We start from the raw sequence: 72,089 nt of genomic DNA on the forward strand, positions 1-72,089 counted from the left end.
ACACCTCCAAACATTCCACCCCCAGCTCCCTTGCTTCAATTAACCCAGCAATCATTGTCTCATACTCTTCCTGATTATTACTCGTCGGAAATTCCAACATCAACGAATGTTCTACTGTGACCCCTTCCGGGTTCTCTCCCTACTCCACTCCCCCTTTTGTTGGACGATCCATCCACAAATAACTTCCACCAACCATTTTCTTGTGTATTTCCTGAATGTGTCATTTTCACCACAAAATTTGCTAAAGCTTGTGCTTTAATTGCTGTGCGTGCTTCAAAACTAATACCAAATTCAGATAGTTCTACTGCATATGCCACCATCTGACCTGCCAGATCCAGCTTATGCAACATCTGCTTTATTGGTTGATTGGTTCTGACTATTATTTGGTGGCACTGAAAATATTGACGAAGCCTCCTTGCTGTAATTAACAGTGCAAACGCCACCTTTTCTACGTGTTGGTATCTCACTTCAGCCCCTTGCATTACCTTTCTTATAAAATACACTGGTTTTTTCTTTCCATCCTTTTCTTCCCGGACAAGAACTGAACTCACTGTGTCCTGCGAAACAGACGAATACAAGAATAATAGCTCACCTGGTTCCGGCTTACTTAGAATTGGAGGTGAAGCTAAAATTTTCTTAAAATGTTGAAAAGCGACTTCGCATTCCTCCGTCCAAACAAAATTATTCCCTTTTTTTAACAATTGAAACAACGACAACGAAACGTGTGCCGACTTTGCCATGAATATAGATAATGTTGTTACTCGCCCATTTAACTTCTGGACCTCCTTAATATTTTTCGGGCTCTTCATTTCCAGCACCGCTCTACATTTATCCGGGTTAGCTTCAATCCCGTTTTTTGTCAAGAGAAATCCCAAAAACTTTCCTGCCGGAACTCCGAAAGCACACTTAGTTGGATTCATGCGCATATTATGTTTCCTGATTTGCCCAAAGACTTCTTGCAAGTCCTCCAAATGCGTCCTACCATATCCCGACTTCACAATCATATCATCCATGTAGACCTCTAGCATTTTACTCATCTGCTCCTTGAATACTTTTTTCATCATCCTCATATAAGTTGCTCCTGCATTCTTTAACCCAAATGGCATAACATTATAACAATATACTGTATCTTCAGTTATGAAAGCCTTTTTCTCTTGATCCTCCTTCCACAAGGGTATCTGATTGTACCCGAAATATGCGTCCATAAACGACAACACCTTGTACCCGGATGCACTGTCCACTAGATGATCAATACTAAGAAGTGGGAACGGGTCTTTGGGGAAGACTTTTTTCAAATCTGTATAATCAGTGCACATCCTCCATCTACCATTCGGTTTCTTGATTAGCACCGGGTTGGCCAACCATGTAACATATTTTATCTCTCTAATAAATCCGGCTTCCAACAACTCTTTGGTTTTTTCCTTAATTGCTTTTCTCCTTTCTGCGCAGAACCTTCTCTTCTTCTGAGCTACTGGCTTCAAGCCCAGACCTATTGCCAATCGATGACAAGACAAAGTCGGATCCATCCCGGGCATATCTGATGGCTTCCACGCAAAAAGATCAGCGTTCTTTTTCAACAGTTCTTTTAAATCTACTGCCACCTCCGGTTCTAACTCGGAACCCACCTTTGTAACTTGCTCCTGATATACTCCTAACTGAACTTCCACCATCACTCCAGCAGGCTTCGGTCTCTCTCCATTACCTTCAACCCGAGGATCCATCCCTACTATCAAATCGCATGGCTCCTCCTTGGCTTCCTTCTTACCCGTCTGCACTTCCTCTCCCATCAACTTATCGCCTTCTAGCTTTACTTCATCTGCAGCAAATCCACGACAGCAAATGACAAAGTCTTCGTCTTGTGTGTAGGCGCCTTACCTAGTGTTAATCTCAGTGGGATATATCCCAATGGCTTAACTTTATCTCCTGTAAAGGCTAACGAATCAGCTCCACACGACTCCAACTGATTATAATCCAAGTCCATTCTCCTGAATGCATCCCAAAATATAATGTCCACCGAACTCCCCGGATCTATTAACATCCTATCAACTCGATAGTTTGCTAATAATCCTGAAATAACTGTCTTTCTCATTTCTTCTTAAAACGAGGCTTCTCAGAAATAGCCATGCACATTTTTAAATGCTTTTCCCGAGCATTACCTGATTCTCCACCTCCTGCTCGCCCTCCGGCTATAGTGCATATATGCCCAACCTGAACTTGGCTGGGTGATGCTTGTACTTCTGTCCTTTGGCCCCTATTGGTTTCTCTGCCTCTTCCTCCGGGCGGGCTGCGACTACGATTTGGTCGCCTGTATTTATCATCTCTACACCCTTCTCCTTCTCCCCTTCTCACATACTTTTGTAATTTTCCCTCCTTAATCAACCACTCAATAAAATTCTGCAAATTAAAGCAATCATTTGTGAAATGTCCGTACCATCTATGAAACTCGCACCATTTGGTCTTGTCGGCTTGCGCATAACTCGATCGAATAGGTGGCGGTCTGGGAATATTTCTCATTTCTGTAGACGTCACCTCCTTCAATATCTGAGCTCTAGAAGTATTCAAAGGCGTAAACTCCTTCCTGTATGTTTCTCGGAATCTTTCTCCGACTAACCGAGGCCGCCTTTCTTCAAACTGACCTCTCTCCACAGGTCTATCTGACCTCCTATTTTGCGTTGCTTCTCGAAAACCTTGTTCGATTTGCTTTTGAGAAGTTTTAAATTCCTCCAAATCAATGTACTTCTGAATTCTTTCTAACAGCTCCTCCTTCTTAGTCGGACTCTTTTTTGCTAACGAGTTCGCCAACCCTCCTGGTTGTAACCCAGTAGTGAACAATAGCAAATACGTCTGATTCTCCAGTCCCCTAACTTGTCTAGCTTCTGTTTGAAAGCGTTCGTAATATTCTCTCAGCTTCTCGCCGGGCTTTTGCCTCACTCCACATAAATTATGTGTAGTTTTAGGCTGGGGTCCAAAATGAGCAAACTGTTGTGTAAATCGCAGTGACAGTTCTACCCAACTATCAATTGAATTGTCCGGCAAAGCAGTAAACCATTATAGTGCCTGTTTTCTTAGAAAAACAGGGAATGTCCGACATAACAAAGAGTCTGACTCTCCACACAATGACATTGCTGCTCGGAATACGGTTACAAAATCCCCGGGATCCGAACTTCCATCATACGCCTTCATGTCATTTGGCTGCTTGAACCAAGTCGGGATAGGTTCCGCTCTTATCCTCCAAGATAAAAGGGTTCCTGACGGCCCTTGATTAATAGGCATTACAGGAATTCCTTGTTGAAATTGTGTCTGATGTGGTGCTCCCCAAGCTTTCCCGTTTCAATCTGGCCCTTCTTGTATTACATTCATCATTTGCCCTCCATAATGTTGAGGGCCATAATCTTCCAGGTGATCCTGCCTGTAATACTGATAACCCATATTGTTTCTCGGATTACCCGTCTTCCATTTACTTCCCCTCCGGCCTTGATCTTCCCATATGTGATAATACCCGATTTCCTCAGGTGGGAACTCGCCTCTATGATTGCCATCTAACCCTTCTTGTTCTGGCCTCCTTCTTCTATAACCCACTTCATATCGCCTTTGATTCTGCCCCGGTTCATCTCGACAAGGATAATACTGGCGACTTGCTTGGTGTTGTGCTTCCTCCGCCCATTCCCAACCTGATTGCTCGCCTTCTGTTTCATGATATTGCCAACTCCTTCTCATCTCTCGTAGATGTTCGACCTGTATTCGCTATTCGATTCTCCTATGTATTCCCCCTCCTCTACTTTGATAGTTCATCCTCTCTGGAGGGCTTCGGGACTCCCTTGACTGTTGCCCCCTCCGACCCTCTGTTCTATTTTCTCCTTCTGTTGGATGAGATAATGGAATATAACTAGGAAGAAGAGATAAAGAACCCCTCCTCCTATTTCTGCACTATCGCCTATTCTCTTCCTCTTGTCTCTCTTCTGACCGATGTCTTCTTCCTCCTCCTTCTTGATAATGTATGTTCCTTATGTCTTCTGCCAACTGTACCAAAGCTTGTCCAATTGTATTTAGAGAATGACTTCTTCCACTGGATCGAAAAGAATCATCCTCTCCTCCTCCAATATTTTCGTTCTCCATCGCTCGCTCGTCACGGTTTTTGCTTGCCATGACTCAAGAAAAAAAGCGTAGGAATAGTTTTACCTTTCCCATAGACAACGCCAAATGTTCTGGACGAACATTAATGTGTATTATCTGCCTATGCATATGGGTTTCTTATGTATATATAGGTGAGCTATCTGACAGTTATTCATGAGAGTGGGTAGTTATTATAAACCCATTATTGTCATCATGGGGGGGTACGTTAAGGCCACTAAGATTGAGGTACAATCTAGTCTCTAATTCTCCGTCCGGGTTCCAGGTTGGACTTTGGTCTTAAGTCGTGGTGACTAACCCGGAACAAGAAACAAATAGATCTTGTGTCCAATTTGATCTGGTTAGTCGAGTAATGGATGGAAATAATATTGTAATTGAATATTTTGTTTTGGGTTGAAATAATAATTCACTTAAGCTTTAGCTGTTTTGAAAGGATGGGAAGGGAATGTGTGAGAGTAGGCTACAAGGAAATATTATTGTAAATTTGTTAGTTTTGAGCATTAATAATTTACCATTGAGCAAATTAGAAAAGTAATTAATTTAGATTTACACAAGATAATTTAAACACTACCTGATTGCAACAAAATATAAATGAAAAATTGGGATATAAAGAAGAAGAAAAAACTTCTATGTATGCATAAGTTTCGAACTTCCGACCAAACAAAAGTATCCATTTTCTAAGGTGGTGCCTAGGGGTGTAAATAGGATAGTGAGCCTAACAAGGGCCTACATCTTGACCTATATTAGATCAGACTCGACTTATTATATATAGTCAAATAGAACATAATCAAACCTAAAAAAATCTATTTAAAAAGCAGGCTTGATTTTACATGCCAGAGCCTATAAGCCTACAGGCTGACCTATATCATATAATTCATTTTAAATAAAATAAATATATTATTTTTTAATGATTTTGAATAGTAAAGTTATTTTATTTTATTTTATTTTTAATTATTAAATGCCTAATAGGTTTAATAGGGTAATAGACATATGTCAAGACTTTTATTTTTTAAATATACGTCATATCAGACTTATATATAATCTAGGTCTATACAAGACTAACAGATCCGGTCAGGTCTAAAATATTTTACATAAACCTAATCTCTTTAAGGCAAAGTCGAGTCCATCCCAACATATTTACGCCCCTAGTGGTGCCTTCAAATTTCCTTTATAAAAGAATAAGGCCATGTGCAATTTTTTTTTTCTCTTCGGTGAATGCAAATGTTTTGTAATCACATATTATTATAAAAAAAAAATTTTGGTGAATACTGAATAGTTTATCTTGGTCTTGAACATCCGGTCCTTTTGAACGTTTTGTTACCAAAAATCAAAAAAATGAAAGTGGGAATTTTAGTTTTTATGGTGATCTTAACATGTTATTAATTTGAGGAGTATATTCTTGATGCGATCCATCATATATATTCATTAATCATTATCCAATTACATGTTTAGACATCATAATAAAAGTTTCACTTTTTAATAAGTTGCTATCATATTTCAAGTTTTTTAATGATGCGTTGTTATCTAGGATTGAATTATATAAACTGCAAAGAAATTTTATGTTTAAAAAACTTATACTAATAGTAAATCAAAGTTTAATCTTTATTTGAGTTTGGTTATTAAACAAGGGATAATCAATATTAAATTGATAAAAGAAACATCTATGAGAAGCCAATTGACCAAAACTTCATTCGAGGATATTCTCGGTATTTTAATAAAAAATTAACACATGCATGTTGTCTCATTGAGTAATGAGTATAGTGTAAGTGTTCAATTTCCAAAAATAAAATGGTATTCCAACATTTCGTTTTTTTTTTTTTTTTTTTTTGGAAATTAAAACGAAATGTTAATTTTCATGATTTCTCTAGAAGAAATTACGCATACTAATATCTTTGAACACTTTGAATATTCTCAAATAATTTTTCATTTTCCTCAAGTATAACGACAAATTAAAATGACTGCTTATAGTTGGCCACAGTTGCCCATGCCATATCAATAATTAAACAACCTCGATCGTGGCTAATTATGACATTGATTATTTCACTAACTTAAAGTCTAATTTTGGTCACTCTGCCTCATAATTCAAACAACAATCAATCTATCAATTTGGTTCAAAGTCATAAGAAAATTAATTAAACGATAATTAACAATAACTTAATAGTCCAATCATTCATTAGGCACTAGTTATTACTGCAAAAGCAATATATTGTGCTTTGTAGAGAAGTCACTTTTCTCTGCTGACGAAAATGCCCATGGTGGATCTTTATGTGAAGTTGAAAGCAAAGCCAAAGTTAGAACGATTAATTATGATTTATTTTATGCGTATCTGTTAAGCATCCCATACATGTTTTCATCCCATCAAGTGACGAAGATGTTAGTCAAAACTTGCAATCTAAGCATTGAATTTAAAGATTATATAAATTCAAAAGAGATATAACCTTATCTAGGATTAATAATGATCTCTTAGAACAACATTTTTTTTTCCTTTTTTGCAAGAGTTAGTCTTATATTTCAGCATATTATTTTAAAAGTTATGTGAATAAAGGAGATGGATCCGTTTACAAAAATTTTCTACAAATTACACTAAGTATGATCGGTCATACACTTTTGATTAGTGTATGACCGGTCAGACATAGTGTAGTTTGTTAGAGTTTGTAAACAAAAAGTTTGTAAATATAACTTTTTCCATGAATAAAATCATATTTAATTGGTTGAGGAAATTTTTTCAACTGAGTGATGTTACTTAGACAGTTATACAAGTCACTTAGATTTAGTTCTAAGTAGTTAGAGTGATTTGAGGTTTAAGTTGAGGTGACATAGATTCAAATTTCAATAGGTCAAAAACATCTAGCAGAAAAACTTCGCAATCACAAATGTGCACAATCATATATATGGTTGCATCTATGCACAATTTGAAACCAGGTACTTAACCTACATGGGTTTGAGTTTAAGATTTTATTTATGTCAATGACAGTATCTATAATTGTCATTGAAGACTTCATAGTTTGTTATCCGTACAGGCAGAACCATGCTTAACATTATCCCAAGTTTCCAACCTACATGGCAACACAAACTTGATCGAAGTACAGAAAAGTCCAGCTCTTAGAACACATAACTCAAAATTGATTGAGAGATCTTTCAATTTATGTTATCCAATCTGGTTTAATTCGATTTGAGCATTGTAACGGCTCTCTTAATACTATTTTCTTCATTTGAAGGATTCAAACTTGAGACCTCTAATTAAGGGAGCAAGCTCCTTGCCACTTGAACTAATGATTGTTAGTAGAGATCAGTATTAAAACTGTTAGGAATAATCAATTAATGCTAATATTAAAAAAACAAATTAAAATAATGTAATCATTTATCACTCTTCCATGACTAAACAATCCTTTAATCATAAACTCCACTGCTACCAAGTAATATTTCCACTTTTCCTTTCTCCTTTTCTTATACTAACATCTTTTTCTGTGCTCAACTATTTGGTCCCTCTACCTAACCAAACACCCTTTCCTGATTTGCCACCTTGTGTTCTTTTCCCTTCCTTCAAGCTTTACCATGTCTCTACCATATATTGTGGTCATTCTTCTTTTCAGGGACAGCTTATGATTGTTATGGATCCATTCATTACACTACTATGACACTACTTTTATTTATTCACGTGTCTTCTTATTCTCTTTGGTTCAGTAAAAGAGAAACACAATATTTGGGTTAATAGTAGGCTTCAGAGTTCATGGACTTAAGGGATTCATTTCCTATCTTCTTTCTGTTTTGCAGCTTCTGGGGTGTGTCTTTCTGTGGACAAGATGGTATGTCTTGTACTTTTCTATAAAATAGTACTATTTTTCTAAGCAAGTTTTCCATTGTGGACAATTAACTAGAAAATTGCATACTACTAATTCCTAGGCCATTTTATGTGTTAGTTCAATACTTTTTGGATTTTGAGATCTTTCACAAAGCTAATTATATTACAAACATACCCACCATTTGACTACTCTAGAACCATACATGTTCAAGGATTGAAAGTAGATGCCCTGATTTAAGCTTTGTTGCAGCGTTAAAAACATGAGCTGATAAACTTTCAATGCAATGTTCCTCTGAGAATATGCAACTTTTTCTTTTCGTTTTCTCAGTGTTAAGATATATAAAATCATTAATATAGTTTCACCCAATAGCTTAAGTTTTTGGGTTGAATTGGTTCTTTACATAGTATCAGAGCCTCGGTGTACCGGGTTCGATCCTCATCGCCCCTCACTTTTTTTCTAGTGGAATTTCTGTCTTCGCACAGGTAGATGGGCCTGTGTATCGTCCACCCTTCAACTCTAGTAGACTCTCGTGTGAGGGGGCGTGTTGAAATATATAAAATCATTAATGTAGCCTCACCCAATAACTTAAGCTTTTGGGTTGAATTGGTTCTGTACACTCAGAAACTATTCAGAACTTTTTATACTCATATTTTACAAGATGATTGATCATTCTATTATTATAACACCAAATACATGAGAACAGTTTCCACTTTTCCAGGCTAACTTAGTGTAGTTTTTTAATATTTCTTCATGAAACAGGTTTCTTGAGTCTATCTTGTGGTGGAAAAACCAGCTTCAGTGATTCATCTAACATTTCATGGGTGCCAGACACTACCTACATAACCACAGGCAAGACAATTACCATCAATTACAATGATGGTTCTTCCTCCATAAATGTCTCAGCTCGGTTCTTCCCGAATTCCAGAGGCCGCACATGCTATAGGATACCAGTGAACAATGCAACTACTTTGGTTCTCCTGAGAGCAAAGTTTGTGTACAAGAACTATGATGGACTTGGAAAACCACCTACTTTTTCTGTTTCTCTTGGGACAGCTATTGCTGCTAACATAAATCTTGCTAAAAATGATCCATGCACAGAAGAGTTTCTCTGGACAGTCAATAAGGACACACTACCATTCTGTTTAAATTCAATTCCAAGTGGTGGTTCTCCTGTGATTTCTTCACTTGAAATCAGACCACTGCCTAAAGGATCCTACACAAATGGCAAAGAAGATTTCCCAAATAAACTACTCAAGAAGAGTTATCGAATTGATTGTGGCCACACCAATGAGTCTATTCAGTAAGAACCAAAGCTTTTTTTTTTTTATTTCAACATTTTTTGGTGATTAGTTAAGTTTGTCATGGTTTAGCTTGCAAAATATACAGGTACCCCATGGATCCCTATGATAGAATATGGAATGCTGATAGAAGTTTCACACCCTTTCATGCTACAACTGGATTTAAGATTCAGAATAGCTTCAATCCATCTAATATTGTGGAGGAACCACCAGCTACTGTTCTTCAAACTGGGAGAGTCTTGGCGCGGCGAAATATGCTGGCATATAACCTCCCTCTTGATAGATTAGGGGACTACTACATCATCCTGTATTTTGCTGGAATTCTTCCCGTGTTCCCCTCATTTGATGTATTGATAAATGGAGATCTTGTAAAATCAAACTATACAATAAAGAGCTCAGAAATCAGTGTTTTATACGTTACACAAAAGGGAATAAGCAGCTTGAATATAACACTAAGGAGTATCAGCTTCTACCCTCAGATCAATGCATTTGAGGTATATAATATGGTTGATATTCCATCTGAAGCCTCCTCAACCACAGGTGCCTAACTACCTTGTCCTAGCATACAGTATCCTCTCATTTTAACTAACTATAGTTCATTTTATTACTTATTGTTTGCTCAATTTGTATTTCAGTTTCAGCAATGCAAGTTATTCAGCAGTCCACTGGCTTGGATCTAGGATGGCAAGATGATCCATGCTCCCCTTTCCCATGGGATCATATTGATTGTGAAGGAAACCTGGTTACATCATTGTGTGTGAACTCATTACATTCTTTTTTATCCTTATAATGGTTCTTTACATTGAAGATTTAACATAAATGGAATTTTTTCAGGGATCTTTCAGGCATAAATTTGAGATCAATTAGTCCTACATTTGGTGACTTGTTGGACCTTAAAACATTGTAATTTTCTTTCTATTTATTGGACATGATCCGTATGTATTGCTGATATTCTGTCTTATGTTGATAATCGGCCTTATTATTTATCAGGGATTTGCGCAACACATCTCTTGCTGGAGAAATTCAGAATTTGGATAGCTTGCAGCATCTTGAAATACTGTAATACCTCCAAAAAGCATCATGAACTTTGACTTAGGTTTTAATCAAAGATTGATAGTGACTGATCAAACTTTCAGGAACCTTGGTTTCAATAATCTAACATCCTTTGGTGTAGAGCTGGAAAACTTGATTAGCCTTCAAATACTGTGAGTTTCATGTTTATCAAACTTTCAGGTTCTGCTGTGAAACTGGAAATTTAAACTTTAGCCAATAATATATATCTCTTTTCTTTCCTTTCCCTTCAGATTTTATAATATTCTGTCTCAAAGCCAGAATATACACATCAAAAGTAATATTAATTTTACATTCCCATTTTTTCTCCCTTCCTTCTTTTCTTTTCCCCTCTATGTTAAGAGACTTGCAAAACAACAGTCTACAGGGAACAGTTCCTGATAGCTTGGGAGAGATAGAGGATCTCCACTTACTGTAAGTGAGAAACAGAAAACTAGTTCAAAAAATAATATGCCAATCCTTTTTCTTTTTCTGTTTTCTTTACTTGTCACAGTATAATGATTGTCATCATGCAGGAATCTGGAAAACAACAAACTACAAGGTCCACTTCCACTGTCCTTGAACAAAGAAAGTTTAGAGATCAGGTATGGAAGCAGTGCATTGGTATCCTTAAAAAGTATGCATATTTGATACCTTGATCTTGTGCAGAACATCAGGGAATTTGTGCCTTACTTTTTCCACAACCACATGTGGTGATGCATCATCCAATCCTTCAATTGAGACACCACAAGTGACTATAATTCCCAAAAAGAAGCACAAAGTACAAAATCATCTAGCAATCATACTAGGCATGGTTGGAGGAGCTACACTTGCCCTTATCTTGATATGTGTTTCAGTATTTATATACATGACTAAAAAGAGATATGAAGTCTCGTACACAGCAAGTATGTCTCCTTTGACATTATGCCTATATGTTTTAGCCTTTCTTTCATGTGTTAATGGGATGTTGTTCTGGCTATTAGGGGTAGAAACGGATATGAGGAATTGGGGTGCAGTAAAAGTCTTTTCCTACAAAGAAATCAAAGTAGCTACAAGCAACTTTAAAGAAGTCATAGGACGGGGAAGTTTTGGATCAGTTTACCTTGGAAAGCTTCCAGATGGAAAATCAGTTGCTGTCAAAGTTCGGTTTGATAAATCCCAGCTAGGGGTTGATTCTTTTTTCAATGAGGTTCATTAACTAAATTCCTCTTGCATATAACCCTAAATGCTTATAGAAGTATAGCTGAATAAGTAATACAAAATGTGCATAATCATAAATGAGACTGAATGTTACCTCAAAGGAGCTAGCTAGATGATGATACATATTGGCTTTCATTTTAAAAGCCAGGGATAGTTTCATAGTTTTTGTATTATATATCTAGCTATGGTGAAAGTTTTGTCACCTCCTTAAGGCTATTGTACTTGAAATTCAATTTTTTTAGAAGAATAGGGGCGACAAGGATCGAACATTAAATCATTTGGTCACAGAGACTCAGATACCATGTCATGGACCAACTCTTCCAAAAGTATAAATTATTAGGTGAAGACAAATGAATAATTTTTCTAAGTTCTAACCATGTGAATACTTTGTCACCTGCTTATTTATGTAACATTTATAAAGCAATGATTCTTGGACTGTATCCCAATTTCAGTTATTTACTCAATACCCACTGTGGCCTCCAAGCCAGCTCAGAATATGTCTTAAATCTATAAGCATTTTATGACAAACAAAATCACTGAATAATATTGAAACAATTTTCTCAATATTTTACATATTTATGAATGAATATATCCATCTTACACATTATTTTGAGCCATTTGTGTCTCTTTGTTGTAAGAACATTGCTTCTATTATAAAATTTCTGTTTTCTCTTTCCCATTTGTTTTTACTAATTCTTTCTTTCATATCTTCCATTGTTCTTAGATTCATCTCCTGTCGAAAATCCGACATCAAAATCTTGTGTCTTTGGAAGGATTTTGTCAAGAATCAAAGCATCAGATATTAGTTTATGAGTACTTGCCTGGTGGATCACTGGGTGATCACCTCTATGGTACTACATGCTTCAACACAAATATCTAGCTAGTTCATCTCCTTTTGCTTCAAAGATTCCAATAATGAAGTCAGCATTAGAGTTTATGTTTAACATTGCACTTTCATTCTCTTTTTATTAGGTGCAAACAGCTACAAAACTCCCTTAAGCTGGATTCGAAGGTTGAAAATTGCAGTCGATGCAGCAAAAGGTACTACTTTAAGTTCTTAACAAATAATAATGAGAAAAGTGTTTGTCCTCTTAAACGACACAACTTATATCATTTCACTCTCACAAAGAGGTGGGACCCACACCTTTATATTTTTCTGTCTACTCTCTCTCTCTTCCTTTATCTATCTCTTTCTCTCACTTAAAATGACACAATTTTACATTTTTTAAAATGATGCACACTTTTCTCAATAATAATTGAGTTTAACTTTGATGTGTTATCCATATAAAAAATAATAATTATCATCTAACAATGTGTGATACATCGTATATGAGTTTGACAATATATAAGATGTCAAACTCATTAAATGATACAATACATCATTGATGATAGTGTAAAATTATGTTACACTAAAAATGCATATTATATTTCTATGAATTTGATACATTATGTTTCATATTATTTTTATGGGTTTGATGTTTCCTAAGTTGTAAGAGATAAAATTATCTTCTATATACATATAAAAGTATGTGCAGCCCATGTAGGGTAATGTGAAGAGAAGAAAAAGAAAAAGAATATATGGATCTCACACACTTTTATATATGTATATGAGATAATTTTATCTCCTACAACACGTGAGATATTAAACCCTATTTTGATAGACATAAATTATTTGTGCTAAGCTCTTTTCCATTGTGTTGAAGGACTGGATTATTTGCATAACGGAAATGAACCACGAATCATACACCGAGATGTCAAGTGTAGTAATATTCTATTGGATATGGATATGAATGCTAAGGTCTGCGACTTTGGCCTCTCTAAGCAAGTAACCCAAGCAGATGCAACTCATGTCACAACTGTTGTGAAGGGAACTGCTGGGTATCTAGATCCAGAGTATGTTATTGAAATTAATAAACTAATGGTTTCATGATAATTGATAACATGATGTCATATTTAAGTCAATTTCCATGTACAGGTATTATTCCACCCAACAGCTTACAGAGAAAAGTGATGTATATAGCTTTGGAGTTGTTCTTTTGGAACTCATTTGTGGAAGAGAGACAATGATTCATTCTGGAACTCCTGACTCATTCAATTTGGTGTTATGGGTAACCTATAGTTCCTTCAATTGTTTCTATAAAGTAATATAGCTAGAAAATTTTCCTCATGCATCTTATTTGATAGGAAAATTATTTACTTATAATATGGAAAAATCAAGTTTTATTGGTCTTGATAGAATTCATGCTCATGCATATTTTACCTCCCTCGAACTCGAATTTTCATAGTTATCACTAGTTTATATGACACTATTCTATGGATATGCTCACTTGTCTCTAAGCCCATTCAAACCATGTTTGACCCAACTCATTGAAATGAAGAAGCTGCAGACTCCAATCTGACAGATAAATTGGAACATATAATTATAGGGTTTTATAATTCTCATTTAACATGAGAATTACAATTTTCCTACACACTCTTCGATTTCCGTGCTGGCATGGGTCCTACATATAATTTTTTCTAACACATGGGTCCCACATGCTTTTTATCTCTACAACATGAGATTTCAATTCTCCTTCAACATGAGAATTATAAAACCCATAATTATATTATTCTTTTTGTTGTGGTAATTTATGAGTTAAGTTCATCATCTAAGGCAATCAAACAACCTTCTAGCCTGCCTAAAAAAGTGGCTTAACTCACATTATATATGTCTATGGTTTCTTTCTTGCCAGGCCTGCCGAGACAGTTTAGATTTTTCCACTAGTTCAACTACCCAATTGATCTAATTTGAGCTCTGTCAAGCCCATCCAGTTTAGATTTCTCCATTCTTAGGGCTTGAACTTGAGATCTCATGAGAAACAAACTCATTATCACTTACACCAAAAAGTCAACTTGTTAGTTGACTTTTTATCCTCAATATCAATGTGCCTTTCTTTTTATAATATGTTGCTTAAATTTTATGTATGTATGTCTACAATCCTAAATGTTGTTTTTCCTCTTTCTTTTCACATTTATGACTTGGGAAGTGTTACAATGTACAAAATTGAGGGATTTTGTAATACCCTATATTTTCTTTTAATAAAATAATAATAATAATAAATATTTTTTGGATAATAATGATATTTAGTATTTTTGTAATTAATAATATTGGTATTTAATATCTTTAATTAATGAGTTAATAATAGTTAAAATAATAAGAGGTAAGATAATAATAGTAATATTATTTGATTTATGTGATAATATATATATATATATATATATATATATTAGATGATAAATTATGATTAATTGATTTATTAATTGATTGATGATTTATGTATTTATGTTTGATTAGTAATGATTGATTAGTAAATTGTTTAGATATGATGAGTCAACAAACATAAATTGTTTAGATATGATGAGTCAACAAACATATATTGTTTAGATATGATGAGTCAACAAACATATATTGTTTAGATATGATGAGTCAATAAACATAAATTGTTTAGATATAATGAGTCAACAAACATATATTGTTTAGATATGATGAGTCAGCATTGAGTCAGTAATGTATAAGCCCTAAACTTCAACTATAAATAGAGACCTAGCTTAACCAAACCAATTCACTCTCCTCTACTACTCTCTCTCTTCAAAAAGCTTATTTTAATTATTTTCAATCTTTATATTTTTTTTATCAACCGGTTCTCTACCCCAAATTACTCTTTTCTTCTAGAAGTTAGCGCGGAGACCAGGTAATCCTAATCTCTAGGTGGTTGTAGATTCGTTGTGTATGAAATTTTTATTATGTGTAATCCTAATCTTTAGGTAGTTATATGTTTGATATGTGTAATCCTAATCCTTAGGTTATAATTTTGTTTGAAGTTTATTAATAGTAATCCTTATCCCTAGAGAGTCATAGATTATATTGATATGAATTTCGGTATATGTAATCCTATTCGTAGGTTATTTCTTTTATATAAAACTTGGATGTAATCTGAATCCTTAGGTGTTTAGGTTATCTCTATTATATGAAATTTGGGCATAATCCTTATATGTAATCCGTAGATGTTCTTAATAGTTTGGTATGAACATTTCTATATATATAGGTATTTGTTTTTTTTAAATTTAAATTACTACATATGATAATTAGAATATTTTTGGAAATTTTTTTATTATTTCAGAAATTATGATTATGAGCAATATATGATATAAACTTTTAATTCATGTGCAATATATGGATCTTATTGAATAATTATGAAAATTATGGAATTATACTACTCTTTAAGAAAAACTTTCCAAATATGTGTTTTAATGATTGAATTTAAATATTTATATTATTAATAACTATGATAATTGATGTGATGGGATTATTTGAATGACGATGATTGGATTTAGATTTTTCTATGATGAATGTTGAAGATTTGAATTATTATATCCTTGAATAAATTGGAAAGTTATGATAATGATCAGATTTGGATTTTACTGTGATGACTGTTGAAGATTTGAATTATCATATCCTTGAATAAATTGGAAAGTTATTATGATGATCAGATTTGGATTTTACTATGATAGATGCTGAAGATTTGAATTATTATATAAATTCGAGAATTTATGATAATAGTTGTTTGAATTATGATACTTTGGAAAATTATAATGCCGTTGAGTAACTCATTTAGAGATGATAATACTTAAAGAATAAATAATTATGATTGAATCTTTCCTGATTGTGTGTGTTTGTAATAAATTAATGGTGGGAAGATAGCTTTGGGATGGTACCTCCCAAGGTGATGAACACAACTTTTGGGCTTTATGCCTCCGATGTGAAACTGATGTGAAAAAGATTATATCCGTTCTTTCCAAAGTGGTGTCTGGCAGGGTTTCCCGGGATACTAGTAGCAACTTTGGGAAGAGGTGTGCACACTAGGAAGATGTGAATTGATTATGGCCAATATGATTTGTTTGTGACTGGCAGGGTTTCCCGGGTCACAGGGTAGACTGGCAGGGTTTCCCGGGTCTACCATGGTTCTCTTCCCACTAAATATAATGAACTTAAACATTATTAATAATGAAATTTGTTATTTGATTTGATTATGAAGAATGTCATTGAGTTGTGAATATTATCATATTATGACTAATGTTGTGCTAAATATATTAGTTGATAATTACCAAATACATTAAATGAACTTAATAAAGATAAATATTATATAATGGAATTTTGATTATTATATTGATATTTGATTTGATTAATGTGGAATTGATTTGAACACTATTTGACATTTGATTTAATTTGTTATCACTCATATTAATTGTATTTTGATTAGGATTACCAGCTTTGCTGACTTTTGTGTTTGTTTGACTGCAATGATCCTGCGGCTGCGGGGGAGCAGATTTTCAGTGAAGCATGTTGCAAAGGATGGGGCTAGCTGTGGACAGTGAGGATCACGACTCGAGTATTTCAAGCTAGTTTCTAAGTTTAGAAATTTATGAGATTTAAATAAATGCATAAGACATATTTCCTTTATTTAAACTTTAGTCTTTGGTTTTATTTTAATGTAATAAATTTAGCCTTGCACCTGTTCATTGTACAGGTGCGGCGGTAACATTCCCCAAATTAGATTTTGATTAGCTTCCGCAATATTTCTATTATTATAATTGTGAAAAAAAAAAATGAATTTTGACAATTTATTTATTATAAGATTGTTTCATAAATTGTTAGAAATTTGGGGTGTTACAAAATGGTATCAGAGCCCCTGGTTGCGGCTGGGGTTTGCTTTTGATATTGACTCGAGGGATCAAAGATCCCTGAGTTAAATAAAAAAAAAAAATTAGGAAATAAAATAATAGGACATAATGTAAATAAATAAATCGAGAGATGGGTAGTGAAGGGTTATTTTTCTTGTCCTTTAAATATGATTTATTTCTTTGAAATTTCGATGATTATATGTTTGGAATTATTTTGTGATTTAAAATTATTATTGATAATATTCTTTAACATTTTTTTTTATATACGCTATCTTTTGTAACTCGTTCTTATTTTAATAAAAGTAATTAGCTTTCTTTTAGAGTTGTTCTTGAAATAATTAAAGTTTTTCTAGCAAATGAAAGATAATATATGTAATAAAAATTTCTATTTGTTTAAACAAGATATTCAGTTTCGAAACTTTTTTTCTAGCCTTTTTTGGAGTTACCCAACCCTAATTATCTCTTTTTGAGACGAGTTGGCTCCCTCCGGTATCCCCACGAGCTTCGACTCTTTGAGCCGGCTATGGGACTAATCCGGAGTGCGGGGGAACAGTGATGACTAAAGGTTCAGCCCCCTCCCCAAGAATGCATTCAGCGGGAATCGAACACGTATCCAACCCCACTAACTCAGCGCCAAACTTTTTTTCTAGCTTGGTTAAAGTTAGCAAGTCATTAATTTGCAGTGCTTTAAATTTATTGTATTCTATGTTGTCTTGTTTGCCGGGTTATGCATGACTCTTTGATGTTTGCTTACATTTTTTTTAAAGGGGTTTCAAAAAAAAATTAATTAATTAAGTTTCGAGGACAAAACTTCTTTTAAGGAAGGTAGAATGTAATACCCCCATATTTTTATTAACTTTAACCTTATGCCTTTAAGTTAATTTGAGGAGCTCAAACTTCTAAGTTTCGAGGACGAAACTTCTTTTAAGAAGGGTAGAATGTAATACCCTATATTTTCTTTTAATAAAATAATAATAATAATAAATATTTTTTGGATAATAATGATATTTAGTATTTTTGTAATTAATAATATTGGTATTTAATATCTTTAATTAATGAGTTAATAATAGTTAAAATAATAAGAGGTAAGATAATAATAGTAATATTATTTGATTTATGTGATAATATATATATATATATATATATATATATATATATATATATATATATGATTAATTGATTTATTAATTGATTGATGATTTATGTATTTATGTTTGATTAGTAATGATTGATTAGTAAATTGTTTAGATATGATGAGTCAACAAACATAAATTGTTTAGATATGATGAGTCAACAAACATATATTGTTTAGATATGATGAGTCAATAAACATAAATTGTTTAGATATAATGAGTCAACAAACATATATTGTTTAGATATGATGAGTCAGCATTGAGTCAGTAATGTATAAGCCCTAAACTTCAACTATAAATAGAGACCTAGCTTAACCAAACCAATTCACTCTCCTCTACTACTCTCTCTCTCCAAAAAGCTTATTTTAATTATTTTCAATCTTTATATTTTTTTTTATCAACCGGTTCTCTACCCCAAATTACTCTTTTCTTCTAGAAGTTAGCGCGGAGACCAGGTAATCCTAATCTCTAGGTGGTTGTAGATTCGTTGTGTATGAAATTTTTATTGTGTGTAATCCTAATCTTTAGGTAGTTATATGTTTGATATGTGTAATCCTAATCCTTAGGTTATAATTTTGTTTGAAGTTTATTAATAGTAATCCTTATCCCTAGAGAGTCATAGATTATATTGATATGAATTTCGGTATATGTAATCCTATTCGTAGGTTATTTCTTTTATATAAAACTTGGATGTAATCTGAATCCTTAGGTGTTTAGGTTATCTCTATTATATGAAATTTGGGCATAATCCTTATATGTAATCCGTAGATGTTCTTAATAGTTTGGTATGAACATTTCTATATATATAGGTATTTGTTTTTTTTAAATTTAAATTACTACATATGATAATTAGAATATTTTTGGAAATTTTTTATTATTTCAGAAATTATGATTATGTGCAATATATGATATAAACTTTTAATTCATGTGCAATATATGGATCTTATTGAATAATTATGAAAATTATGGAATTATACTACTCTTTAAGAAAAACTTTCCAAATATGTGTTTTAATGATTGAATTTAAATATTTATATTATTAATAACTATGATAATTGATGTGATGGGATTATTTGAATGACGATGATTGGATTTAGATTTTTCTATGATGAATGTTGAAGATTTGAATTATTATATCCTTGAATAAATTGGAAAGTTATGATAATGATCAGATTTGGATTTTACTGTGATGACTGTTGAAGATTTGAATTATCATATCCTTGAATAAATTGGAAAGTTATGATAATGATCAGATTTGGATTTTACTGTGATGACTGTTGAAGATTTGAATTATCATATCCTTGAATAAATTGGAAAGTTATTATGATGATCAGATTTGGATTTTACTATGATAGATGCTGAAGATTTGAATTATTATATAAATTCGAGAATTTATGATAATAGTTGTTTGAATTATGATACTTTGGAAAATTATAATGCCGTTGAGTAACTCATTTAGAGATGATAATACTTAAAGAATAAATAATTATGATTGAATCTTTCCTGATTGTGTGTGTTTGTAATAAATTAATGGTGGGAAGATAGCTTTGGGATGGTACCTCCCAAGGTGATGAACACAACTTTTGGGCTTTATGCCTCCGATGTGAAACTGATGTGAAAAAGATTATATCCGTTCTTTCCAAAGTGGTGTCTGGCAGGGTTTCCCGGGATACTAGTAGCAACTTTGGGAAGAGGTGTGCACACTAGGAAGATGTGAATTGATTATGGCCAATATGATTTGTTTGTGACTGGCAGGGTTTCCCGGGTCACAGGGTAGACTGGCAGGGTTTCCCGGGTCTACCATGGTTCTCTTCCCACTAAATATAACGAACTTAAACATTATTAATAATGAAATTTGTTATTTGATTTGATTATGAAGAATGTCATTGAGTTGTGAATATTATCATATTATGACTAATGTTGTGCTAAATATATTAGTTGATAATTACCAAATACATTAAATGAACTTAATAAAGATAAATATTATATAATGGAATTTTGATTATTATATTGATATTTGATTTGATTAATGTGGAATTGATTTGAACACTATTTGACATTTGATTTAATTTGTTATTACTCATATTAATTGTATTTTGATTAGGATTACCAGCTTTGCTGACTTTTGTGTTTGTTTGACTGCAATGATCCTGCGGCTGCGGGGGAGCAGATTTTCAGTGAAGCATGTTGCAAAGGATGGGGCTAGCTGTGGACAGTGAGGATCACGACTCGAGTATTTCAAGCTAGTTTCTAAGTTTAGAAATTTATGAGATTTAAATAAATGCATAAGACATATTTCCTTTATTTAAACTTTAGTCTTTGGTTTTATTTTAATGTAATAAATTTAGCCTTGCACCTGTTCATTGTACAGGTGCGGCGGTAACATTCCCCAAATTAGATTTTGATTAGCTTCCGCAATATTTCTATTATTATAATTGTGAAAAAAAAAAAATGAATTTTGACAATTTATTTATTATAAGATTGTTTCATAAATTGTTAGAAATTTGGGGTGTTACATGGCCTAAAGCATAATTAACTTTTTTTTTTTATTTTGAAGAGAAAGCATAATTAACTTGCTTCTACATTCAATTGCCTTCAACGATGCCAGTTTTATGGGAGAATTCCAACGTTTATCTTCCTCCTTTATCCTTCTGTTATGGAGGAAATTTTATTTCTCGACAATTGCAGTCTAAAATTAAGTTCACCGCACTCAATCAAAAACACTCTTGAGAAATATGCAAAATCCTATTTGATGTGTAATCATGTTTTAATTTCTCTATGAATAGGATTATCTCTTTTAATCGTGAAGTAACCATTGTTAATTTTTCTTTTAAATTTGGTTGATCCCATCTGTTTAACAACCACAGATCTGATATATGCCAAACCTCTATCAAAATGACTACTTTGGAATTTGGATTGTGTGGAGGAAATTTTAGACTATATAGATTTATGGGTTCACTTTTTCTATAGTTAACGTAGATAACTTATCCACATTGAGTCAAAAAGACGTCGTTTTGATACGGAAATCAAGGTATTTTTGTAATTATTATTTATTTCAAGGTTATAATAATCTTTTTCATTATAATTTTTAAATTTTTCAACGAAAAACGACGGAGTTTTGGGAGCGAATGTAGATAACTTATCTACATTCACTTTAGAAACATTAAAGCCTAGATTTATACAACCAAATTGCCATAATATATATTTAAACTTTTGGAAACAATAAATGAATAATTTATAAAATAGCCTTAAAATTTTGCTGGGCTTTTATTTGGGCTCTCTTCCTGGCCTGCCTAATCTTGTGTGGGCCAAGACTATTGAAATTCCAACCGAAGACCCAATAGCTCATCTGTCACCGCATGACATGTCCCTATGCTATACGTGTGCATTAACTTAAATGCTTGTGCACGACATGTGTGTGCACGTGTGTATGGACCTGAGTCACGTGACCTACCTCCGTGCCAAATTTACGCGTGCGTGCGTGCATTGTGTGATACTGATACTGATACCCACGGTGAAAATGTTCCTTAACTAAAGCATTTGTCATTGAAAACTCTGAAAATTCAAACAGCAGGGCGTGTGGATAATTACATAGTTTACGTGAAATGAAGGAAGTTGTAGGTTTGGCAACCAAGCAATATTAATTAACAATCCGGTGGTTCTTCGGTAGCCTGTATAAAATGTGCACTGCTTAATCATGACGTCAAAATAAAACAATTATAATTCAGTCAACTCTATATGTTACACATGTTTAATTGAAATTAACATGAGTTTTTATCAGCGAAGAATGTTGACACCTGAGAATTTCATTCTTTATCTTCGTATATTATGTCACTATTTTTGTGGAAACTTCTACAACACTTTATTATATTGAGATATCATTTTCTTTCTTCCCAATTAATCGCACCCTCACTTTATTTTACCTTATACTTTTTAAGTTTTATCTAAATTAATTATGCATACTTTTTGTATTTTATTTTTTCCTAACATGTTATATTTTTTAATTATATATTTTAAAAGGGAATGATTATACTTATAAACTTTATATTTACAAACTCTTACTAGGAGTGCATAAAAGAACCAAAAAACTGAACTGAACTGTGAACTGAACCAAACTGTACTTGAAAGAACCTGTTTTTGAATACCAGTTCATGAACCGAACTGGTTTTTTAAGAACCAGTTCAAGAACTGAAGTGAATCGAACCTGTTTCAAACTGAACCGAACCGTTTTATTACTTTATTTCTTTAATTTATTTTATTTTATTTTATTTTCAAAATAGGTTCAACCCGAACCGATTTCAAATCGAACCGAACCAATTTTCAATCAAGCCAAACATTTTCAAACCGAATCGAATCGTTTAAACCAATTCGGTTCATATATTTAAAAAATTCAGTTCAATTTGACTCATGCACACCCCTAACTCTTACAAATTAAATTATGTACTCTGAGGAGTATAAATACTTAGTGTGTACTTTACGAAATACATAGTTTAGTGTGTAAAAATTTGTAAACAGTAAGTTTTTAAATATAACCTGACCTATTTTAAAAACATTTAAATTAAAAAATATATGTATAATGCATTGATATTTACCAGTTTTATTTTTATTTTGTCGACGTTTCGTCCAGTTCATGTATGAGAAATATTATTCTCCTTTCACATAAGATAACTTCTTTCATGTTCTCTCACTTCGATTTTCGCATCCCATTTTTTTTCTTTTTTCTTGTAATTATGGCACCCATCCATTTTTTCTCTATAACATAAGATAATTAATTATCTTATATAAAAAGAGAATAATAAAACCCTTCATGTATATATATATATGTATATGTATATGTATATATATATATATATATATATATAAGATAAATTTATCACTTATAACATGAGAAAGATTAAATCCATAAATAAATAACGATATTGAGGTCTCTTTGGAATTGATCAGAACAGGTTTTTACAACTGGGCCGATCATGTGATCTTCCTCTACACAGCCTGGAACCGTCTTGGGTCAGAGCATCTTGCAGTTGGGCCGCTTTATCCCATGGGTCTTCAATGGAACGCGATGGGGGGTGTACCTGCAAGGCACTCCGACGCTCAAGTCAGATTTGGTTCAAGCAGGTTTTTTATTATGTAGAAGAAGATGATATACCTTAGTGTTGATACATGTTTTTATAGTGGAGAGATGAGTAGCTTGGGGAGATGTTACTTAGTGATCAGGTTTACTTTGTCTTGGAGGCAAAGTAATAAAGTTGTCATGTTTAATGTTGAGGAGCTTGATGAGATAAGGCCATTAATATTGTGCAGCTTGATGGCTGTCATGAGAGCTTGCTGCTATAGAGGTGTCTTTGCTGTCATATCTATTGCGCAGCTTGGAGAAATGGGTTTTGCAGCCTTTATTGACTATGAGCTTTCTTAATAGTAAAGGCTTTTAGTTTTGGCCTTGTATTTGTATAATATTTATCCAGATCAGGAATAATTTTAGGAATAGCATTATGGCTCCGGGCCTCATCGGTGTTAATAATGTAATATAAATAAATAATTGTTTGTTGTGAAGTATTCTCATTTAATATTATTATTTTTTACATAAACTACTCTTGATGTTTAACAACTAATTACTTTATTCTATCATGTCACACTAATTCTTGAGACTTGGAAAGATTTTAGGATATTAAAAAAAGTTAGAAAAACTAAAATTAGTTTTATTAGTAGGAGAACATCTTGAAATAGATCACATTTTTTCCATCAATAATGCTTAATATGGATTGGAGAGAGTAACATGATTATATTTGAAAACCTCTATAAAATTAAAGTATTTTTAAAAAATGAATGGTATTTGAATAGTTTTATAGTCAAAATCTCTTTGAAATGTATGATATGATAACAAAAGAAAAAAATCCTTTATTCATATTGATTTTTTATTTTATGATTTTATTATTTTTGTGGTATACCTAATAAAGAATATAAATTATATTTTAATTTTAAATTTTTGGTGATATTATTTATTTAGAAGACATGCATAATATTAATGATACATGAAGTAAACAACACTAAATTTTATTTATTAATATTTAAATGTTCTACTTGTGCAGTGGAAAAAGATAAAGATTTTCCATGCTTTGCGCCATAAGCAAGCTTAGGGTTAAGAGGAAAAATAAATTTGAAAAATGAGTGAATTTTGCAACCAAATAAGTTAGTGTTTGGATTGACATTTGGGTCTTTGAAAATTTGAAATATGGAGTTTGCCCTTTGAAATTATATTTTACTCATGAAACTTGATTTTGGCCTAAAGCACAATTAACTTGCTTCTACATTCAATTGCCTTCTACGCTAGCTTTATGGGAGAATTCCAACGTTTTATCTTCCTCCTTTATCCTTTTGTTATGGAGGGAATTTTATTTCTCAACAAGTGCAATCCAAAACTAAGTTCACCGCGCTCGATCAAAAACACTATTGAGAGATAAGCAAAACTCTATTTTTTTTTAGAAATATTTTAATCGGTTTATTGCTTCGCAACTAATTCGATTGGGGACGGATCTAGGATTAAGATTTTAAATCTCTCCCAAAGGTGATACTGGAGAGATTCAAACACATGCTCTCACCCCACCTACTTAGCTCTCATGCGTCAACTGAGCTACCACTATTTGGTAGCAAAACCCTATTTGATGTGTAATCTTGTCTTGATTTCCCTACGAATAGGATTCTCTTTATTAATCGTGAAGTAACTATGATAATAATAATTAAAAAATAGCCTTAAAAATTGACTGGGCTTTTTTCTTTTTTTGGTTGAAATGATGAAAAAGTGGGATGAAATTTTTTTTTACCATGTTTGATACGAGTAAAAATAAATAAAAAATCCCAAGATATTTTTTCCCCATCATTCTTATTTTTAATTACACATGAAAAAAAAATAATCTCACTCCATGCATGGTATTATTTTTTTTCGACCAACTGGGAAACACATTTTCACATTAAAATGCCCTTATACAGATTACCAAAAAAAAATATGCACTCATACAATATATCAGCGGATGTGTAATAAAAATGAATAATTTTATCATTTCGATTTAAATCCCCATCAATATTTTACAATCAACTAACTATATCATCCGTAAAATTAATCCAACTTTTCCGAAAATTTTTGATTTATCAAACAACTTAGCTGAAAAAAAAATATTCCTGAAAATCTTCTTTTTCACCTAAAAAATAGCAAACGCTCTTGAATGCTTGCATATGACATGTGTGTGCACGTGTGTATGGACGTGAGTCACGTGACCTGCCTCCGTGCCAATTTTACGCGTGCGTGCATTGTGTGATACCCACGGTGAAAATGTTCCTTAAGCATAATTTGACTTTGAAAACTCTGAAAATTCAAACAACAGGGCATGTGGATGATTACGTAGTTAACTGTTCTGAATTGAAGACTTGCTTCCTCGTTAAGATTAACCGTTTACGTGAAATGATGAAGAAAGTTGTAGGTTTGTTCGAATAATGTTGACACCTGAATATTTAATTATTTATCTTCATATATTATGTCACTATTTTTGTGGTAACCAAGTGCTGCTACATAGTTTCAAAACCCGGTTTCAACTTCTAAAACAGTTTATTATATTGAGATCTCTTTTTTTTCCCCCCCCAGTTAATCACGTTCTCACTTTAAAGGTCAAAACAAATTTGGAAACGCAAACCATGACATGGTATATAGCTTTGACATAAAAAAACAGCGACCATCCAAGTAGATTTTTATTCAGTGGTGATTGGTCAAGAACATCTATCATTGCAACTTCGCTATGCATAACTTGCCAAACAAGTATCTTTTACTTTGCTTGGAACCCGTAGCTTCCGAATAGAATTCCAGGGAGGATGTTGGGATTCTTTTCAGAACTCGATTTTTGTGAAATATTAACAATGACATACACAATTTTTATTTTTATTTTGTATAAGATGACATACACAATTTCTATAACACAATTTACTAGGAAAATTTATCATCCTTGTCATGATACCACCTTAGCTTGATAGTAAGAGGAAAAATTTGTCACATTGGAATAACATAATGATAAGGGAGGCCGAATATATGTTCCATTCACATCTTGAAGTCGAGGATCCTCAAAGACTCATAAATCATTATCAAAGATAAGATTTACTTTTTTAAAATAAATAAATATTTATTATCAATTTAATTTAAAATGTATTATGTGTTAGATATATTAATAATATTGTCCAATAGTATGTTCCAATAAGTGAGAATATGGTTATTTGGATTCATATGGGTTGGAGCCCAATAACTTGCATTATTTTTAGGATTTCTTAATTTGGAAGTAGAAATGTAAAGGGACTAGGTCGGCTTACAGGGGCCTACGGCCTTGCCTATATTAGGTCACACTTGGCCTATTATAAATAGTAAAATAGAACAGGCATAGACTTTTAAAAAAATCTATTTAAAAAACAAGCCATATGCTCTTTTGTACATGTCGGACCTATAACCCTACAGGTCGGCCTATATCATATTATTTATTTTAAATAAAATAAATAAATTATTATTTTAATAATTTTGAATAATAAAGTAATATTATTTTAGTTATTCTTTTAATTGTTGAAAGTTTAATAGACTTAAACAGGCTAACGGGTCTAGGTCAAAACTTTTATTTTTTAAATATAGGTCAGTTTAGACTTGTAATTTGGAACCTACACAGGTTAACTGGTCAGGTCAAACCCAATATTTTTTACACAAGCTTGATCTATTTAAGTCAAAGCCTAGCCTAGCCTATTTATATCTCTAGCTGGAAGTAACACTATTGAGTATTCCAAACTTAATGTCTCTTGGTGTAATACTTCAAGCACTTCTAAACCCTTTTCTCTCTGACCCATGCATGACCTCCAGATCCTAACCCATTGAAATTAAAGGAAAATATATCCTTATTTATTCATTTTAAAATTAAACTACTTTTTGTTTCTATTCTAAATACTCTAATTATTGTACTAAAAAAAACTCTAATTATACGCTTCTCTGACAAACAAATCCATAATATTTTTTAAAACGCACTGTAACAAGAGTATTTATTTGAATTTTTTTTTATATTAAGAGTGTCTTTTTATCCACTTTTATATATTGAATTATATTATATTTTTCAAGAATGACATAATCTCTTAATTTATTCTATTTTCAAAAATTAATTATGCTATTATTAACTTTTTCATTTTAAATTTAAAAGATAAATTCATTTGAATTAATCATACATATTCTATTTATAATTTTCAATAATTTTTTATTTTACCTTATACTTTTTAAGTTTTATCTAAATTAATTATGCATACCTTTTATATTTGTAGAATTTTTTTCTAACATTTTATTTTTTAATTATATATTTTTTAAAACATTTAAATTATAAAAACATGTATAACGCATTGATATTTACCAGTTTTATTTTTATTTTGTCGTCGCTTCGTCCATTTCATGTATTGGTATTTGTTTCCTATGTCATTTTCACCACACACAAAAATTTGTTTGCTATGTCATGAAAAAAATTAATATCAAAACAATGACCCATATTTATCTTGTTGATAGCTGACATTTTGTAATATGCAGTATTTCTTATATTCGGAAGACAAGAAGAAAAGACAAAATAGAGAACACCAAGATCCAAAATCTGTAGGACCAAGATGTCAAATCATTTTTTCTCTTTTTCTTTTTTTATGAAAACATTTTCTTCTTTTCTTCTTATCCCATAAGAAGAAAAGATGGAAAAAATATTTTCCTGTTTTAACCTAATTTTCCGTTTCATTATCATTAATATTAATGGCGGCCAGTCAAACTTTCCAATTTGCCGCGGACGACCAAGGATGCACATATATACACATCGGGAATGAATATTTTGACTCTAGAATAAGATTTATAAATTTTACTTTTATCTCAACCATTGATTTTTAATCATCTAATTGTTATTATTTATTTAAAATTAATAATTTATTAATCCGTTAGATGAACAGAAATCAACGGTTAAGATAAGTCTTACTCTAAAGTCAAAAGATCAATCTCCATATCTATAACTTATAATATATGTTTTCTTATAATCTCTCATAACCACTTCTATAATTATTAAATCAAAGTTAAATGAAATAAAAATTATTAATTTAATTTTAGTCCAATATCTATCAAAATAGTTATAAGAGGAAATAAGTTTATAACCTCCCTCGTATATTTGATAGGATAAGATATCATGAAACTATATCTTTTCATTCTACTATATTTATTTCTCTCCGTAATGGTTGAATTATAATCTCAACTATCAATGAATTCGGAGAGAGAAACAGATTGCAATCTAACTATTGTTTAGAAAAAATAAATATCAGATTCTATTCATCAGTTATTATTATCACTTCAGCATATAATATTCAATTTCAGCTGTTGTACTTGTAGCGATGTTTAACTTTTTTCTTTTTACATTTTTGACTACTGCAGTGAAAATTAGATTAAACGTGTAATTAGAATAATATTTTTTAAAAATGTAACATGTTGACCTCGAACTATGCTATTAAAATTATATTTAAAATATTTTCATAAAATTAATACAATCAGCGAGTTACACAGATATTTTAAAAAAATATTACATATATTATATAGGTAAAGGATTTCTCCAGTCAATGGAGATAAGTTATCTCCAGTGAGCCCAAAACGACATCAATTTGAGGCAGAAATCAATGTATTTATTGCAGGATTATATTAGTTTTTATCATTATAATATTTTAATCTTATAATCTCAAAACAACGTCGTTTTGAGCTCACTGGAAAACAACGTCGTTTTGAGCTCACTGAAAAACAACGTCGTTTTGAGTTGGAGATAACTTTATCTCAAGTGACTGAAGAAATACTTTTCCCATAATATATTATGGGAAAAATATTTTTTCAATCACCGAAGATAAAGTTATCTTCAATAAGTTTAAAATGACGTCGTTTTAGAGTTACAAGATTAAAAAATTATAATGCTAAAGACTAATATAACCTGTGATATATTAGAATTATAAAAATACCTTAATTTATGTACTAAAATAATGTCATTTTGGGCTACCGAAAAAAATTTATCTCCATTGACTGGAGAAATCATTTATCTTTATATTATATATAGCTGTTATTTGATTATTTACATGCATATTTTTTAAATAAAATATTTTAAATAATCTTATTTTTAATTTTTATCATATTTGTTTGCTTTATAATTCATTATGATAAAACTTAAACTTAATAAAAAAATCTAAAAATTAGAAATACTTAAAATAATATTAAGGATCAAAAATAAGAAAAAATGTTTGCTGAAATTCTATATAATAAAACTGAAATTCATTATTTTTAGGATAAATAATATTTCATTTTCTTAAGATGTGCTTGAATCATATTTTCTTTATTCTATTTTTTTATATAATGGTAGAAATTAAACACATAACTTAATACAAACTACTCAAACCCCTTATCACTAAAAAAAAAATATTTTTTATTGGGAAATGAATATCTATTATCCTTTAATTGATTTCTATTGATATAAATAAATAGAAATATTATTTCTGCAGTTAATGCAGATAAATTATCTGCATTTACTTCCAAAACGACGTCATTTTGGGATTGAAAGATTAGAAAATTATAATTATAAAGACTATATTAACCTTGAAATAAATTAAAATTATAAAAATACCATGATTTCCGTCCCAAAACGACGTCGTATTGGGTTTACTGCAGATAATTTATATGCAGTAACTGCAGAAAAAGCGAACCCATAAATAAATTTCTTAACATGTGTTCGATCATTCTCAGTATCGTTTATGGGATGAATTTAAAGCCTTAATATCGGGACCCGCCCGAATCGGACTAATCATTTCTTTATGCAACTTAAGAAATAAATAAATATCTTGGCAATAATATGCAACTTAAGACACTTTCATTTCTTTATGCAACTTAGGAAGTTAATTTTGAATATCATACTATTAACTTTGAGACTTAACTTATTTTATTTTTTTTGGTTGAAACTTTGAGACTTAACTTTGAATATCTTTGAATGAAATCCTAGAGTCGATATTAAAGATTCAAAACAAATTATCCATATGTTGAGAGTCCTTAAAAAAAAAAACTTACTTAAGAGACTTTTTTTTTTTTTTTTTTTGGTAAACACTTAAGAGACTTTCTAATATTAAAATAGACTAAAATGTTGAAAATATTAATCTCTTAGATGATGAAAGCATATAAAACAATAAAATCCGTAAAAAAATATTATATCATTTGTTTAAAATACTATAAAATAATAAAATGAAATAAACAAACAAGTGCTGTAAAATATATATGTGAATGATTTTTCATGTCTCATGATGATCCTTGAATTTCTTATTTTTTTAAGTATTGTGTAATCATCATATTAATAATGTTGGTTTGGGTTAGGGTTTATTATTCCTCTATTCTTGTTAGAGTTTAAGGATGTTCATCAACCGATCCAACCCGATTCAAACCGCGGTGACCGAACCGAAAAATCGATAACCGAATAAATTAAAAACCGAAAAACCAAAAACCGAATAAAAACTGCAAATTTTAATTGGATTGGATCGGTTTTTGAATTGGTAGATGAAATCCGATCCAATCCAAACCGATCCAATATATTAATTTTCCTCTACCTACTTGGGTCTTTCCTCAATCATGGCCCAAAAAATTTAAACCCAAGACCCATTAACTCATCAACTAAACCCAAGAAAAAACCTAGTCATATCTCATCAACAAAATTTTATCTATGTAGAGCTTCATATGTCATTGTCCAAAAAAAAACTATATTATCTGATGCTTTTATATTTAAAAAAATAAATTACAAAGCCAATATACACAAAAGATGTTATTTGCACAATAATCAAAAATAAATTTTAGAATTTTTTAAAAATCGAAAACCGATCCAATCCAAACCGAAAAAAATTGGATCGGATCGGATCGAATTTGAAAAAAAATTTAAACCGAATGGATGATTACATGATCAAACCGAAGGGATTGGATCAGATGATTTTTGCTTTCAAAATCGATCCAATCTAGACCGCGAACACCCCTATTAGCAATGTTATTAGAACCGGACCGGTCATTGACCCGGCCGAGGTACTGGGTCAATGGTTCAACCGGTGGATCACTGGTTGAACCGCATGATCTGGATATATATAAATTTATATTTTATACTTAATTATATAATAAATATTTTGAATGGTGTCATCTAAACAATAACCTGATGTAGTTTAGTGGTATTTGCTATGTTGTATATCCTCAATGGAAGGAGTTCGAATCCCATTGGATTCAATTTTTGAATTAATTCTCTTAACTTAATAGTTATATAATAATATATTAAATTGTGTATTTTATTTAACTGATGATGGTGGTCTAGTGGTTTGAAGTGGTGTTCCTCATTCCAATGTGTCGGGTTTGAATCCCATCTGCTGCGAAAAAATATTTTGTAGCTAATTTTAAAAACCCAGTTTAATGAGAAAACCGGGTCACTGGGTTAAACTAGGGTCACATACTTAAGCGGTCCAATGTCAGAACCAAATCGATTGATGGGCCGATCCAGTTTTAATAAGAGTGCCTATTAGAGTTATATATATATATATATATATATATATATAGTTTCCATAGAAAATGAAGAATAGGAATTTGGTGATATTCTCGTACTTTGTCAAGTATTTATACATTGAATTTTTTTCTCTATTCTCTTTATTTTTTTATCTCTGTATTTTATAACACGTTATTAACATAAATAGTTTCTACAATTCCAACTAAGGGTAAAAGATCTTAAAATAAAAATAAAAAATCTGTCTTAAAAATATACTATCTTAATGAACATTCAAGGGCATTGTTATGAAATTAATAATTAAGTATAATCATTGATATCAGGCCAAATATGTTATATGTGAATATTATATTCTTTTTCTTTATCTGAGTTTTTATCCACCTGTGTTTTTTTTTAAAGGCTTTAACATGACATGTTCATAATCATAGTCATCCAAGTGAAGGTGTTTTAAGATATATATGCGGATGACCTTTTATATACCTTATGATTGAATTTCTTTATGATTTTTAATGTGTTGAAGTGTAATTATTCTCCTATTAATGTTTGGAGTTATTTAGTGATATTCTTATACTTTTTTAAAACTTCATACCTTAATCTTTTTTTATTTTCTCTCTTTACCTCCCCTTGTCAATTTCTCCTATTTCATTTTATAACAAAAACGAGAATACGAGTCTCTTATAATTTTTGGTAATTCTACACTTAAAATTAATTTTAATAATATTATTCAAACAATATTTATTTTATTAAGTTAACTTCAGCGGATAAAAATTTTCATGCTTAAATCAGTTCACGACAAGTCACCAATACCAATTACCTAAAAAAAAAAAAAGTCACCAATACCATTGACTAAAAATAATTTCATGAAATAAAATCCAAACATACTCTCTATGCAACTGAATTAATCAAATTCTCGTTGTCAAATGTGTATATTTTTGCATCTAGACTTTTAATTATCGTATGGTTCAAAATTCCAGGGCAAGTGGATCCATGTAATGGTCCATACCAGATTAATAGAATAATCAAAGAATCAATAGATATATAAAAAAAATTCAGAATTATTCCAGGTAAAGTTTTTTTTTTTTTTTTTTTTGTAATAAGTATAGAGCTCATCACTAGTTGAGTCACAATATGAGAATCTTATTATCATACAATATGAGAAAATCAAAGCTCATACGTTACGGGAAAAACACTTCTCATGTTGCCTGAGAAGTGTTTTCTCATGTTGTGATCATTCTATTTACGTGCAATTTTTTTTTTCTTTGTTCCTTTTTCAATAAGTGCAAAATCTATCACTAATTGAGTCACAGTATAAAATCCTATTTTCATGTAACGTGAGAAAATCAAAATCCATATATTATAGAACTAACTAATATCAGAACCAGCTCGTACTAGATTCAGTTATATTTTATTAGAATAGAGAGAATAATAAACCAAGCAAATGAATGGTATTTAATTTTCTTTTTGTTCTGAAGTAATTTTCATCAATTATCACTATTTTTATTAATAATATCTGAGAGATAATTTCATTTTACAAATGAAATATCTTATCTAAGAAAAATAATTAATTCAATACTAGAATAAAAGCTTTAAAAATTCATAAATAAAATTTATTTAATTTAAAAATCATTCCTAGTTTAACTCTTTTTTTGTGTGTGGACATTCCTAGTTTAACTCTATATATGTAGAAATAAAAATAAAACATCGTTGAATTTGAATGATTTTAATTTCAAAATAAAATCAATTTCACTTCTCAATATTTCCAAACCATTACGAATCACAAATTTAAAAACTGATCTAATTTAATAAATAAAATAACTTATATAAAATAAAATTCCAATAACCAAGATGGATTCGAGTTTAAAATAAGATTCCTTGATAAAAAATTTATACAATAATATTTATTTAATTTTAACATCTTTCTTATTTTGATTCTCTATATGTTATCGTAAAAAGGAAAATGAGTTTAATATTTCTTATATTTTTAAGAGTATTAAAATTCTTAAAATTTTAACAGCAAAAAATTACTCGGTGTTGTAGAGGAGAGAAAAAAAAGAATAGTGAGACCTAATTTTTTTTTGTGTAAGAAAGTTGTTTATCTCATCTAAATAACCTATTATTTATAGGAAAATATACTCTTATGTTGTAGGAGAGAATTTTTCTCTCCTACACATACATCGATTTCCGTGTTACTTTTTTATTTTCTTTTTCTTTTTCTATAGGGGTGGATCCCACACATGATTATCTCTATTGCATGAGAGAGTTCTCTCCTATTGCATAAGATTAATAAAGCCCATTATTTATAGGTAAAAAAGAACTGTGTAATGATTGTCCGTTTATTTTTCACAGGCAAAAAATTTCCTTCGGGAAGATTCGTGGAATCACACAGACGACAAGTCAGAGAGCGCTGTTCGTGTTAATACCTGTTATATAAGAGAACGTGACCACTGAGCAACGCTTATGTAACCTTTCATTTCTCTTATCCCTCAACTCTCAACTCTCAACTCATGACATCTCTTATGTAACCTTCCATCCAACACTGAAACATTGCAACTCCTATCATTCATTCATGGTCAGTCATAGTCATAGGTTATGCTATCGTGGTTTGTTTGTTGGTTTGTTTGTGACTTTGTGTTTTGTGTTTCCTTTTTTTAATGTTAATTGTTCCCTTTGTATGTCTGTTTTTTTCTTTTTCTTTTTTGCATACTTGTTCTGTTTCAGAATCTTTGCTGCTTACACTTTTTTTTTGATATGACTGTTTTGGTTTGATGAACAGAGCCACTCTTTGAAGCGGTTTCGGTGTCTGTGAGTGTTTTTTTGCTGCCATGGATCCAAACTTTTGTGGAAGCAGGTACGAATTGGATGATGAAGGGAACATTGTGATAATCTCTGATCCAAACGATTGGGATCTCAACGGACACCACCGGAACCTTGTTGATTTTACAAGCTCCGATGCTCCTTTTTATGAACCCGGTGGGGACCCACTTAGTTTTGCTCCGTCAGAACCGGTTGTTTCATCCGCGGATGGCCCCTTTGCAGCCATGGCCACGGTGGCGGATCCTTCTCTTGAAGACACGGACTTTTCAGAAACTGTCAGGTACATAAGCCAAATTCTTATGGAAGAGAACTTTGAGAGGAAACCGTGCATGTGTTATGACCCTCTGAGTCTGCAAGACACTGAGAAATCGTTCTATGATGCTCTGAAAGCAATAGAGCCTCTTTCCCCAAATCAACACCCTCTTGACATTCTTGAGGGTAATTGTTTTACTACTGATTCTGGGAGCAGTGCTAGTTCTAACGAGTTGAAGCCCCCTTCACCTGATACACCTGTTTCTGGTGTTTCTTCTTTGCATTCCATTTCCCACACGCCTTCTCAACTTGTTTCTCCGCATGATTTGAGTAATATTAGTGATGGTGCGTTCGATATGGATTCTTCTGTAAGCAAGCTCTTGGCTCAAAATATCTTTAGTGATGTAGACTCTATGTTGCAGTTTAAAAGAGGGTTAGAGGAAGCTAGTAAGTTTCTTCCTCAAAGACCTCAGCTTTTTACTGGTTTGGAGAGCAGCACTGTGTCTCCTGAGCCAAAGGGAGAGGATGCTACTAGGGAGAATTCACATGAGTTGAAGAGTAGAAAGAATCATGAGCGCCAAGGTGATGATGGTGAAGAAGAAGGAAGAAGCAACAAGCAGTCTGCTGTTTGTGTTGAGGAGGAGAGTGAAATATCTGATATGTTTGACCGTGTGTTACTTAGTATTGAAAATGTTCCACTGTGTGCTGAACAGCAGGATGTATCAGTTATAGATAGTAGTAACACACACTCAAGTGAACATCCACATTCATCTGATGGAAGGAAGTCTCGTTCCAAGAAACAAGGGAGGAAGAAGGAAACCGTGGATTTGAGAACCCTTTTGGTTCTGTGTGCACAAGCTGTGTCTGCCAGTGACACCAGGACTGCTAATGAACTGCTAAAGCAGATTAGGCAACATTCTTCACCGTTAGGTGATGCATCACAGAGGTTGGCTCATTACTTCGCCAATGGCCTAGAGGCACGCTTTGTTGGTGCCAGTACTGGAACCCAAATATTTTATATGAGCCTCAAGAAGATCACCGCTGCTGATTTCCTGAGAGCTTACCAAGTTTTTATATCTGCTTGCCCTTTCAAGAAATTTGCACATTGCTTTGCAAATAGAGCAATTATGAAAGCAGCTGAAAAGGCAGAAACCCTTCATATTATTGATTTTGGTATCCTGTATGGTTTCCAGTGGCCAATTCTCATCAAGTTTTTATCAAATAGAAGTGGGGGGCCTCCCAAGCTACGCATCACCGGAATAGAGTATCCCCAAGCAGGCTTTCGTCCCGCAGAAAGAATTGAGGAGACTGGTCGTCGTCTAGCTAACTATTGCGAGCGTTTCAATGTTCCGTTTGAGTACAAGGCCATAGCATCACGAAACTGGGAAACCATTCCAATTGAAGACCTTAAAATTAAGAGCAATGAGGTACTTGCTGTGAACTGTCTGGTAAGGTTTAAAAATTTACTCGATGAGACAATTGAAGTGAATAGTCCCAGAAACGCGGTTCTGAATTTAATCAGGAAGATAAATCCAGATATTTTTGTTCAATCCATAATAAATGGATCTTACAATGCCCCTTTCTTTGTCACACGCTTCAGGGAGGCACTGTTCCATTATTCTGCTGCTTATGATATGTATGATACTCTCATATCCCGTGACAATGAATGGAGGTTGATGATTGAGAAAGAGTTTATGGGCCGAGAGATTATGAATGTTGTGGCATGTGAAGGTTTTGAGAGGGTTGAGAGGCCCGAGACATACAAACAATGGCAGGGTAGGAATGCAAGGGCTGGTTTTAGGCAGGTCCCACTGGATAAGGAGCTAATGTCCAAATTTAGGGATAAGTTAAGAGAATGGTACCAGCATCATAGAGATTTTGTCTTTGATGAAGATAACAACTGGATGCTTCAAGGTTGGAAGGGCCGCATTTTGTATGCTTCCACTTGTTGGGTTCCAGCATAATGATATGTTACTGAACTCTTATACCTGTTTCGAAACTCAGACTGGATTAAAGGTATGATTCTAACAATCACCTATAGGTTTCTAATCTTTCCACTTTTATAGTTCGTTCTTTTCCCCTGTTTAGATTTGGGTTATAATCCTAGTAATACTTAGCTGTTACTTTAGTTATTACAGCATTTATGATGTAACAATGAAAAGCTTATTGTTTTCTTTTGATGGTTTCAGGTCCTGGTATATCTGCTATGCCCTATTTGCTTAATCTTCAGGGATTGTGATGACTATTCTTCTCGGCTTTGCACCATGCAGACTCTGTAAAATTGTGGCAGATCTTCTTTCCAGCTTTCCACCAAATCCTACAATGATCAGGAGGGCCTGTTAGAGTAGGAATTCCCTTCTAGGCTTTTAGTTATGTTTGTCCGAACATTAGCAATCAAAATGTTGATATTTTTTTCCCTCTCTGACCGACATGTATTATAAGCACTTCACATCTTATATATAAATTGGTCTAAGGTTTTTTGCTGGATATCTTGTCTCGCAAGATAAACTAGCTACTGAGTTGACAGTTTTGATTAATTTGAAACAAATGACTATTTCAGTAGTTTTACAGTGACAATTCTTGCTTCTTGTTTCTGTCTTTGAAATTTCATTTTAACACAACGTCTATGAAGTTTTTCAATTCCCAATCAAAGCATCTCAATTGGAAAAATGGCTTGTAATTTGCTCCACTGGAAGGGAACTTCATATCTGTTGTTGTATAAACTAAAATACTACTTGGATGCAAATGCTGACATATGGCAGCTTCTAAACTTTTTTTCCTTGACTAAACTTGCACCACCTAAAATACAGTTTGAACATCCTAAAAAAAAAATTAATGCTGTAACATTTTTGGGATGCCGTTTGGTTGACTAATTTTGATATTTTTCAAATTAGAGATATTATAGGATTGAGTATTGGCCTTTGAAGCTGATGCAATTAAGTGCTTATTTCCTTTCCAAAAGAAAATTTCAAATTCAATCTGCTATGTGTGAGTGTGACGCATTCTTATTTTGAGTACCACTGCAAAAGTGATGAGTATATCTCTTGGTCTGAACCACAAAGCATTGCTCAGAGATGTGGTGTAATACTTGTTCTGGACCAGGAAGCTTTTTTCTTTCTTTCTTTCTTTTTGTGATCTCATTTTCTTGCCTGCCATTAATTTGCTGCTCATATTGTGAAATCTGCTATATATTTCCTGAGTTTTCCCATTAATGTCTTTCTCTTCTTGACACAACACACTAGCATTAGGATTCCCCTATCTCTGAGGACATTGCACACCACACAATTTCTTTTATAATTATTGATTATAATGGTTCAAAATGTTTCTTTTATTGGTTGCTTCTCTAACATGTTTTGTGCTTGTAAAATGTTGATAAATTTTCTTTCCTTTTTTTAAATGAAAATTCTTTAAAATGCTACATTACATATGTAACATCCGGGTAAGACAGATATCTTTTTGACTGCGTTGGAGAGAAGTATTGTCCTTTGGTGGTCAAATTATTCAATTTCATGGCTGAAAGGTGTAATATAAATATGTTATCTTTCTTTTTATTCTACTTTGCAACAATTATTGGACTTTTGATTGATTTCTGTTTGGTTTGAAGGATTCTTGTTTTGTAAGTGTTCAGGTATGGAACCGAACACTTAAATACTTCTATCTTGACAATTTATCAATCCTGTTGGCACTGCATCTATTCTTTTGGGTTCTCTTTACTTGGGTTAAGATTTCTCGCAGACACTTGTGAGATTATAGATTACCTCTAGTTTTTATCAATGTATGTCTCCAACGATAGTTCATAAACAGGAGATTAGATGCTGTTTACTTTCAATTTCAACGTGGTTTAATTTTAAAATTTCCAAGAGGAGAGACTGTTGTTTACTTTCAATTTCAAGGAATTTTGGATGGCATCTATATTTACTGATCTTCTCCTCTACCTTTTCTTTTATTGCTGCAGTGTTTATTTATTATTTTTTTGGTACATGCTTATTGAACCTGTAGATCAGACACTAGTGCTTCAGTGTTTCATATAAACTCTTACAGAATAATATAAATAATTAAAAAGGCCTTCACCCAACACCTTAAGGTTTTGGGTTGAGATGGTGGTTCTTTATATGGTATCAAAGCTTGAGTGACTACAAGGTCACAAGTTCGATTCTCACCGCCCCCACTTTCTAGTGGAATTAATTAAAAAGCATAAAAAAGGTAAACAAAAAATCGGGCCTGTGCAATATCCACAAGAGAATAATATAAATCATTAAAAAGGCTCTCACTCAACACCTTAAAGAAGTGTTTTAAACCCCGCCCCACCTCGGGGTCAATCCCTCCGGGTCAATGACCCCCTCTCTCTGAGGGTTCGGGTTAGTAGTTAGACCCTACTTGCATGTTGAACCCTCTAACTCCTTAAACCTCCCGGTTGAACTCTTGACTCCCGGGTTATAGGGGTCATTGCATTTTTTTAAAAAAAATTATACACAAAATAATGTCATTTGATGTGGAAAACAAACAAAAAAACTCATTGGTGTCAAAATTTAGAACTATATCTGAAATCTGAATTGTTCTTCATCTTCTCTTCTGATTTTCTCTCCCTGACTCAAACTCAGTCTTCCTGTTCCGGTAATCTCCTCCACCATGCTGATTCTTCTTTCTCCACCGTTAATTTGTTGTGTCGCCGCCTTTCCTCCATTACTATCTATTGGGTAAGGGATCTCCTTTCACATACTATTGTAGGTGCATGAGAAGAACAAGAAGGGCCTGAGTTTGAAGATATAACTTTTCATTAATTGCATTGGAATATGTGTTTTATACTTTGATAGTTTGATTAGCTTGTGAATATTGATTTGTAGATATAATTGGTTGAATTATGTTAAGTATATTTTGAATCTTTAATGATTGGTGGTTTGATTTTTTTGAATTTTTCATATAGAATATATATTTATCTTTTTTTAATGTATAAAATCAGGTCAGCGAAGTAACCCCGTGACCTCCCGGTTGAACTCATGACCCCGTGACCCCTGACCTCGGCCAGATCGATGGTCGGGCCGGGTTTTTAAACACTGCCTTAAAATTTTGGGTTGAAGTGGTTCTTTACATAAACAATCAAAACTGTGGGAGGGTAAATTTTAAAGGTGAACACATATACATAATTTCGTACATCTCCAATTTGTATCTTAGGGCATGTTTGATGCATAGTATAGGATAAGGCTTGATAGTATAAGACTTGATAGTATAAGGCATGATTGTATAAGACCTGATTGAATTTTAATACTATCCAGCGTTTGACACGTTATTGTATCAAATAATATTTTGTATAAGATAATATCATCTAGTATTTGGTAATGCACTGTATATATATATGATAAAAATAAATATTTTTAATAAAAATATCATTTAATAAATTTTTTATATAATTCTTCAAAAAATGTCATATGATATTAATTTTTATAAAAATTTATTGATCAGTGTGTGTCCAAAATATAAATTAATTTTTATAAAAATAAAAATATTCAATATTTTAAAATTAATATATTGAAAAATTAATTTTTATTTTAATAGATTAATATTAAAATAATATATTAATTTTTGAGAATTACATTGGTCAACGATGTTAATACATCATTTTCTTATCAGGCCTTATCCGTCACCTTTAGGCCCGATTAAGTTATACATCGTTTTGATATATTAAGGAATTATGCTGTATAAGCTTATACTATACGATAGTCATACCAAACAACTGAAAATGTCATAACGTATAGTATAAACTTATACTATCATGCCTTATACGTCACACCATACAGGCCCTTAGCCAAATTGGAGATTATAACTTTTTTTTCTATTTTGATCAATAATTCATTGATTATATACTTATTGTGGCAAACTGTGCATGTTGGATCAATATTTCTCTCTTCAACATTTTTTTTGTTAATGTTTTTTTTTGGAAAATTGAGAGAATCTTAATTTTGATTCTTTATTTCGATCCTCTTGTCCTCCTTACACCCTTGCCAAAGGTTAATGCATCGGAAGTCAATTATAGCGATACTTCCTAGAGTGCGTGATTCTTGAAAATATCTGCCTTTTGTTTCTCGGGCATGGATTGGTTCTTTATTGAATGTCACTTTCCTCTACCCCATGATTGTTATGATTGATTTTGATTGTTATGATTGTTTCTGTCTTTGAAATTTCATTTTAACACAACGTTTATGAAGTCTTTCAATTCCCACTCAAAGCATCTCAATTGGAAAAATGGCTTGTAATTTGCTCCACTGGAAGGGAACTTCATATCTGTTGTTGTATGAACTAAAATACTACTTGGATGCAAATGTTAACATATGTCAGCTTCTCAACTTTTTTTCCTTGTCTAAACTTGCACCACCTAAAATAGAGTTTGAACATCCTAAAAAAACTTAATGCCGTAGCATTGCTGGGATGCCGTTCGGTTGACTAATTTTGATATTTTTCTGATTAGAGATATAATAGGATTGAGTATTGGCCTTTGAAGCTGATGCAATTAAGTGCTTATTTCCTTTCCAAAAGAAAATTTCAATTTCAATTTCAATTTGCTATGTGTGACGCAGTCTTATTTTAAGTTTCACTGCAAAAGTGATAAGTATATCACTTGGTCTGGACCACAAAGCATTGCTCAGAGATTTGGTGTAATACTTGTTATGGACCAGGAAGCTTTTTTCTTTCTTTCTTTCTTTTTGTGATCTCGTTTTCTTGCCTGCCATTAATTTGCTGCTCATATTGTGAAATTTGCTATATATTTCCAGAGTTTTCCCATCAAGGTCTCTCTTTTCTTGACACAACACACTAGCCGTAGCATTCTCCTGTCTCTTTGAGGAGATAAATTTATAAATATAGTATATAATCATCCCACTTCTTCATAGGTTGACAAGCCCATATGTAGCAAGTTGCGAAACCTCCTTTCTTGCAATAATCAAGTTATCCAATCTGATTACACATCAGATTGGATACCTTGATTATTGCAAGAAACAAAATTTTGCAACTTGTTACATTTTATAGAGGAGTGAGAGTATGAGTTCAATCCTCAGTATCATTTTTGGAAGAGGTTTAAAGCCTTAATCCTGAACCCGTCCTGAACAGGATTGCCTTCCGTAGAGGATACTTGTGGTTTATTCAAAAAATAATATTGATTAAAGTATTATGAGCTTATTCTGGTTTAGTATGAAAAAACACAGGGAGCAAGTAATTAACAAAATAATTTATCATCAACCCACCAATATCTCATGGTAAATAAAGGTATGAAGAGCTTCTCCAGTCGTAGTCTGTCTTTTGCGGTGTCAAATACCTATTTCAGAACTCATACTGGATTAAAGGTATGATTCTAATAATCACTTATAGATTGCTAATCTTTCCACTTTTATAGTTTGTTCTCTTCCCCTGTTTAATTTTGGGTTATAATCCCTGCAATACTTTCTTGTTACTTGAATTAGTACAACATGTATGATGTAACAATGAAAAACTTAACCTATTGTATTCTTTTGATGGTTTCGGCTCCTGGTATATCTGTTATGCCTAATTTGCTTAACCTTCAGGGATTGTGGAGAATATTCTTCTCAGCTTTGCACCAAGCTGCAGCAGACCTTCCCAGCTTTCCACCAAATCCTACAATGATCAAAAGGGCGTGTTAGAGTAGGGATTCCTTTCTAGGCTTTTAGTATGTTTGTCCGAACATTAGTAATCAAATTGTAGATTCCTCCCCTCTGACTGGCATGTATTATAGGCTCTTCACAAAGTTGAGAAAAAACTTGTAAATTCCTCAAAAGAGAGTTCGACGACAGCCTTGAGAACCAGGTCATTGTCACTTTTATTAGGGTGGACACGAAGATGCCGAATATGATTGGCTCGTCAATCCTCTTAATGTACATGTTCGTGTCAAAGGCATCGAGATGAATCTCGGGGTCCTGGCTTCCATCATACTTTGGCAAGTGGGCTACGTCCATCCTTACGGGTAGGACACATTCACAATGATATCGATGAATAGACTATCATTGTATTGTCCCTTGTGATACTTCCTTCAATATGGACCTCCTTTACCTCGGCCTTGGTTTTCATTGTTTCAATTGCAATCAGCATTTTATGCTTCGCCGTCATCTCCATCCCGGCAGTGGTTGTCACCTCAGCTTCGATGACATGTCTTATTTTCATTTTTGCCATGGTTATGATCTCAGCCTCCTTCCCTTCTCTTATTCCCTTCACCTTGGACTCAATCTCCCAGCCTCCTTCCCTTCTCCTGTTCCCTTCACCTTGGACTCGATCTCCCCCGTGCTCTGGGTTTCCATTTTGGAGTAGGGGCTCTTCTAGATCTCAGATCCTCTGGGCGTCCATCTTGGATCTAGTTGTGGTTCTCCATCTCTTAAAATCGGGCTGAGTGTGGTTTGCGTTATAAATTATCTATGTCTGCCACTGGGGGCGGCTGAGTTTGGAGTCGGCGTGGATGCTGTCTCTGAGGTGGCATCGCTGATGTGGATGACGTCGTAGTTGAAGCCAAATTCGTTGTCATGCTCAGGCCTGTTGAAGGGTTAATCCATCAAGATGAGATGGGCAGGTGGAGGCAGAGGCTGCGACAGTGGCTGTTGCTCCTAGTGTTCACCATGTTGGTAATAGAGGTTAGAATTTGCCTTTTTCCACAGACGACGTCAATGTTCTATCAGAGGGATAGAGATATCTAGTCAGAGACTACTAGGTTGATTTTGGATCTAGGACTCTCTCAGGTATCTATGAGGAAGATGCAAGCAGATCACACAAAAATAACGATGTAGCCTTTCGTACAATGACAACAAGTAATGAGAGAGAGAGAGATAGAGTAAGTCTATACCTATAGGATTTACCATTTACCTTTGTAAATGTTTTACCTCTTATTTATAGAGTTTATCCGTGGACAGTGAAATTTTAGGCCTTTTCAGGACCCAATTCCATATCATTTGCTGTCGCACTAGAATTCGTATCATCTAAAGATTCTTTCTTCTATTTCTCTTAGTTTTCTCTTTGTGTTCCCTTTCGTGGGCTTTCAAGAATATGGCCTCTAATACGAGCCATAACATTCTCATACTTTCGAAAGTGTTTATACTTTGATTTTTTTTATATGTTCTCTTTATTTATTTATCTTTATTTTATAACATGTTATTAGCACAGATATTTCTACAATTTCACCTAAGGATAAAAGATCTTCAAATAAAAAAAAAACCTCCATCTTAAAAGTATATTATCTTAATCATTGTTGTGAAAATTGGACCGGACCGGCCGGGTCGACCCGGAACCCGGTGAACCGGTCATCTGACCGGTCCGGTCGACTCGGAACCCGGTGAACCGGTCCGGTTATCACATTGGATCAGTCAAGTAACAGACCTGGTACGACCCGGCCGATTTTGGTGAAAAACCGGTGACCCGGCCCGGGTTTTTTAAAAAAAGATATTTCAAAAAAAAAAAATTCAAAAAAATAATCATAATTGACATATTTGAGTGATATGTTACTTATTGACTTACATAAGTTATGTACCTACAATCTTAATATTATCTCAATTATGCACTATGCAGAAAATTTTCCCGGGGGTCTGGATAAAACTGCAATCAATAGGCTTTTCCTAATCCTTCTTTCCCGAAAGGAAGAGTGTGAAATTCTTTTTCATTTCCGCAGGGACCTAGTTAGAGATGTCATTTACCGAACCTGAAACACCAATATAACAAGCATTATGTGTTTGTTTGATCATTTATTGGAAAATAATGTATAATTTATTATTTTTTATATTAAAATATTTAAAATTTATATATTTTTTCAGCTATTTGAGTATATTTATAATTTTTTTAATATAAATTATAGATTTATATATAATCACCGAGTCATATGGTTCAACCAGTGACGCAGTACGGGTCATTGATCGGGCCGGTTTTAATAACATTGATCTTAATGAACATTCAAGGACATAATTATGAAATTAGTAATTAAGTATATTCATTAATATGAGGGGCCAAAAATGTTCACATATTATATTCTTTTTCTTTAGCTAAGTTTTTTCTTAAAAAAGTTTTATTGAGACATGTTCAGAGTCATCCAAGTGAGGGTGTTTTTTTTTTTTTTTTTTTGATAACAAATTTTTAAAATATATATGCGGATGACTTTTTATATATCGTATGATTGAATTTCTTTATGATTTTTAATGTATATGGTAACCACTATATTAATGATGTGTTGAAGTGTAATTATTCTCATATTCATTTTTGGAGTTATTTAGTGATATTGTTATATATTTTAAAAAACTTCATACCTTAATCTTTTTTTATTTTCTCTCTTTACCTTCCTTTATCGATTTCTCCTATTTTATTTTATAACAAGAATGACAATACGAGTCTCTTATAATTTTTGGTAATTATACACTTAAAATTAATTTTAATAATATTATTCAAACAATATTTATTTTATTATATTAACTTCAGCAGATAAAAATTTTCATGCATAAATCACTTCACGATAAGTCACCATTGACTACAAATAATTTCATAAAATAAAATCTAAACATACTCTCTATGCAACTGAATTAATTAAATTCTCGTTGTCAAATTTATATATATTTTTGCATCTAGACTTTTAATTATATATCGTATATCGTAATGGTTCAAAATTCCGGGGAAAGTTTACCAGATTAATAGAATAGTCAAATATATATATATATATATATATATATATATATATATATATATATATATATATATATATATATATTCTGTTGTAAAATTAATAAGAACTAGAGAAAGAATATAGAGATAAGAGAGATAGGGGAATGAATTATCACTGTATTGTCGTATATCCATGATGTTTTATACATGTCTTATTTATAAGCTCAGAAAATATTAAAGACATAATAGCTACAATTATTTCTCTAGCGGTCATAATGTTTCCAACAGTCATAACGTCTCTAACAGTTATAATGTCTCCAACTATCATGACAGTTATATAACAGATTGGACAACCAATAAATTGTTTATAACACTCTCCCTTGGATGTCCAATAATCCTATTGAGAAGAAATATGTATGAGAAGCTGCCTCATTAAAAACCTTATCAGGAAAACTCAATGGGACAAAATCATGGTGAATGAAAAAAGAGTGCAACACTTATTTTACTCCCCTGAAGATAACATTATTTAATATCTCTGAGTTTACGAAAAGTTTCTCAAAACTTGAAGTAGGTAATGCCTTGATAAATAAATGTCAAATTATCACTTGAACGAATTTGTTGAACGCCATGAAATAATTAAGCTTCCACTTGTGATCGAAATCTTGTTTGAGATCTGCCTTTGTGTTGCTCAGGTAAATGACCTGCATTTATAATTATTCTAGTATCTTCGTGTTGGATAAGAGGGATAAGAGTATGATCGTGCTAATAAACTTACAAACAAGAAAGTAAAAATGTGAGGGTAAAAAAGGTTGAAGATCTGGGGTTAGAAAGTTGAACATCCACTTATTTGATATTTTCACAACTCTTCCTTGGATGTTCACCCTTAATCATACGCTAATATATTGCTTCATTAAAAACCTTCAAAAGAAAATTCCAGTGGGATAAAAACTTGGTGAAGAGAAAAGAGTGCAATTATTATAACTCTCCCTTTGAATTTTTATTGTAGTTATCATATGAGTAAATATCATCATAATATCTCCTCCTTAACCGAGCCATATAATTAATCTCATTTATCATGCTATATATTATGCCCCATTGGCATTTCAAGATTAGGAATTTATTTTTCACGGGGGTGAAATAAATATTTTATTTATGTCGAGCGATCTCATAACCATTGGGGTACTCAATGAATTTGTTTTATCCATGTACAATCTCTTTAAATTATAAGTCAACTGATAAATATTTTATCAAGGCGATTATACCACATACGCCTTTATTTCTTTAATCCATTTACCAATATTTGAAGCTTTATTCAACAAATTTTCTGGGAATTCTTATATGCTTCAAGAATTTTAAATCCTTCAAGGATTTTTATATAAATTTCATTATCGATCGAATAAGTCATATAAATAGGCTATAATAACATCCATTAGACGAATGCCAATTTTTCATATACTGTCAGATGAATAAGACATTTGAAGGTGATTGCATCCACCACAAGAGAATAAATGCCTGACTTTTGCGAAAATTATTGTACTACAAGTCGTGCTTTCTTATTATAGTTTTACACATTTGTACCCCACTGGCTTTACACCTTCACATGTTTGGATTATAGGTCAAAAAACTTTGAATTTGAGTTGCATCTTTATATTTTGGCCAATTATTTCTTTGTTCACATTTCTTTAACAAATTTAGCTTCAAAATCCTCGTCTTGTTTTATCATTTCATTTATGCAAAAATCTTGTCGACAACTATATCTTTACAGTTCCAACTTTTTCCTGTAATGACATAACTAAGAGATCTCTTCATTCTCATTATTTCTAGGCACTTGAACCTCCCTTGAGGTTTTATCAAAGTTATGTCTTTATGTCTCCATATTATGACCATCTTAATCATTTGTTCCTTTCCTCCCTTTTTGAGGATTTTTATCCTTGGAACTGATCATTTTTCTATGTACAATATGAATTAGAGCAGTTACAGTTGGAATATTAGGCTTATTGGTCAGTGAAATCATCTGACAGTCGATATATAATATCTTTTCTTATATTTACTTTGTACGTGGATTTGTATGATATAATAATAAATTTTCCAACTGTTTATTCTCTCCCCCTCGTGTTGGAAAGACTGATAACAATAATCTACTAAATCTCCCGTCATTATTTCAAGATATTATATAAGAAAATTAATATCCAACATATATTCCCAACTATATTTAGGATTCATCTTTGTGCGTTATGGTGGAGTAATTAGAATATAAATCGCACATCAAAAATATTATTTGGCTCCTGACCATAAGCCAATGTAATAGGGAGATGATAACTTATTGGCATGATGCGTACAAGTACTGCAACATAAAATATAACATATTCCCATGCAAAAATAGGAAGCTTTGTTCTCATAGGCAATGTTCTAGTAATCAATTGGAGACATTTAATAAATCATTTCGTTAATATATAAATTCACCAGCATTATGAAGACAAATTATCTTTATTGTACTTTTAATATTTTCATTTGAGCTAACAATCTCACAAATATCAAGATAGACAAACATGTGGCCATTTTGTAGATGCATCTATTAAATTTATATTATTTGAAAGGTCAACATGATAGGTGAATGAGCCCATATATTTTACCCTATACGCATTATAAAAATACAAGAGATTGAATCTCAACTTTAGCTGGTGATAATTTTTCTTGAGAACTAGCTTCACAAGAAAATTCAATAAAAGAACTAGCAACACAAGAAAATTCAATAAATTTTCAATAAATCGAAGAATCTTCTGGTTCTTCAATACATGATCATATGAATTTTCAATAATATTTCGCATCATATTTGATCCGGGATGGTCCATCCGGTTATGCCAAATAATATAGCCATTATAATCAATATCCTTTTGATTTACCAAGACATGTTTTTTAATCATGCTAATATATATCGAAAGCAAAATAGGTAATTTTTCTTTTTTATACACATTTCTTACTTGCAATATTTCTAGTAATAATAGTCAATTTTACCATCATTTGTGGTCTCAATGTGATATATTTGGTTTCCCTTTGGTAATCACAAATTAGCTCTTTTAGAGCTTTCAATTAATTTTTTTTATTGCCAATTATTGTATTAAAATTGATTTCCTCCATATCAATATGTGAGATTACATATGTCACGTATCATTTTGTATATAGGCACAAATAATTCAGTTTTTGCTACTTCAGGAGCAATAACTAACAAAGATATTGTTAGCCTCAATATTGATTAATTTCAATGTTGCCCTTATTTTAATGGGTTCGCTTTTTCTGCAGTTACTGCAGATAACTTATCTGCAGTAAGCCCAATACGACGTCGTTTTAGGCGAAAAGCATGATGTTTTTGTAATTTTAATTTATTTCAAGGTTATAATAGTCTTTATATTTATAATTTTTTAAGATTTCAAAATCAAAACGACGTCGTTTTGGGGATAAATGCAGATAACTTATCTACATTAACTGCAGAAATATTTTTCCCTATTTTAATTTGTCATATTTATTTCATTAGCCATTTCATTTGGCTTTTTTCATGATTTGACCCAATGTTAGATTTTCTATCATCCCTTCAGGGGTTATATATCATTACATGTGCTTATAGCTCTCAAAATAGCTAGAGTCTTTCATATATTTGGCATCTATTTTAGACAATGCTTTTAAACCACCGAGTCTAAAATTATAATTATTTTTACTCATTCAGATATGAAAAAACACTATAATAACTATATATTGAATGAATATTAATTATGATTTAAAATAAATAATTCATATTATAAATTGAGCGTTATAAATTGAGTATTAAAGACATTCAAGGTCTAATTAATGTGATGCCTTAAAACACTATAATATTTGAAAAGAACAATTTCAATATTTATGATGGTTTCAAGACTCTGTGCTAAAAAGGTAGAGCAAAAATGGTACGGATTCAAATGATCAATTCAGATGTTATATGTATAACAATTAGTTCGAACGAAAATTGTCATTTTAAAGGTTGTCAAATGTATTCAAAATTATTGGCTTAGAGATTAAATTTACATATATACGTTATAGAACCAGCTCATATTACATTCAGTTATATTTTATTAGAATAGAGAGAATAAAAAAACCAAGCAAATGAATGGTACTTAATTTTTTTTTATTCTGGAGTAATTTTCATCGATTAGCACTATTTTTTATTAATAAAATCTGAGAGATAATTTCATTTTACAAATAAAATATCTTATCTAAGAAAAATAATTAATTCAATGCTAAAATGAAAGATTTAAAAATTTATAAATAAATTTTATTTCATTTAAAAACCATTCCTAGTTTAACTCTATATATGTAGAAATTCAAACTAACATAGTTGAATTTGAATGGTTTTGATTTCAAAATCAAATCAATTTCATTTCTAAAAAATTTCAAACCATTTATATAACGGCCAAGATGGATTTGACTTTCAAATAAGATTCCTTGATAAAAAAGTTATACAACAATGATTTAGTTAATTTTAACATAGGTTTTATAAGAGTTATGTTGTAGTATAAGTAATTGTGTAATGTTATAAAGATTCGTTTTGCGTGTCGAAATCTTTTTTTTTTTTTTGCTTCAAAAAGTGTGGATCCCACAAAATATTGTGTGTGTAGGAAACTTTGTTATGTCATGTTAAATAATAAATGCAAACCCCTTTTAACATCTTTCTTATTTTGATTTTGTACATGTTGTCATAAAAAGAAAATTAATGTTTGTTATCAAAAAAAAAAAAAAATTTAATGTTAAAAAGAACAGGTGTGTAATGATTCTCCCTTCTGATATACAAAAAAAAAAAAGATTCTCCCTTCTTTTTTTCACAGCCAAATTTCCTTCGGGAAGATTTGCGTAATCACATGAACTAATAGTCATAGAGGGGGCTGTTCGTGTTAATAGCTGTGATCATACATTTCAAAAATCTTGCAATGTTGCGTGCGACACTCTCCAAAAATAAAAAAATAAATATCGAATAAATTTTTTTAGAGTGTATAAGAGATTTTAAATTTAAAAATATAATAATAAACATTTATATTTTATATTTTTTTGTAAAATTAACGACTATTATAAATTTAATTTAATTTAATTTTTTTGTTAAATTATTAAATATTGAATATAAGAGAATATATTTTTACCAGTAAATTTTTCTAATACCACTCTAATTATCATTAGTTTAGAGAAAAAAAATTAAATAAAGAAAAAGAAAAATAAAAGCAACTTTTGAATCCAATAATGATCAGATTGATAAGTTTACCCAAAAAAAAATAAAAAATGATCACAGTGATGATAGAAAAAAATGATAGTAAAAAATATTATTTAAATTAATATCGTGTCGTTGGTCAGTTGACCCTCAGGATGGTCACCGAGTGATGCTTATGCAACCTTTCATTTCTCTTATATCGACTCTCAACTTATAACGCTTTCTTTCTCAACTTCCATCCAACACTTAACATTGCGACTCCTATAATTCATTCATGGTCAGTCATGGTCAGTCATGGTCATAGGTTATGTATTATGGTTTGTTTGTTTGTTTGTGTTTTGTGTTTCCTTTTTTTAATGTTAATTGTTCCCTTTGTATGTCTTTTTTTTTTTTTTTCCCATACTTGTTCTGTTTCAAAATCTCTGCTGCTTACACTTTTTTTTTATATTACTGTTTTGGTTTGATGAACAGAGCCATTCTTGGACGCGGTTTCGGTGTCTGTGAGTGTTTTTTGCTGCCATGGATCCAAACTTTGGTGCAAGCAGGTACGAATTGGATGATGAAGGGAACATTGTGATAATCTCTGATTCAAACGATTGGGATCTCAACGGACACCACCGGAACTTTGTTGATTTTACAAGCTCTGATGCTCCTTTTTATGAACCCGGCGGGGACCCGCTTAGTTTTGCTCCGTCAGAACCGGTTGTTTCATCCGCGGATGGCCCCTTTGCAGCCATTGCCACGGTGGCGGATCCTTCTCTTGAAGACACAGACTTTTCAGAAACCTTCAGGTACATAAACCAAATTCTAATGGAAGAGAACTTTGAGAGCAAACCGTGCATGTTTTATGACCCTCTGAGTCTGCAAAACACTGAGAAATCATTCTATGATGTTCTGAAAGCAATAGAGCCTCTTTCCCCTAATCAACACCCTCTTGACATTCTTGAGGGAAATTGTTTTACTACTGATTCTAGGAGCAGTGCTATTTCTAACGAGTTGAAGCCCCCTTCACCTGATACACCTGTTTCTGGTGTTTCTTCTTTGCATTCCATTTCCCACACGCCCTCTCAACTTGTTTCTCCTCATGATTTGAGTAATATTAGTGATGGTGCGTTCGATATGGATTCTTCTGTAAGCAAGCTCTTGGCTCAAAATATCTTTAGTGATGTAGACTCTATGTTGCTGTTTAAAAGAGGGTTAGAGGAAGCTAGTAAGTTTCTTCCTCAAAGACCTCAGCTTTTTACTGGTTTGGAGAGCAGCACTGTGTCTCCTGAGCCAAAGCGAGAGGATGCTATAAGGGAGAATTCACATGGGTGCAAGAGCAGAAAGAATCATGAGCGCCAAGGTGATGATGGTGAAGAAGAAGGAAGAAGCAACAAGCAGTCTGCTGTTTGTGTTGAGGAGGAGAGTGATATATCTGATATGTTTGACCGTGTGTTGCTTAGTATTGAAAATGTTCCACTGTGTGCTGAACAGCAGGATGTATCAGTTATAGATAGTAGTAACACACAGTCAAGTAAACAACCGCATTCATCTGATGGAAGGAAGTCTCGTTCCAAGAAACAAGGCAGGAAGAAGGAAACCGTGGATTTGAGGACCCTTTTGGTTCTATGTGCACAAGCTGTGTCTGCCAGTGACACCAGGACTGCTAATGAACTGCTAAAGCAGATTAGGCAACATTCTTCACCGTCAGGTGATGCATCACAGAGGTTGGCTCATTTCTTCGCCAATGCCCTAGAGGCACGCTCTGTTGGCACTGGTGCTGGAACCCAAATATTTTATATGAGCCTCAAGAAGTTCACTGCTGCTGATTTCCTGAGAGCTTACCAAGTTTTTATATCTGCTTGCCCTTTCAAGAAATTTGCACATTTCTTTGCAAATAAAGCTATTATGAAAGCAGCTGAAAAGGCCGAAGCCCTTCATATTATTGATTTTGGTATCCTGTATGGTTTCCAGTGGCCAATTCTCATCAAGTTTTTATCAAACAGAAGTGGGGGGCCTCCCAAGCTACGCATCACAGGAATAGAGTATCCCCAAGCAGGCTTTCGTCCCACAGAAAGAATTGAGGAGACTGGTCGTCGTCTAGCTGACTATTGCGAGCGTTTCAATGTTCCCTTTGAGTACAAGGCCATAGCATCACGAAACTGGGAAACCATTCCAATTGAAGACCTTGAAATTAAGAGCAATGAGGTACTTGCTGTGAACTGTCTGGTAAGGTTTAAAAATTTACTCGATGAGACAATTGAAGGGAATAGTCCCAGAAATGCGATTCTGAATTTAATCAGGAAGATAAATCCGGATATTTTTGTTCAATCCATAATAAATGGATCTTACAATGCCCCTTTCTTTGTCACACGCTTCAGGGAGTCACTGTTCCATTCTTCTGCAATTTATGATATGCTTGATACTCTCATATCCCGTGAAAATGAATGGAGGTTGATGCTTGAGAGAGAGTTTATGGGCCGAGAGATTATGAATGTTGTAGCATGTGAAGGTTTTGAGAGGGTTGAGAGGCCCGAGACATACAAACAATGGCAGGCTAGGAATGCAAGGGCTGGTTTTAGGCAGCTCCCACTGGATAAGGAGCTAATGTCCAAATTTAGGGATAAGTTAAGAGAATGGTACCAGCACCATGGAGATTTTGTCTTTGATGAAGATAACAACTGGATGCTTCAAGGTTGGAAGGGCCGCATTTTGTATGCTTCCACTTGTTGGGTTCCAGCATAATGATATGTTACTGAACTCTTATACCTGTTTCAGAACTCATACTGGATTGAAGGTATGATTCTAACAATCACTTATAGATTTCTAATATTTCCATTGTTATAGTTCGTTCTATTCCCCTGTTAAGTTTTGGTTTATAATCCTAGTAATACTTAGCTGTTACGTGAGTTATTTGCATATATGATGTAACAATGAAAAGCTTATTGTATTCTATTGATGGTTTCAGGTCCTGGTATATGTGCTATGCCCTATTTGCTTAACCTTCAGGGATTGTGATGAATATTCTTCTCAGCTTTGCACCATGCAAACTCTGTAAAATTGTGGCAGATCTTCTTCCCAGCTTTCCACCAAATCCTACAACGATCAGGAGGGCCTGTTAGTGTAGGAATTCCCTTCTAGGCTTTTAGTTATGTTTTTCGGAACATTAGCAATCAAAATGTTGATACTTTTTTCCCTCTCTGACTGACCGACATGTATTATAGGCACTTATATAATTTGGTCAAAGGTTTTTGCAGGATATCTTTTCTCGCAAGATAAACTAGCTACTGAGTTGACATGTTTGATTAATTTGAAATAAATGACTATTTTAGTAGTTTTACAGTGACAATTCTTGCTTGTTTGTGTCTTTGAAATTTCATTTTAACACAACGTCTGTGAAGTCTCTCAATTCCGGCTCAAAGCATCTCAATGGAAAAATGGCTTGTAATTTGCTCCACTGGAAGGGAACTTCACATCTATTGTTGTATAAACTAAAATACTACTTGGATGCAAATGCTAACATATGTCAGCTTCTCAACTTTTTTTCCTTGACTAAACTTCCATCACCTAAAATAGAGTTTGAACATCCTAAAAAAAAATTTAATGCTGTAACATTGTTGGGATTCCGTTTGGTTGACTAATTTTGATATTTTCAAATTCGAGATATTATAGGATTGTGTATTGACCTTTGAAGCTGATGCAATTAAGTGCTTATTTCCTTTCCAAAAGAAAATTTCAAATTCAATTTGCTTTGTGTGACGCATTCTTATTTTAAGTACCAGTGCAAAAGTGATGAGTATATCTCTTGGTCTGGACCACAAAGCATTGCTCAGAGATGTGGTGTAATACTTGTTCTGGACCAGGAAGCTTTTTTCTTTCTTTATTTCTTTCTTTCTTTTTGTGATCTTTATTTTCTTGCTTGCCATTAATTTGCTGCTCATATTGTGAAATCTGCTATATATTTCCTGAGTTTTCCCATTAATGTCTCTCTCTTCTTGACACAACACACTAGCAGTAGCATTCCCCTATCTCTTTGAGGACATTGCACACCACACAATTCCTTCGCTTTCTTTTGTCACCTTATAATTATTGATTATAATGGTTCATAATGTTTCTTTTATAGGTTGCTTCTCTACATGTTTTGTGCTTGTAAAATGTTGATAAATTTTCTTTCCTTTTTTTAAATGAAAATTCTTTAAAATGTTACGTTACATATGTATGTTCTGGGTAAGACAGATATCTTCTTGACTGCATTCGAGACTATTGTCCTTTGGTGGTCAAATTATTCAATTTCATGGGTGAAAGGTGTAATATAAATATTTTATCTTTCTTTTTATTCTTCTTTGCAACTATTATTGGACTTTTAATTGATTTCTGTTTGGTTTGAAGGATGTTTGTTTTATAAGTGTTCAGTTGTGGAACCGAACACTTAAATACTTCTATCTTGACAATTTATCAATCTTGTTGGCACTGCATCTATTCTTTTGGGTTCTCTTTACTTGGCCTAAAATTTCTCGCAGACACTTGTGAGATTATAGATTACCTCTAGTTTTTATCAATGTATGTCTCCAACGATAGTTCATAAACACGAGATTAGATGCTGTTTACTTTCAATTTCAATGTGGTTTAATTTGAAAATTTCCAAGAGGAGACTGTTGTTTTCTTTCAATTTCAAGGAATTTTGGATGGCATCTATATTTACTGCTCTTCTCCTCTACCTTTTCTTTTATTGCTGCAGTGTTTATTTATTATTATTTTTTGGTACATGCTTATTCAACCTGTACATCAGAAAGGAGTGCTAGAGTGTTTCATATAAACAATCAAAACTGTGGGAGGGTAAATTTTAAAGGTGAACACATATACATAATTTCGTACATCTCCAATTTGTTTCTTAGCCAAATTGTTTACTCACTTTTATTCACTAGTCTTGAATACATATTCTGATTATTAATTTTTTTTTTTCTATTTTGATCAATAATTCAATGATTATATACTTACTGTTGCAAACTGTGCATGTTGGATCAATATTTCTCTCTTCATCATTTTTTTTGTTAATGTTTTTTTGGAAAATTGAGAGTATCTTAATTTTGATTCTTTATTTCTATCCTCTTGTCCTCCTTACACCCTTGCCAAAGGTTAATGCATCGGAAGTCAATTATAGCGATACTTCCTATAGTGCGTGATTCTTCAAAATATCTGCTTTGCCTTTTGTTTCTCGGGCATGGATTGGTTCTTTATTGAATGTCACTTTCCTCTACCCCATGATTGTTATGATTGATTTTTCTCAACTTTGTTTTTAGTAGTGCTTGACGACACATTTTGGTCTCATGGGGCCATGGGGGCATGAATCTGTCTACCCCTTTCCTCTATCATGAAATTTTCAAAAGAACCTCTTTTACTTTCTGAGTAAAGGGCATCATTGGTTAATGGAGATGTGGATAATTTAATCTAATTTCTGTATTATTAGAGTGCAGTTAGGTGCAATCTATATTGGAAATTCATATTCAAAGGGCACATGTTGCTCATCCATGTATAACTTTAGTTGGTCCCTGCAGCAGCCTCAACCAAATCCTAAGGCGAACATGGATGGTTTAGGCCACTTTTAGAGCATATTTGATACATAATATAGAATAAAGCTTGATAGTTTAAAATCTGATTGTATAAGACTTGATTAAATTTTAATACTATCTAACGTTTGATATAATATTATATAAGATAATATATTATATAAGATAATATCATCCAATTTTTGGTAATACACTGTATAATATATGATAGGTTAAAAATAAATATTTTTGTCAAAAAATACCTTTTAATAATGAATTTACATAATTCTTCCAAATATATCAGATGATATTATTTTTTATAGAAATATGTTGATCAGTGTATCCAAAAAATATATTAATTTTTATAAAAATAAAAATATCGAATATTTTAAAAAATTATATATTGAAAAATTATTTTTTATTTTAATATACTAATATTAAAATAATATTTTAATTCTTGAGAATTGCATTAGTTGATACATCCCCTTATCAGGCCTTATCCTACCCTCCTAGGCCTGATTAAGTTATACATCATTTTGATGTATAAAGGGATTATGCTGTATAAGTTATATTATACGATGGTCACACCAAACCAAAGTTATTAAAACCGGACCGGTTATTGACCCGGTCAAGGTACTGGGTCACTGATTCAACCACATGACCTGGTAATTATATGCAATTTTATAATTTATATTAAAAAATTATAAACATACTCAAATATCTAAAAAAAATGATAAAAATTTCAAATATTATAAAAAATAATAAATCACATATTATTATCCAATAAAAAAATCAAACAAAAATATAATGATCGTAATACAGGGCTTTTGGTTCAGAAAGTGACATCTCTAACTATAAATCAAATCAAAATTTTCTGCATAATACATAATTGAGATAATATTAGGTGTTGTAGGTACATAACTTTTGTAAGTCAATAAGTAAAAAAAATATTCAAATATGTCAATTATGATTTTTTTTTTAAAAAAATTAGAATTTTTTTTTTGGGACCGGGCCGGGTCACCGGTTTTCATGAAAACCGGCTGGGTCGGACCGGGTTGCACCGGTTCTTATGCATGGCCGATCCGTTGCTTCAACCGGACTGGTTATATGACCGATTTACCGGTTCCCGGATCGACCCAGCCGGGTCGGTCCGATTTTCTTAACATTGCATCAAACAACTAAAAACGTCATAATGTATAATATAAGCTTATACTATCAGGCCTTATACATCACACCAAACAAGTCCTTATAGTTTAAATTTTTTTTTAACGAGGAGAATTTTTGGGTAGAGTTTTGTCCTGTTCCAGTAAAGGATCCCTTGTAAGAATCAAAATTAATATTAATTCAAGCCTTACTATTACATGATAAGAATGGTATTGGGGGAGATCAAAACCCTTTTACAAACGATACTTCCATCAATAGGTCAAGTGACAAACTACAATAAGTGAGTCGATATTACCTCTTAACCTAAAATCTTAAGGCTGTAAGTCTATGAGCCTTTTGTATTTATATAGTCTCACTTGATCTATGTTTAGTTAATGTGAACTTACTACACCACTACTCACTCACACTTGATTATTTCCAACATTAATTACATGTTAATGACTACATTTAATTTCAAACACCATCAAACTAGTGAAAAAATGACTTTTGGAAGAAAACCAAGGCCCGTAGCGACTGCTCGGAAGGAACATTTGTTATTGAATAATCGCTTCGTCTCTGAAGATAACTTACAGCTATTTATTCTAATGTAGATTCGACTGAAAAAAAAAAAAAAGGGCCTACTATTGTAAAGAACCTTGGGATACACCACCCCAAAAGCTAGTTCAAGGGGTGAGAGTGCCCAAGGCCTTATAAAGGCCATATTAGTTGTCCATCCAATCAATGTGGGACTATATATCTCAACACGCCCCCTCACGCAAGAGCCCTTCAGGCTAGAAGCGTGGAAATTGCACAGGCCCATTTTTGGTTTACCTTTTTGTGCTTTTTTATTTTATTTTTAATTCCACTTTAAAGTGGGGGACGGTGAGGCTCTGATACCATGTAAAGAACCTTGAGGTCACCACCCCAAAAGCTAGCTCAAGGGGTGAGAGTGCCCAAGGCCTTATAAAGACCATATTAGTTGTCCATCCAATCAATGTGGGACTATATATCTCAACAGCTATCATGGATGTACACAAGATAATTTTTCTTTGAAGTTATCAAAATAATTATCGATCTCTCTTAACTTACTAAACAATGATCCAAAAAGTTTGCAGTCATTTTGTAATAGTTATTGAGAATATAACTTATTTGTTTTTTAACTGAGTTTACAAGTAGATGGTCTCAGATTAAGTGATGAGGTACTCAAGGATTGATCCAGCAATTAAAGAAGGGTGTTACTTGCCTAACCTACTAGAGTAAATTCTCGTAAATGAACATAAGCTAATATGTGGATACTTCCTTGAAGTTGTTTGAGGAAGGTTTTATTCTCAATTAAGGCAAAAGTTAATTTAGAAAGCTAAAATCTCTGCCAAAATAACGAGATATACTTTCTTTTTTTGGTAAACCGTGGTATACTTTAATTAGGGAAAATTATTTATCCTTTTAAATGACACAATTTATATCCTTTCACTTTCACAAAGAGATGTGACCCACACTTTTATTTTATTTTTTGTCAATTCTCTCTTCTCCTTTATCTATCTCTTTCTCTCTCTTAAAATGATATAATTTTACATCCTTTAAAATGATACACACTTTTCCCAGTTAATTATTAAATGGGTAAGTGATTTCTATTATTTTATCTTATCCAAAAACTGCACTTGTATTAAAATAAGATTCTACCCATCTTTTTTTACTTGTGTGTCATTGCTTAAAAAATGAAAGACTAATGGTGAAGTGTTTTTTTTTTAGAAATTGTCTCAATCAAAGTCATGTTTTCATTCAAATTACTATTACTTGGAGGATTAGTCAACATATATGCATGTGCATATATGGTGAAGAAACTATTATTTTTGAGAAACAAAACAAAGAGGAATTAAGTCACCGCAAAAACTTGTACTAGGGGTATGTATCTGGACGAATTTTACACTGTATTAAAAAGAAAACATCAAAGAACGTTGAAGTTTCAAATGGGTTAGTAATCTAACATGAACAACGTCTAAGTCATTACACTGTTATGTAGAGATAAAAAAAAGAGTAAACACCATTTCTAGTCCCTGTAAATATCTACGAAGTCCTTTTTAGTTCCTGACAATAAAAAAGGACCAAATTGGTCCCTGAAATTACAAAAAAAAGGCCATGTTAGTCCTTATGTCAACTCCCAAATATGTAGAGTAGCCTTTTTCTTGTACTTTCAGGGACCAATTTGGTCCTTTTTTATTGCCAGGGACTGAAAAGGACTTCGTAGATATTGCCAGGAACTAAAAAGGGTGTTGTTTACTCTAACAAAAAAAAAGTTTCCTTTGAAATTTCTTCCTTTTCTATGATACGATGTTGGGGTCAACAATACTTTTTATTTTTGGCTAAGATGTTGATGACAAGTCGATTAATCTATCGGGGAGTGGAATCATGGTACACAAGTGACAAGACTGACATAAAACTGCATTCACATTGAATTTAAAATTTTATTTACTACTCCAATAGGAATACGATGTGGCGAGTGACTTGAGGATCAAGAATTCACTTGCACCCACCACGTGTGTACTTTTGACTACTTCATGTTCATAGTTTTTTTTTATTAATACTTCATATTCATGGATTGAAGACCAGAAAGCACACAGCGCCTATTTCCTGTGTGTGACAGTGACTGCTACTAGACCATGTCCAATGAATGATAATTTATTATTGGGTTTGATTTTTTTTTTTATTATATGCGATAAAAAAATTCAAACTTCATATATTTTTATATGTGTGTAAAAGATAATTTTAACTCTTATAATATAAAAAACATTAAACTCTTTATTATTATAATATCATTTTTTTTAATGTTATAATGACTCAATTTTAAGGACACAAGTGATAAAACTGTTGCTTTTATAAAATAATCAATTAAATCTAAAAATTTAATGGGTTAATAAAATTTTGAGTAAATATCCTTTTTGGTCTTCAGAAAATTTCACGAAGTCCGTTTTAATCCCTAGTAAATAAAAAGGCCCATCGTGGTCCCTAAAAAATTCAAAATGGACCCATTTTAGTCCTTTTGAGGACTAATATGGTCTTTTTGAATTTGTGAGGGACTACGATTTCAACTAAATAGGTCCATTTTAAATTTCTTATGGACTACGATGGACCTTTTTATTTGCTAGAGACTAAAAGGGGCATCGTGAAATTTGCTGAGACCAAAAAATGTATTTACTCTAAAAAAATTTCCACATGAGAATTTTTTTGAAATCTTTTTTTCTTGTATTCTCGCCGGAAATAAGAAAACTTATCATGTGAAAAGAGAAGTTATTAACCCAAATTTAAATTATTAGAAAAAAATATGTGAATCATTTTATTATATCACGTGAAATTTATTTCTTAATACATCAATTTTTTTTATTTTTTTTTGTAAATAATACATCCACTTTTTGGGTTCTAGGATGTACAATACATAAGTTCATTTAATGAAATTTAGATCACTTAATTATAGGTTTTGCAATTTGGCTCAAAAGCTTATAAATATGAGATAGGATGTTATTCCTATTAATTAGTGTTATTATCAATGTCACTACCAGTTTATTTCACCGTTAAATTGATTACGTTGATCCAACGATTATATTTAATTTTCTAAAAACTTTTTTTATTCTCTTTATATTTAATTCTTTATATGTATTTTTATTTTTGTATGATTATGATTTCTCATGTTTAATATAAATATGAAAATAAATATAACCGTTAAATGAACATAATCGATTTAATAGTGCAACAAAACTGGTAATAATATTGATAGTAACACTAATTGATAATAATGATATCGTATCTCTAAAAATAATACTAAAAGAACCAAACATCATTGGCACAAGTGTTAAGGAATTTGTGTTAATAGTTTTGTATTGAACCTGAAAATGAAAAAAATAGTGTTAGAAGAATCGCTACTACCACATTAATTCAAAGGATGAAGTTGAGGGAAAAAAAAAAAATACTAAAAAGAGGGCAGGGCGGCTAAGGCAGTCCTTCGTTGAAGCTTCCCTAGTAATAAAAAAAGGATCTTTTATAAATTCTATAATAAGGGTATGACCCCAAATCATCTAACATTGCCGGTTACTCTTCAGTTCGATTGTCTGAGTCTCCAAGGTAGTCTGACACAAAACTTGTACTAGGTTTGTTCCCACTTAGGGTCTATAATTTTCACTCTTTTAACTGATTCTTCTTTGTTCCTTTGTGATTATGGATCTAATGATTATTAACCAAAATTAAGCACTAGGGGTAGCCATTTAGATTTCTGAATCTTGCTTGTTACTGTTATTAATATTTGGGATATTGTTCCCACTTTGTTCATATGTTCTTGTTCCTGTTCTTGTTATGTCTTTGGTTCCGTTGAGGGGTCATAGTTTCAGAATTTGATTGACATTCCTAGTCAAAATATTCTTGGCTTCTCCGAAACAAATTTTTGGTCCAATCTGGTTTTAGCCTTCAATATGCTTTCTACAAATTCCCTTACGCAGAATTTTCCTGGTCCTGTCTCGGTATTTTCAAATCAGAACCCAGTAATGAATGGGTTTGAGTTGGATGATTCATCTTCCCCTTCATCTGGCACAAGCTCAATCAGAGAATCCACGGAACCGAATAAATATTCCAACCCCTTCCTCAGATACATAAGTGACATCCTCATGGATGAGGAAGATGATTTGGAGCGCAAACCCTGCATGTTGCAGGAATGTTTAAGACTCCAGGCTGCTGAAAAATCATTCTATGATGCTCTTGGTCAAACCTATCCTTCATCACTTCATGATGATAGCGTAAGTAGCACAGACCCAGATGGAGATTATGGTCGCACTGCAAGTTTTGAGAGCAATGGAAGCTGCACCACTGATAATTCATATGATTCTGACAGTGTCAACCTTGTGGGTGAGTTTGACTCTTCTTTCCTTCAACTACAAACCCCTCTAATTGATTCCCCTGAAAACACATATTATGTAGCTCCTGATCCATTTAGGGAGTCACAAGCTACTGGCCATTTAGGTTCGGGTTCGGGTTCGGGTTCAGGTTCAGGTTCAGCACCTAGAGAAAAGAGAATCCATGAGATGGATGATACTTGTCATGAACAAGAGAGAAGAGGCAGCAAGGTTTCAGCTGTCTTTTCTGACGATTCAGAGCCACCAGAGATATTGGATGAGGTACTGCGTTATCAGAGTGGAAGAAGTCATCGTGCTGCTACTGAACCATCACAGAATGTTGACTCAGGAGGAGGAGGAGGAGGAGGTGCATCCAATGGAAAGGCAACACGTTTGCGTTCAAAGAAAGTGTCCAACACCAACATGGAAGAAACAACCGTAGATTTATGGACCCTGCTAACTCAATGTGCACAGGCTGTGGCAAACTATGACCAAAGGAATGCAAATGACCTACTCAAGCACATTAGGCAACACTCTTCACCTTTTGGGGACGGACTCCAGCGTTTAGCTCATTATTTTGCCAATGGCCTTGAGACAAGGTTGGCTGCTGGAACACCATCATATATGCCACTAGATGTCGCAACTGCTGCAGATATGTTGAAAGCTTACAAACTATTTGTTACTGCGTCTCCTTTGCAAAGGATGACAAATTATTTGACAACCAATACAATTATTAGACTGGTGAAAAATGAGACCAGTGTTCATATTATTGACTTTGGCATTTGCTATGGTTTCCAGTGGCCATGCCTTATCAAGAAACTGTCAGAAAGACATGGTGGTCCTCCAAAGCTTCATATAACAGGAATTGATCTTCCTCAGCCAGGATTTAGGCCTGAAGAAAGGGTTGAGGAGACAGGGAAGCGTTTGGGAAACTACTGCAAAAAGTTCAAGGTTCCATTTGAATACAATTGCCTTGCACAGAAATGGGAAACTATCAAACTTGAGGATCTGAAGATAGACAGGAATGAGATAACTGTTGTGGGCTGTTTTTACCGACTGAAGAACCTGCCTGATGAAACTGTGGCAACAAGCTGTTCAAGAGATGCTGTGTTGAAGTTGATCAGGAAGATAAATCCAAACATGTTCATACATGGGATTGTAAATGGTACTTATAGTGCACCATTTTTCCTCACTCGGTTCAGGGAGGCACTTTACCACTTCTCATCGCTGTTTGATATGTTTGAGGCTAATGTGCCTCGTGAAGATACGCAAAGGGTGATGCTTGAGAAAGGCTTGTTTGGAAGGGATGCCATCAATGTCATAGCGTGTGAAGGGGCAGAGAGGGTTGAAAGGCCAGAGACCTACAAGCAGTGGCAGATTAGGAACCGGAGAGCTGGGTTCAAGCAACTGCGGTTCGATCCAGAGTTTGTGAATGATATCAAATCGGTGGTGAAGATGGAATATCATAAAGATTTTATTGTCGATGAGGATGGCAAGTGGGTTTTGCAGGGGTGGAAAGGGCGTATTCTAAATGCTTTTTCTGTTTGGGTTCCAGCTTAAGCAACATCCAAAAGATATCTTGTAATCTATACTCTTAGGCCAGTTGAAACAATGTAATAAACGACCTTTCTATTTTTCTTTCTCCATTTGAGTTTACATTTTAGATATTGATGTTCATTTCACTTCCTAGCTAGTAAAACATTATACATTCCCTTTTTATATCAAGCACAAATCTACTACTCATCACAGAAAAAGGCAAAAATACAATAAGAAAAAGGGCACCAGAATGGAAATCCAAAGTGAGATATCATAGGAATACATCAAATGAAAAAAACAGCTGCTACATCTGGGTAAAAGTAGAAGACAGACTCCCTTATAAACTATAGATTAGATAAGGATATATTCATTGAAAGTGCCATCTTTAGCACTGTCTTTTGCGTGAAAGAAGTCAAGTCAGCACTATAAGCTGTATTGCATCTGTTACTTACATATTGTAAATAGTCAGAGCTTTCCAAGCTAACATATCAATGGCTTGAACCATTTCAAAATGCCTTCAATAAAATTTGTTAAAGTTTCGAGGTGCTAAGTAGAATAAGACAATAAGTTTAGTAACGACGAGAGAGTTTAATCTGGCCAATGGCTAATCCATCCTTGGTAACTTTAATTGTAGCATGACTTCCATATATGTTCACAGGGTTTATACTTTATAAGGGTCTCAACTATCATTCGGGTAGCCAACTCATACCATACGGAAGTAATACTCCCATTGGCTATTTAACAGTTTGAAAACGGCTTCACTACAGCTCTTTATTTTAAATTTTCTTCCAACTTCATGACCAATCTTTTACGATTTTCATTAACACAAAAATCTCTGCCGCCGCAAACATTGCACATTTCTCTATCACATAATAAGATTTTTCGAAGAGAATTGTGAACTACTAGTATGTCACAGATTTATAATATACTTAAAAGAAGATGTGAAAAATATAAGGGAAGGTTGAATGCTCGGTTTTGATTTTCACTTTTGGTGTTTAGTGGAAGGTTGGCAGTTTACATATGCATATAGGAGAGGCAGATGAACCTTTCTTTAAACCCAAAAAAAAAAAAAAAAAAAAAAAAGAAGCCAGAAAAAAGAAGCCCAAATTGTAGGGTTTACGAAAACATTATATTTCACTTTTAACCACATTACATTTTTAAGTTTTAATATCATAATTTGGAAAAATGTTTATCATTTTAAATGACACAAGTTGTGTCATTTCACTCTCACAAAGAGGTGGGACTCACACCTTTATTTTTTTTTGTCCACTCTCTCTCCTCCATCATTTATCTCTTTCTCTCACTTAAAATGACACAACTTTACATCCTTTAAAATGACACACTTTTTCCTCATAATATATTAACAGCTCAAAGCAAATTGCTAAAAGGCTAGCAGTTTCATCAAATAGAATATTCACCATCATCAACATCAGCTTTATCTCAAACTGTTTCATAAAATACAATATAATGATACATAAAAAACACTCCCGAGGGCTTTTGGAGCTTTGATCTCTAAAAGTATTCAACCTAAATCAGACTAAATCCTGAATCTTAACAACAAATTGTGAAGGTCTTCATAACAAAGAAAAAAAGCCTAGTAGAACCATGAAAATAGATATAATAGCCCAAGGCCTGAAACAGAACCAAACCTAGCTTAATTTGCGTTTTCAATCAAATAATCAATGAACTCATCTATTTTGTTTGACACTAGATGGTCTAAGGACGTTCCAGTCTAGCTTCTCTCCAGTTGGTTTTTTGAAAGAGCCCAAACTATTATTTGACGATGATTGTTTATCACCTTGCTCATTCTTGGGTGATTTGTTAGGATATTGTGCTTCACAACTTACTTCAGATTGCTTCCTTTTAACATTGCCGTTATCCTCATAACTCTTTTTGTCCATGTTAGCACATGCCGAGCTATTTTATCAGAAACAATGCAAACGGAATCAATTAAAATTCAGCGAGTAATAATCTGGGGAAATTTTTCAACAGTTGTCCGTTAAGAAAATATGCAGCCATTAAGTATATTAGAAACTAAAACCAATGATAGAGAACCTTCTGACCCTTGTTGCGGGAAAAAAAAACAAAATCAAATATCAACATGGAAGTTTAGGCAAAGAATCTCACCTGGAAGAGACATTTCCATTTTGATTTCTAGAAATAGCAGTTTCAGCTGCTGGCTGACGAAGTATTGCTTCTTCCTCATTTAATTTCTACATATGCAAGGTTTTGGCATTAGAACACAATCAAAAGAAAGAACAAAAGATTTAGAGTGACTAGGGGAATAAGGAAAGCTTGCAAATTCTTGATCTTCAAACTCACATCAACAGAAGGATTAAAACTTTGAAATGACATTCGACCTTTAAGTGCTCCAGGATGGGGATCACCTTCCATTATGACCACACTACGCATACGTAGAAAGCCGAGCAAATTAAAATCAATAAATAAAATAGAATATAAATCAGCAGATGAAGAAAGCAATTGCAGATAAGAGGCAATTATATACCATTGTCGAAAGGAAATTTTTGGTACACACATTGTTTTACTTAACCTTGCTATCTTATAATGCAAGATACAGAAAGATTTGTCAAATTTTAAGGCCTATATGTGAAGTAACACTACATGCCCATATTCCACCAGTGATTACAGCACACCATCTCACAATTTAAAAGCAAGAAAAATTGTTTTATAAAGCCTTATTCATTAATTGAAGTCGGCCAGTCTGAGTTAGCAGCAATCGAGAGAAATTCAATCCATAACATGATCATAAATAAAATACAGTAAAATATTTCAAAGTGTGAACTTTGAAATGTTGGAAATCGACAATCACACAAAATCGATTAAACAGAAAAGAGAAAAGAGATTGACATAATGATTTATCCTGGTTCACCTAATATAGACTACTTCCAGCTTGTCTGTACTATATTCACCTCACCGCCACTCGTTACAAGTCACTGGTTTAAAGGAAAATATAAATAGGATTAGAAAACCCTAACAGCAGGTATTCATGGGCCCAAGCCCAAACTGCTAAGAAAATTACAATAAGAGCCATCATCAGCAAGCGAAGTATATACGAGCCATACCGAACATGAAGTTCTAGCTTATAAGTAATATTGGATACCCATACATTACAAATGATTGCTACGAGGATCTCAACTTTCAGCAATATTAATTGTTTCACCAAGAAACCTAATTTATTAATAAAAAACCACTCAGAAAATGGCAATTTGAAGAAATATTCTCTTCACAACACTGTGAATTTCAATTCTAATATGTATAACAAAACAAGCCCAAACCAGAGCCGGAATTTAGAACCCGTGTGCAGTAAAAACTAAAAACACTGAGAATTATTTGAAATTGGTAAAGAAAAATACCATTTTCGAGTGGTTGTGCCAAAATTGACATCAGGTTTGACCTCTTCTTCTTTCTTGGTTTTCTCCTCTCTTAGAGTTGCCCTTTGCATGAACTATCCAATATCGAAACAGAAATAATAGCGAGAAAAATCCTCAGAAACAAGCTCAAAGTCAAATCTCAGAAGCAATAAAATTCAACGATAACGAGAAAGAGGAGTGGTTGGGTTTCCTCCAATTACCTTCAAGTTCTTCAACGTGTTGGAAAGCTCTCGCTTTGCCATTATAACTTCCAACTTCTTTCTAATTTGTCACTTCCTCGAAACACTATCACCTGCAACCTTAACCTAGCTCCTCCGATTTGTTAAGGTGTTTTTGTTTTTGTTTTTTGCTTCTCTCAACTCAATAGTAAATCTCGCGAAATGACTAACATGTCCTTGAAAAAGAAAAAGAAAATATTGGGTCATGGATACATCGGTGAAAAAGAGCAGGCCCAATTTAAGCAGTTTTATCCAGCAAAAACCTTGGCCCACATCAACCCAATAGTAATTTCTACCAAAAAAATATAAAATACCAGTGTTACACCCACTCACAAAGTCATAAATCACAATCACAGGTCCTACAGTCCTAACCTATGATGATTGTGGGCTGGAATTCATACATGATGAAGGGATCGTATATGGGTTAATGAATTCTAGTGTTATATGAGAATAATTTTTTTTTCTATATATAATAAATTTGTGGGTCTTATCAAAAAAAAATTCTTTATTTTTTTTAATGGGATTCACATATTTGTTGTTTCTTATGTATGTAAGAGAAAATATTTTTCTCGTTTAACATAAGAAATCTTAAACCTATCATATATATGAAAAAATATTTTCTTATGTCATAGGAGAATTATTTTCTCTTTAATTTTTCGATTTTTGTGCAGCAATTTTTTTTAAAATAAATGTAGTTCACACACAAGATGTATTTATAGCATGAGAAAATTTTCTCTTACTGCATGAAAAAATTGAAACCCTAATATATGTGTGTTTCTATTATGTTGTAGAAGAAAGCACTCATGCTTCTCAGTTCTCACCCTTCGATTCACATGTCACACTTTTTGTTTTTTTTAGTATGAGTGTTTTTTTTTAGTATGAGTCCCACCACATCTTGAGTCTATAACATGGATATTTTATCTCCAACAACATAAAAAAATAGAAACCCTACACATATATATATCAGAAAAATATTTCTGCAGTTAATGTAGATAAATTATCTACATTTATGCCCAAAATGATGTCATTTTGGGATTTAAATATTAAAAAATTATAATTATAAATACTATAATAACCCTGAAATAAATTAAAATTATAAAAACACCATGATTTCTGTCCCAGAACGATGTCGTATTGGACTTACTGCAGATAACTTATCTGCAGTAACTGCAGAAAAAGCGAACCCTATAATTATATATATATATATATATATATATATAGTAAAATTATTTCTGCAGCCACTTTACGTACAACAACGACATGTGTATGGTTACGATTCTCCACATTTAATGCTTTTATCCTTTGTATGATTATGATTCTCCACATTTTTTATTTCGAGTATATATATGACAAGTATTTAATTGCTGCATGTACAGCAGCTGCAGAAATGTAAACCCCTATATATATATATATATATATATATATATATATATATATATATATATATATGTTGGAAATGCACTTCTCCTTCTACAAGAGAAGTGATTCATTTCCCGTAGAATATAAATGATGGTAGGGGCCACTTAGAAAAAAATAAAAATAAATAGAAATAAATTATTTATTTTTTGTCGGTACGTGGTGGAAGATTTATTTTCTCGAGAAATACATCTCTTCTATGTAGCACCAATATCGACAAGAGACATGATTATTAGATAAGACATGTTTTGATATTAAGTAATATTTTTAATTTATGTAATGTATATTATATTTAATATTTAATAATTTAATAAAAAAATGAAGCTAAATTTATAATAGCCATCAATTTTGCAAAGAAACATAAGATATCCCAAATATTTATATTAAACTCAATAAAATGGTAATCCTATTCTAAGAAATCTAATAGTTGGAACTAAAAACGCAACACAACGCATCATGTGAACCTTTTTTTGAGTCTCTACAATGCGTGTTGGAGTGTCAAAATATCTTTACGACACGTAAAGATTTTTGAAGTGTCAATACTTCATAGCGTCAAGCTACTCTTACATCCATTTCATTAGGAATTGATGACCTTTTAACAGTACCCTTTCTTACGATTACGAGGTTCATTCGAATATGAAATTCAATCTTGGAAATATAGCATCCCGCTTTTTTTTGCATCTCCCTATACATGTACACCATAATGGGTATGTTTTTTCCTCTCCTTTGTTCCTATTTCTTTCTGAACTTCTTTAATTACTTACTGAATTTTCCTTCTTTTATTTACAATTTCTGAAGTTCTTATTATGAGATGACGGAAAGTATGCAGACCAGGAGGAAGACATTGTAAGTGTGAAAAACATCAACTTGCAAAAGAGACATATGGGGAAGCTACAGCCTCACACCAAGGGTTTTTTTGGAAATCGCCATGTTAGTATTCTCTTACCACATCATTTGCAGCTTCGAGACTTCACTTAGTAGCTACTCAATCCGCAGAATATCTCAATCCATGATTGCAACTACATGATCATATGCTGTTTTCTAGAAGGTTGATTGAAGTCTTGGTTGATTTATTTTGCCTTGTTTCAGCGTCATCTTCGCAATATTTAATTGTAACGTGCCACTCGCAGTTGGTTAATTTTTTTTTTTTTGATCATATGGCTTTTTAATATCATTCCTTTAAAATCCTTTGTGAAAAGAGAATTATGGATCTAATGATCATATGGCTTTCTAATATCATTCCTGTTATTTAATTGTCACGTGCCACGGATAAATTTTTTTTATCAAACAAATATAATAACCGGGAGAAATAGTAAGAAAGTCAGTTTGATGAAAAAGTTTAAAAAAAGATGTTTGGTTGACCGAAATATTACTAGAGAAATTTATTTAAATTTGTAAAATCTATGTTCGGGAGAAACTCCGCACCTGTTTTTTTCATTTCCCCAGTTATCTCAAAATATCACATTTCAAGTAACAGTGAATTTCATCCAAAAATCAACACAAAAGTCATTTCTCCATTCATCCTATTTGCCTAGTATTGTTTTTAAAAACCTGAACCAAACGTGATATTTTTTAATATCCACTTACATTTTCTCATTTATCCCAAAATAAAACTTCTTAGCAAACACTACCTTAATCTTTTGTACGTACTACGATGCCCCATATGATTTGGACAAGCCTTACAAGTTACAGCTCATGGTGCCCTTGATAGAATTACAACTGTCAATTATTGGACGGAAGAATCGAGTTTTTCAATCCACGTTATCAAAATGTACTGCCTTTGACTCTTGCTTGAGTTAATGCTTGGACGGGCTTTAAAAAATATTTTTTTATAAAAATTAAAATTATTTAAATTTTAAAAAAGATATTTATTTCTTGAAAAAAAAATATTTAATTTTTGATTTTTGTATTTTTTTGAAGTTAAATTTTTAGCTTTTAAAAAATGTAGGTTTTAAACTTTTTATGATTTTTGCTTTGTTTAAGAGTAGGTATCAAAACAGATTTTTTTTTATAAGTGTTTTTATTTCTTAAACAAAGTAAGTTTTCGAGAAGAAATTTTTTTTATCTAAACAAACCCTTAAATCTTTATACGTTTTCATAAGGAGACAAAAAATAGGGAATAAAAACTCATTTATATGAAATTTGTTTTTTTTTAAGAAAAAATACACTTCTCACTTTAAATTTATTTGAATGTTCACTTTTAAAAAAAGCATAAGTTAAAAGTCAATTTTTTTAAAAAAAAATTAAATATTTTTATAAAAATATAAATAATTTTAACTTTTGTAAAAAACAATTCTAAAATAAGAAAAAGATAAAAGTTACTTTTTTAGAAGCCCAAACAAATCAGCTCTAAGTATTTATCATTTTAAATGATATAACTTTATATTATTTTTAATAAAACTACATCGTTGTGATATGTTTTGAATTTTTTTTTTACATTTTTTCTTTTTTATAAAATTGGAGAAAAAAGAAAATGAAGAAAAAAGAATGTAAAATATATCATTTAAAATCACAATGACAGGAATATTTCAAATTCTAATAACAGTTACATTAGTCAAAGTCCGACGCCAAGAGGCCAAGACAAAACCAGACACGAAAAGTTCAGAATGTTGACGTATACAAGTCAAGCTATTACTGATGTTTCAATTGCAGCCTTTCTAGAATACTTGACACTTTCCCGCTTCTCATCGTCTTCCCACAGTTCTGGAAATGCCTCTTTCATATTATGGATGTTCTCTAAGGCATGATCCACTCCTGTAGTTCGAAGGGACGTACCCACCTGCATCCATGTTACATTATGATTTCACATTTAATTAAAATCAAATCTTAAGGTAAGTGAATTTCAAATGATACCTTCTTTAAGCTAACTAACACAAGTCTTAATTTTAAGAATAAGAACATGTTCATGCATATATTTGTCCAGGTTTAACAAATGTATACTTGAAGTTACATTTAGGGGTGCTAAACGACTCAATGACCTTTGACTCGACTCGTAAAGGCATGAACTTACATGTCTAAAATTAATTGTTGGACCCAGACTTGGACTTGTATAAAAGCTCGTTTAATAAAAAAGTTTAGGTTCCAATTCAAAAGCTCGGCCTTAGAGCCTCTCAGACTTGCCTAATATATCATTTATTTTTTTAT

General features: G+C 32.5%; 7 protein-coding genes across 8 annotated transcripts in view; 4 read left to right on the plus strand and 3 right to left on the minus strand.

Moving 5' to 3' along the window:
* Positions 1–2,085: 2,085 nt before the first annotated feature.
* LOC133284835 (uncharacterized) lies at positions 2,086–3,273 on the minus strand. The gene is made up of 2 exons (XM_061481946.1): positions 3,107–3,273; positions 2,086–3,013 (listed from the first exon to the last, which is right to left on the minus strand). The coding sequence occupies exons 1-2, from the start codon at positions 3,271–3,273 to the stop codon at positions 2,086–2,088; spliced, it is 1,095 nt and encodes a 364-aa protein (XP_061337930.1).
* A 4,588-nt stretch (positions 3,274–7,861) lies between these two features.
* On the plus strand, positions 7,862–17,272 carry LOC133284836 (probable LRR receptor-like serine/threonine-protein kinase At5g48740). The gene is made up of 16 exons (XM_061481947.1): positions 7,862–7,937; positions 8,694–9,234; positions 9,321–9,772; positions 9,868–9,985; positions 10,067–10,135; positions 10,223–10,291; positions 10,369–10,437; positions 10,646–10,717; positions 10,819–10,887; positions 10,952–11,187; positions 11,266–11,471; positions 12,207–12,333; positions 12,455–12,523; positions 13,186–13,375; positions 13,458–13,590; positions 17,207–17,272. The coding sequence occupies exons 1-16, from the start codon at positions 7,862–7,864 to the stop codon at positions 17,270–17,272; spliced, it is 2,562 nt and encodes an 853-aa protein (XP_061337931.1).
* Positions 17,273–34,372: 17,100 nt separating this feature from the next.
* Positions 34,373–37,520, plus strand: LOC133284821 (scarecrow-like protein 34). The gene is made up of 3 exons (XM_061481928.1): positions 34,373–34,482; positions 34,687–36,995; positions 37,169–37,520. Exon 2 carries the CDS (start codon positions 34,736–34,738, stop codon positions 36,941–36,943), a length of 2,208 nt encoding a protein of 735 aa, XP_061337912.1. The 5' UTR covers positions 34,373–34,482; positions 34,687–34,735; the 3' UTR covers positions 36,944–36,995; positions 37,169–37,520.
* Positions 37,521–51,306: 13,786 nt separating this feature from the next.
* Positions 51,307–54,086, plus strand: LOC133284822 (scarecrow-like protein 30). Its single transcript, XM_061481929.1, has 2 exons — positions 51,307–53,617; positions 53,789–54,086. The coding sequence occupies exon 1, from the start codon at positions 51,358–51,360 to the stop codon at positions 53,563–53,565; it is 2,208 nt and encodes a 735-aa protein (XP_061337913.1). The 5' UTR covers positions 51,307–51,357; the 3' UTR covers positions 53,566–53,617; positions 53,789–54,086.
* Positions 54,087–61,259: 7,173 nt separating this feature from the next.
* On the minus strand, positions 61,260–67,650 carry LOC133284824 (uncharacterized). Of its 2 annotated transcripts, none has more exons than XM_061481933.1 (5): positions 67,512–67,650; positions 67,294–67,385; positions 66,242–66,323; positions 66,047–66,132; positions 61,260–61,387 (listed from the first exon to the last, which is right to left on the minus strand). In XM_061481933.1, the coding sequence occupies exons 1-5, from the start codon at positions 67,551–67,553 to the stop codon at positions 61,354–61,356; spliced, it is 336 nt and encodes a 111-aa protein (XP_061337917.1). In that variant the 5' UTR covers positions 67,554–67,650; the 3' UTR covers positions 61,260–61,353. The 2 variants fall into 2 exon arrangements, with proteins under 2 accessions (XP_061337917.1, XP_061337916.1); XM_061481932.1 differs by lacking the exon at positions 61,260–61,387 and adding an exon at positions 65,329–65,836.
* On the plus strand, positions 61,595–64,002 carry LOC133284823 (scarecrow-like protein 9). The gene is made up of 2 exons (XM_061481930.1): positions 61,595–61,622; positions 61,994–64,002. The coding sequence occupies exon 2, from the start codon at positions 62,039–62,041 to the stop codon at positions 63,941–63,943; it is 1,905 nt and encodes a 634-aa protein (XP_061337914.1). The 5' UTR covers positions 61,595–61,622; positions 61,994–62,038; the 3' UTR covers positions 63,944–64,002.
* A 3,918-nt stretch (positions 67,651–71,568) lies between the features above and the next one.
* The window catches only part of LOC133284855 (uncharacterized protein C24B11.05-like), a 3,053-nt gene continuing 2,532 nt past the window's right edge, over positions 71,569–72,089 (minus strand). The window contains exon 9 of the mRNA XM_061481964.1: positions 71,569–71,724. Within this exon, the coding sequence (XP_061337948.1) occupies positions 71,569–71,724 (156 nt within the window). The remainder of the gene's footprint in view (positions 71,725–72,089) is intronic.

The sequence above is a fragment of the Gastrolobium bilobum genome, unplaced genomic scaffold, assembly GCF_033153095.1.
Source record: "Gastrolobium bilobum isolate Gb01-03AN ecotype WA unplaced genomic scaffold, APGP_CSIRO_Gbil_v1 utg881, whole genome shotgun sequence".
NCBI classification, from domain to species: Eukaryota; Viridiplantae; Streptophyta; class Magnoliopsida; order Fabales; family Fabaceae; genus Gastrolobium; species Gastrolobium bilobum.

Coding starts and splice junctions, on each gene's coding strand:
- LOC133284824 (XM_061481932.1), bottom strand. CDS start 67,553: ATGGCAAAGCGAGAGCTTTCCAACACGTTGAAGAACTTGAAG. Junction 67,386..67,511: donor ACACGTTGAAGAACTTGAAG/GTAATTGGAGGA, acceptor GATATTGGATAG/TTCATGCAAAGGGCAACTCT. Junction 66,324..67,293: donor GGCACAACCACTCGAAAATG/GTATTTTTCTTT, acceptor ACGTATGCGTAG/TGTGGTCATAATGGAAGGTG.
- LOC133284821 (XM_061481928.1), top strand. CDS start 34,736: ATGGATCCAAACTTTTGTGGAAGCAGGTACGAATTGGATGATGAAGGG.
- LOC133284836 (XM_061481947.1), top strand. CDS start 7,862: ATGGACTTAAGGGATTCATTTCCTATCTTCTTTCTGTTTTGCAGCTTC. Junction 7,938..8,693: donor GTCTTTCTGTGGACAAGATG/GTATGTCTTGTA, acceptor TTCATGAAACAG/GTTTCTTGAGTCTATCTTGT. Junction 13,591..17,206: donor CATTCAATTTGGTGTTATGG/GTAACCTATAGT, acceptor AAATGGTATCAG/AGCCCCTGGTTGCGGCTGGG.
- LOC133284822 (XM_061481929.1), top strand. CDS start 51,358: ATGGATCCAAACTTTGGTGCAAGCAGGTACGAATTGGATGATGAAGGG.
- LOC133284835 (XM_061481946.1), bottom strand. CDS start 3,273: ATGCCTATTAATCAAGGGCCGTCAGGAACCCTTTTATCTTGGAGGATA. Junction 3,014..3,106: donor GCAATGTCATTGTGTGGAGA/GTCAGACTCTTT, acceptor TTCAATTGATAG/TTGGGTAGAACTGTCACTGC.
- LOC133284823 (XM_061481930.1), top strand. CDS start 62,039: ATGAATGGGTTTGAGTTGGATGATTCATCTTCCCCTTCATCTGGCACA.